The sequence below is a fragment of the Embiotoca jacksoni genome, unplaced genomic scaffold, assembly GCF_022577435.1.
Source record: "Embiotoca jacksoni isolate LCO1_2020_lvr unplaced genomic scaffold, fEmbJac1.0.p SCAF_43, whole genome shotgun sequence".
Classification (NCBI taxonomy): domain Eukaryota; kingdom Metazoa; phylum Chordata; class Actinopteri; family Embiotocidae; genus Embiotoca; species Embiotoca jacksoni.
This window is the reverse complement of record NW_027185396.1, coordinates 1,885,169-1,957,257: the sequence shown is the minus strand read 5'-3', so window position 1 is coordinate 1,957,257 and position 72,089 is coordinate 1,885,169. Positions and strand designations below refer to the sequence as shown.

Sequence of the window (72,089 nt, the reverse complement as noted above, 5' to 3'; positions counted from 1 at the left end):
CCCATATTGAGCCCCTGTTGTTTCTCCATTCATAGGCCCACGCATAGTGTAGCGCCGTCTGACTATTGCTCGCAGCTACAGTTTTAGTTTAGTCTATATTATTATTTAGTCTGTTCATGTTAAAGTTTGCTGAGTCATTCTGAAGTGCAGACTAATCAGCAACCAGTGCGGATGGCTAAGTGCGACGCTGTTTAGGTTGTTCCAACAATGGCACCACAGGTAAAGTTTTGGCTCATAACATACAGTGTATAGTGGGTAATGCTGATTGGTTAAAGGCTGTTCCAATAGTTTCACAATGTCTACACCCAATGTCTTCACGTGTTCATTTTTTTGCCCATAATAAATTGAAGATTGTTAATCTGTGAGTGTCAGTATTATGTTTGTTTTGCTTCAACCTTTAAAATGTATATGAAGATACACTCTCATAGTCTGTATTTTCCATAGTTAATGTATTACAATATATAACAATTCGGCCCTGTTTTTTTTTTTTTTTATATTCCAAAATGTACAGAATTTTCAAATTAACCGAAGGTTTACGCCCATTAAATGTAATGACTAGAAATTGTTCAGATCATGATAGACTGTATATTAAAATGGACGTAGCCCATGAAACCAATGCGGAAGTGTCTTAAAGTGCAAGACCACCGAGGGCCACTAGGTGCTGGCTCCAAAAACCCTCTGGCTTCATAGACTCTCATTAAAATTCTTCAATGAAATACAAAGTCAATAGCCTACTTTTTTATATGAATTTACCAAATAACACCATTATGGTGTCATTTCGTGAATTTGTTCCTTCTGATCAGTTTTCTGGTTGTCCATCTGAAAATAATTCAAATATTGGTTAAATATTAAGCCCCGAAGAGCAGTGAGTGCATGACAAGGATTTCCCTGAACAATTAAAAAAATATGTAAAATGCAAAGGTTAAATCAATACTGAATTAGTCAGAATAAGGCTTAATTGAAATATGAAATTGGACTGCAGCTGGTGTTGCTTCTGCTTTGGAACGGTTAGCTGCTGGCTCTCATCGGTGCTTCATGAACAGTAATGCCACGCTGTTTATATATTTATTGAGGTCATTAATACATTTGAAGATTTTGCAGAATTTTGAGGGCTATCTCAAAGGGATGGATTTTTATTATTATTATTATGTTCTGTACTGTGCAGAATTCTTTTGTTTATTCTATTTTCTTTCTCGATAAGAGGATTATTATGGGGAGTTTTCTGCTTTAGCACTTTTAATCACAGTTTGTGCGGAAGCAGCATTATTGTGAGTATAGAAGCATTTCCATACACTCTCCTTACTTAAAGCAAATAACATCAACATACAGTGCAAATAGTAATATTGGAAATTTATTTTAATATCCTTGAAGTTATTGTATTTGTTCCCTAATTGTACAGTGTTTAAGCAGCAAACAAAAATGGACACAACACCAGAGGAGGTTGTATTGTGATTTTATTTATATAAATGCATCGATACAAAGGGCAGCACAGAGGTGGTTAGCACTGTTTGTGCCTCAAATGTAATTTGGGCCAGAGCTAACCACTGTTTTAGTAAATAAACCAGCAAAGTTTAAAAAACCCATAATGATGTTAAAAATTCTCTATCAATATTCAGAAATTATATTCCTCAATGGCTAAACTTATTTCCCAAGTTGTGAACAGGTTAACGCCTAAAGACCAGTTTTGTGAGATTTCAACATAAAAAAAAAAAAATCACCCAAATTCATGTTGTAACAGCGCCACAACTGCAAGGACATGACAGGATTTTGAATAAGAATGAATCTGCGTGTCCCCAGCGTATCACCAGACCCGAGTGACGTGGTAAAACAAAAATCTGAATTACTGAGTGAATGACAGTCTTTTAATCATGAATTCGTAAAACTTGAGGTTACTGAACCTGTATTAAAAACTCTCAACTGCAACTTCATATCCATTACAGTACCAAGCAGTCTACCTAACATAGTGGGCTCTAGTTTTGTTCACAGTGCAGCACAGATCGAGACGCATCGGTATTTGTTGGTCTGTCACTGTTCAACTTCTACCTGCCTCGGTTTGTCTTTCTTCTCCAGGGTCGGCAAGAGGTGCAGCCTGAAAGTCAGCTACCTTCAATTAAAATGGACAAGAGACTTTTTTTTATGATTAAGGAAGGTTGCATTTGGTTAGTGATTTAGTTTAATTATCTGACAGTCAAATAAAACTATTTTACACATTCTCGAAATTGTAGTTTCTCTGGTCTCTAAAAGGCAACTCAGGTTACTTTCAAATCAATTGTAATTAAATGAATCTCAGAGGGGTAACAATTAAAAAGCATCTAACACATCTACTCATCTGTTTTAGTAGTCTGCAGCTGGGCAAGGCCACAAAGTGTGACAATTCATCAATTACGCATGGAAAACTCAGGGCAATGAACACACGACAGCTTAAGCAATTTAAATGCCTGGAAAGTAAATTATGCACAGTCAAAGCTCCCAATGCAATTTGTGTATTAACACAACATAGGTGGCGTTTGGAGTACATTGCCCTTCATCAGAGTCAAAAATCAATAAAAAAAAAAATAGTACTTTTAAGGTATATCATACACTTCCAAGGCATCACCTGATATGCTGACCTGGACACCACCAAAAGGCTCCCAGATGAGACTGTCGATGCTGTTACATCTTCCGCTGGCGTCAGTGTTTCAGCTGTAGATGTGCCAGTTTTTGTTTGGCGCTTCATCTTACACTGGGCAGCAGTTCTCATAATGCCAGGGGAAGAGGCATTTATAAAATGATCTTCCAGAGCTAAATCAACATCATCAGCCCTTGGAGGATGACTCACAGTACCATAAATTCAGTAACTGAAGTCTAATTCTCTAGAAAAGATTGCCACAGTGGTTTTAAAGGGGACGAGAGGAGCTGATTTTATCGGCTGTGATTGAAATCAGCTGTGACACACCTTCTAATTTTTGATTCTTCCTACTTCACCACTGTGCCGGTGTAACCCAAAAAAATACCAAACACATTTACCACAACTACTTGCACAACTTTAGGGACTGTGTTGTTGGGTGCTAACAATCCTGTTCGGGTCCCCTGAGACAAAATGGTTCAAGGTGAGGGGCCAGACTGAGAGTGATGTGGCTGCAGAGAATGTAGGAGGTACACTGACAAGTCTACCTTCAAAAATTTACTAAGACTACAGCAGAAAAGGAGATTTAATCTCTAGTGAATTACTGGTAATATCATAGACTGCGTGAAGTAAAGTTCTAGAAAAGTGCACCAGATGTAGAACTGCTACAATTGCTTTTTCTGCGACTTCATATCAGAAATTTAATCCAAGAGAAGTACCCAAATCATCTCTACTTGTATTCATTTTTATGCTTTTTATCTGTTTCTTATGCTTTTTATCTGTTTTATCTCATTTCTTTTCTATAGTTTTAAATGTTCCTTTATATCTGTTTTTATGTGAAACACCATGTAATTATCTTCCTGTGAAGCACTTTGAGCTGTATTTCTTGTATGAAAGGTGCTATACAAATAAAGTTTATTTTTTATTATTATTACTAAAGCTGATTGGGGCTCTACTGAGTAAAAGTAAGAATCTGGAGGGAGATTTCTTTTCAGCAGGTTGATGAGAGATACCGAGGAGAAATTTAACAAATCAATACCTAATAAAAACAACACTGGTGTGTTATTGACTTATTGATTTCCACAGAAAGAGGAAGGTAAATATGATTCTCTCTCTTTTGATTTTTTTTACTCACTTCTTTTTCCTTCTGTTATACATTGACTAGAAACACTTGTTCTAACCATCTCATGCTTAGTGAGAAAACACAAGGACAGGCTGTCAGGTGGTGGATGCTGTTATTTGGACTGATATTTAGATTACTGAAACCTGTGGTGACAGCTTTCATTCCAGACATGTAAAGACCAGAAATCACATCCATTGATGTCACGTCTGGCAACATTTGTACTGATGGACTGATTAGATGTGTTGCTAACACCTACCCTAATCATGTTGGAGGATTGGACCTGTCAGGGTAGCATTGATAAAAATGTGGTAACCATAGAGCTGCTCTGTTAATCCTCATTTTCTGTGTTTATTGTTGAACTTAATTACATTAGAGAGTGGATTTCAGACAACGCTGTTTCATGAATGTAGGGAAGTCAACATGTGTTGTTCTGCTGCTACCATATAATGAATTCTTACCAAATGCATAATCATATTTTACAAGCCACATTTCCTCAGTCTCCGTCTCTTTGTCTCTCTCTCTCCAGTAATTGTGGTATTCTTTGGATATGTGTCAACCTCATTATGGTTGCTGAAATAATTTAAAGACTATATAATTGTCCGATTTTCTTTTGCAGCACGCTCTCCTAAAGAAAACGACAGCATCAGTGGTTTTGGTATATGCCAGATAATTACATATGTTTATATCAACTTCACCAGCCTGAATGACCATGTAGGTCTTCAATCCGTGCCTTTTAAATCCATCCCACAAGAGCACCGAATGGCAACAGATCAGAAACATGATAGAGTATAAAAATATAATTTCAGAGAGGCGTAGTCTCTCAGCAGTGGAAATGGGGAGAAGTTCATCACTTAGTGAAAGACTGCATGGGAAAATAGTGTAACAATTTAACAATAATATACCTAAACATAAAATTGCAAAGATTTTGTGGATTTCGTCATCTATGGTTCATTATATAATTAAAAGATTCAGTAAATCCAGAGAAATCTCTGAACACAAGGGACAAATCCGAAATAAGATATGGGTTTATGGGATTTGCAAATCATTGCATTTTGTTTTTATTTACATTTTACACAGCGTCCCAACTTTTTCAGAAATGAGGTTGTAGTTTTTGCCTCCGTTTGATTAGATTTAGGGATAACACAACTTGGCTCGGTTATGGGAAACATCCCAACATAATAGCCCTATAACAATCAGTCAGTGACACTAATTGTATTCGAACCTGTTCAAAAAATTCTCAACTGTAATTCTACCAAATTTGAGGCAACAGAATGAGTGGCATATTCGGTGAATGCCAAGTGTGGCAACCTCCGAGAGATTATTCTGCATGCATTATTATCAGAGATATGATCTGTTACAGGGACAAGGATCTCAGTCATTCCCCATTTAAACCAATAAGTTAATGTTTTAACCTCAACAACAAGGGTAATCCGACCCCAACAAAGTCTCAGGGTGTTTATCTGCTGTTAGTGTCAGAACAAAGAAAACAGGAGTTTTTGTTGTTGTGGATAACAATAGTTCTAATGTAAGAATTGACCAGCATGTAGGCAGTGATTTAGCAAAAAATAACAAAACTTAAATTTTGTTACAACAGCCCAAAAAACTAAAACAGGAAAGTACACAACAGGATGCACTCCTCCACTTTCCCACAGAACCAAAAAAAACAACAAAACCAAGACCTTTTATACACAGTCACTTCCTGTCTGCAGCCAATCAGTTCGGTTCTCTGGAATTAGTGCCACATTGACCCACTTAGATCTGATCCTAACATGAGACCCACCTGGATCTGATCCTAACATGAGACCCACCTGGATCTGATCCTAACATGAGACCCACCTGGATCTGATCCTAGCATGAGACCCACCTGGATCTGATCCTAACATGAGACCCACTTAGATCTGATCCTAACATGAGACCCACCTGAATCTGATCCTAACATGAGACCCACCTGGATCTGATCCTAACATGAGACCCACCTGGATCTGATCCTAACATGAGACCCACCTGGATCTGATCCTAACATGAGACCCACCTGGATCTGATCCTAACATGAGACCCACTTAGATCTGATCCTAACATGAGACCCACCTGGATCTGATCCTAACATGAGACCCACCTGGATCTGATCCTAACATGAGACCCACCTGGATCTGATCCTAACATGAGACCCAGGTGGATCTGATCCTAACATTAAACCCAGGTGGATCTGATCCTAACATTAAACCCAGGTAGAATCCATCTGTCATCATCCAGTGCTGTTTGGTACTTAGCTGCACTTTTACAGAAATATTAGTTTACTTACTCTCTAAAGATGCACAATCAATAAATGTCCCTCAAGTAAACATCCCCCTCTCTGTAAATGAGTAACAACATTACAATATCACTCACAAGGACATTTTAAAGGTGAAAGTACACTCCTCAAAGGGTCAGTAAGGTCAGAGTTATAATCCTCCCATAGAAAACCTATTTGTGCAGAAAGACTGAACACAAGCGAGAAAACATTTCTCAAATATCACAAGTTTTCAGCTCATACAAATATTGATGAAATAAGTGAGAGAAATGTGCAGCTTCCTCTCTGCATACACATCAACACAGAGTCGAGTAAATTACATCCTGAGAATGGAGAAAGTCAACCCTATGACAGCTTCTTATACAAACACAACGTGAAAGTAATCATTTGAAAGGAAACCCTTTAACTCATTGAACTTGCTCTCAGGAACTTTGCTGATTTAAAGTGGTGTAATTCAGAAGTGCAAGGTAAGCACTTTTATTTAACCTTTGCTGTTAGAACAGATGCTAAGAGCTTGAGTCGCGTTTGCTAAATAATGCAATTACCGCCACGACCATGCTTGTTTGACTGTCACAATGACACATAAAAGTGTGTCTCTTTTATCAGTTAGCCTGTGACAGCTGTTTAATGTGTGAATCAGTAAAAGAGATTCAGTAGCAATACCAAGCCATTAAATAATTAGTGTTCACAGATAGGTTTCCTGTAGCTCTTATTGTAACAAAGATTCATTGACTTCCTGAAGCCTCCAGGTGAATCAATTATCAACATGGCATCTTGCTGAGACTTGTTTTCCTGAGTAACATCCATTATCCGCCTCTATAGTGCCCAACAGAGCCACAGGAGAGGAAAGTGTGAGGACATAAGAGAGGACAATCACTTACAGTAACATCATGAGCGGTAGTAGAATTGGTTTTCTGTTGACACTTCTATTATAACCACAACAAATCACGACAGTGAGTGGAATAGAGGAATTGAGTTGCCATGGCTCCAACTAAATGTCATTTCAAGCAGTCATTTCAGAAAGAGATTTGTAACAATAAAACCAAGAAGTGTTTTGCTTACATGACACTGATGTGGTGTTGGTCCTTTCTGTGTCATGCAAACATCTCTGACCCACCACTCAAAGGCTTTGTTCAGACTGCAGGAAAACAAGATTTTTTTTCTCAAATCAATCTGCACAGGTTGCTATGGTAATGATGTACGTGTAGCTATGCTGGTGAAACAACTTTCCAACACGGAAGCTTCTGGCAGGGAAGTGGAAGTCCAATCTCAGCCAGCGCAGCCTCTGGACTGAGACTTTCAAACCTCATCAAAATGTGTTTTGGCTGTTAATTGCAAAAAAACCCAAAACATTTAATGTGTTTTTTTGCTGTTCGGAATTTCAAAAATGAATCTGGATACAATCTGAATATGACAAAAATTGGATTTGGGCTGCCAGTCTGAACACAGCCCAAAAGATTTTCGATAGTCCCCTATGATATGTGGCACCAAGACTTTAGTAGAAGATCCTTCCAACCCCTGGCAACCTGTTTCCGAGTCATGATCACACATTTTTGGTTTGTCCCTCTTTAAACTTGCCTGGTATTGGCAGACTCAAATTCACTGCATAAATACATTGGTTTGACCATATTCCATTGAAGTTAGTTTACAGTTGTTGCATCCTAATACGTGGAGGGCCTCTGGGTAATTTTGAAATGAGTGGTGTGGTAAAACTCTACTACAATGTTGGAACTATTTCAACGCAATCGCACTTCTGGTTGCTGGTTGGTCCGCCCATGAGCAAACCTCAATATGAACAAGGCTTCTAGACAATAGACAATGGGAGCAATATTCAGGCGGAGTCAGGCTATCCTTGGACCGCTGTTGGTAGTCACTCACCATTTATGACCATAAATACCCCCCAAGTCATACCAACCAAACCTTTGTTACTGAATGGTTCAGGACAAACACACCTCTAGCTAAAATATAACGATTATCCCTGCCTAATATTTGTTGGTTCTTTGTGTGGCACAAAAACAGTTTTATGTGCCGAGGCATGGACTCTGCTAGACCTCTGAAGGCCTCCTTTGGTATCAGGCACCAAAGCTTTATCACCAGAACCAGTAGCTTTTGTAAATCCCGAGTTGGAGGCACAGAGGATCAGACTTTTTCCACCTCTAACTCTCTCTCACCAGTTCATGGCTTGTTGCTTCCCTGACCGCTGTCGGTGGTCTTTGTCAAAGACACTCAGGTCTTCACACCTGCCCACTTCTCACACATCCAACACGAGATGACTGTGAATTCTTATTAGTATGAAAAGGGTAGGAGGCCCACTGAATCTGATTATGTGTGTGCCTTTCATTTCTGTAATATGTTACTGACCCTGAACAAATGAATGCATCACCCTTTGGATTGGATGTTTAGAAAAGGCTGAAGTTCTTGTAGGATGTTTCCTGCTGTTCTTCTGCTACCAATACGCAGCTCACTGTGACTCTACCAATAAACACCCTAACCTGCCAACTCCCGCTTTATTAAACCTGCTACATCCACAACCGTTCATGTCTTCAAGAAATGTAGTACTGTACTTGTATTTTTGTGTTTTAGTTTGGTTCGAGCAACCAAAAGTGTTTCATCTTTCAGATGTAATGTTGGTTATTTTCTGGTTTTTCATGTTCATTTGACTTTGGAAGAGTTTTTGTAAGTTTTGGATCGTGCAACATGACAAGAGAACCATTGCTGTTACATTCTGTCTGTAGCAAAGTTAACTGTTCTTGTTAGCAAAGTGTCCACTTACATCAGTTCACACCACATAATCTGGGTTTTTAACAGAATTAACGAAAAAGGTCCAATCCTTTGACGTAAAAAGTTCTGAGTAACAAAAACCTCAAAAGACATAATTGAAGCCACCCTGTGAATTTTTTGGTGACTGCTGAGAAATGGTTAGCGTGTATGAGGATGTGACACATGGTCACGACGATGATTTCACACTATTTGACTCACTGACAGTTTGGGGCAGTAACATGTCAAAAAATGTACAACTGAGCCAGAAAATGCAAGAAAGAAAAGAAACTGAGCTAGCAAACATTGATTTAATCAATATAGGTTTTAAATTCTTCTAAAACTCATTTTTTTCAAACCTTTTAATACACATTTACTTAGCTTCAAGAACAACTGAAGTACAAAACAATGTAATGTATCTTTGTAAAAAAAACGAATCAGCAGAGTATCTTTAGATGTACCCGAGAATATTCGAGTGACCAACCTTTTTCATTGTTGCACTTTCTGAGTTTCTTGCAGGTTGTCAAATAGAAATTGCTGCAGCTATTAACACTGTAATAATATTGTGAGGTATAATGGATATCTTGAAATTGTCATCATTGTCGTCTACCATGGTGCCTGTTTCTGTGCCCTTTTTCATGTATTGCAAAAAAAAAAAAAAAAAAAAAATACAATACATTAAATACTGACTGGTTGAGTATATAAATGTCATCTCGCAGTTATTTTCAATTACATTGCAGCTGCAGGCTGCAGAAGGTGTGCTGTGGCTTGTCAGCTTCTTTGAGGGCTGTTATTGAGCCTGCGAATAACCCCATGATGGAGGGTGACAGATTGAAAATATTACTCAAGCAAGAGATTTTATGGATTGTTATGAATAAAATTGGCTATGTATCAGGTATAAATGAAACTGTCACACAATTGAAATGCATCACTAAAGATCTGAGAAGCAGCATGTGTAAGGGAGTCAATACAATGTCCTGACGCGACCGGCACAAACCTATGTGTGCGTGTATGTGTACGTGTGTGTGCAAAAGGTCACTTGGGAATAAGTTAATTTATTACAGCAAAAACAAAAGACGAGAGACTAAAAATCAAACCCTCAGATGTATCAAAAGTGGGAATGTTACTGGTAACACATGAAGATTTTTCAAACATGAAAGGGTCCGAAGTGCTCAGAAGTTCAAACCCATGTAAAGAAGGTGCTCTTTGGAAGGGAACACCAAAAGCTCAAAAAGTCCAAGGCACTCTTCTGGTAATAAGTAAACCATCTTCATTCAGATGGTTATCTAATACAGAGATTCTAAAAACAAGGTCCTCGTGTAGCAGCACTAACAGCCTTCTTCAGGGTGTAACCCTCAGCACACAAACTGCCCTTTAATAAACTCAGGATGATTGCAGGCACCTGAGAATTTCCAACACCTGAACAAGAGGCTAATCAAGATGGTGACTGATAAACAGTACAGCCACTAGATGTCTCTACACAATGTGTAGAAGGAAAATGAGAACAAAGAAGAGAACATGAATATACAGATACCAAGACAAAAGACAATGTAAATATATACTGACCATAAGCGACTCTTAAATAACTACAAAAATGGACTGAAATCAATTTCTTCATTTAATCCTGGATAGACTGAGGCCTGCATATGGAATATATAAAAAGTTTCTCTGCAATAATAATTTCAGTTCATCACCACCCTGAATGTTCTTTTTAATGTTTTTTTTGGCCGTACATCCTACGGCTGTCTGAATTGCTGTTGTGTAAATTATAGAAGTGCTTAGCCATAGTGGTAATCCAAACTTCCTTCTCTGATTGTATACTTATGCTCAGAGACTCTGTCTTTCAGTGTCCTATTTGTTCTGCCTATATACAAGCAGCCAAAGTAATGTTCATGAATGATTTTTATGTCATACACCTTAAGAAATCACTGAATTGCTTGCATTCCTTTATATTAGCACAATGATTGCAATAATGATATTTACAGTACCCATTAATGGTGTGGGAAGCCAAGAGCTTTTATTTGTATAAGCGGGAAGATGACTTGACACATGAAAGTTTCTCGAACTGGCTGCGTCTCCTTGCCAATAGCTCACCCACACAACCAGTCTGTATGTTGGTGAAAATTAAATCCATGTGTGATCTCAAAATTACTGGAGTCCATTGTTTTCACAAAAGGAAACAAAGCACCAAAATAATTTGTGTAATTATTTTCCTAATTGCGAAAAAAAAGAGGTTAAAAAAACAGGGCTGATGTTGCAACACACAGTTTAACAGGCAGTTTTCTTCAGTAGGCTATTAAAGTAATTTAGTGAAAAGTGTCAATACATCAAATTAAAATAAAGTAAATTAACTGTATATAGTTTAATTAGCATACTCAATTTTCAAAGATGTAAACTGATATAGATTAAAAAACAGATCTCATGCTGTTCACACAAATTATTTCATTGGATATATTTTTATAAATACTTTGTGAGAAAAAACAATGTTGTTCAATACGTACCCTAACCACCTTAATCTCTTTACCTTTCAACTTTAACCTTCTTAATCGCCATTTTTTTCCTCTGCGAACGCTTTTGTACAAAATCCCCTAACACGAAAGTTCAATGAACTTCAATCAAGCGTCTCTCCTCCAACTTCTATATCAAACTATAGCTATAAAACAGAAGAGGTGGCAATACAGATGCTATTTCCCATCCTGTGTAATCTTTAGATTCTGTAGCAGATTATTTTCCCACTTTTTAGTTTTGGCAACACTGTAGGCCAACAAAGTGATGTGAAAGACGGACCGAACGGTGAGGAATGTTACAGTCTTTTGTCCGTGACCCGGCCATTCTATCTGACTGCTCTCCCTCCTCTGTCCGACTGCAGCTAATGAGATCGACGGCTCCCTCATGAAAACCTGTGGGAAAGCCATCTCTAAGCTCCTGTGTTGGCTCTAAAAACAATTTGCTGTGCGAATTCCCAGAGATTGGATTGGGGTACCTCCTGTGTTGGTTTACCTTCCTCCAGTGACTGGGCAGTAACATGCTGTTCATCCGCTTCACCGAGTCTCTCTCCCTCTCTGTCTGCCTGCTTCTCTTCCTCTCAGTTTATCCATCCATCTGCCCTTTTTCACAAACTTTCCCGGTTTCCCTTCATGCTTCTTTTAATTTTCTGTCCTCGCACACTTTTCTGTGTTCACGTGCATTAATTCATCTTTTTGAGGCACTTTTCTGCAAGTCTGAACTCTCCCCGCGGAGGACGAAGACAGGAAGGAGGAGAGTCGCGGCTCATTCGCTCAGCTAGTGAATGTAACGAAAAGGAAATCAGGAAATATACCATATGGCTGGATCTCCTCAACCTAATGGCAATTTGTAGCAAAACACACATCCTTATTTGGACTCAAATCCAAAATGAAGCTGCTTTAAGTATCCTGTGTGACATGATCGTTATTTTCTTTCCTCGAGTGTGATGCAGTCTCAGCATCTTAATCAAAACCAGATGTTTCCATTCTGATCATAGGACCCAACTCAGTGACACACTGGTTATTGAGGATATTGGCTGACGTGGGAGTGGACTTTCACTTGCCTTCCAACCCACTCCCACAGAAACACTCCCGTCCCATCCCAAGTTAAAAAAAACATTCCGGTCTCATCCCAATCATGGAAGACTGACTTCCATCCTGTGCTGTGCTCTTTATGGTGGTGGGGGAGGGGAGAAGGGTGGGGGGGGGGGGGGGGGGTGCAGGATCGTCTATGGGAATTACACTGATTTTGATTTGATGTTCTCGCTGTAGCTTCCTCGAGGTACCACGAGATCATGTTATTTTTCTTTTGACAATACATATTTCTTGCTCTTGTCTTCACAGCTATTAACTATATGGTGCAAGTGTTCACCCAACTGAACATTAAATCAAGTAAATAAATAATTTAAAATGGGATTGTGTTCACTGTCCTTCATATTCCTGTTAATTCCTGAATTTGTATTCAGTATTAACCAAGTCAAATTACAGAATCATGTTTACCGAGCAAAGTATTTTGCATCAAACTAATTTAATGTGAGAAAACTGATGTGAACAACATAAACACATGGTGCATCTCGTTGGCTGTTTGTTACAGAAGGGAGATAATAGTTCTTCATGGTTGTTTCTCTTGAGTGCATCGTATTGCAGCCGTCTTATAACTTGTTGAAGAGAAGTCAGTCTTTTCCTCACCTCAAGAATAGCTTAGGTGATTTGGAAAAACCTGGTGCACGACAACGGTACAACACTTTTCTTTCTATTTTGTGTGTTGCTAATACCAGTCACCTGGAACAATATTTAATATTTGACTATGTTAAACCCTTCCATAAATACAGTAACTATATTATGCCATAACTGCCAACATTGGTATTAAATACATAACACATAATAAATTAGCTGTGGGCGACACTCGATATCCTTCACTACACATCTTAAAAAGCAGCATGTGGATTTTTTTTTTTACCATTTTCTCTCTTAACTCTTAGGAACCTGTTAAAAATGTCAAATGTGTCTGATACACAGGTCGCTGTCCTTTATTTAGCGATGCAACACCGGTCTTGACTAAGAAAGTTCCTCTTTGAAAAAACAACAACAGAACGACTAGCATTATGGTCAAAATAAAGAAAACGTGTTTATTCATATTAAAATGGGATATTTAACTTATCATAAACTGACCTCTTATTATCATGATTCCCGCCGTACCTGACTTTTTTTTTCCAGGTCATGTGACGATTCCTGCAGGAATCCTGCAAAAATGTCACTCTCTAGCCATCAATGTCACACTGACAAGGTGTATGAAAGTGATGTGACAGGATGTGAAATGACAAAACCAGCCTCAGACAGGAGCTAGGACAAAGTGATTATCACATAACAACAGTGCCTGTCAAGGTTTGGACATATTAGCTATATTGAAGGAAGTAGTTGGTTGCAGGAGTTTGGGCCAGATGACATGGTCCGGACATCTTCCAGATGCACAAAGGCTTTGTTATATCCACAAACCTCCACGACTTCACTTGGTGTCTCAGAACATGCTGCTTCAATAGCCTCACACCGCTGCACACATCTCACTGTAACGTGATAACCACGGCAACTGCCGTAAAGCGTCTCAGTGTCGCAACAACTCCAGCCACAACAGTTGCGGCTCATACACAAGAGACCACCAAGGAGTGACAAACCATGAACTGATGAAAGGGTTTAGTGGGATGTCAGTTTAAATGCTATCGTCTCTTACAACTCAAATAGTGCTTTAACTACTTTCATTGCTTTGACATGAACTGATACTTCAGCTGTTTTCAGCTCTTATGACCAGATGATTTCCATTCAGCTACTTTCAGAGCTTCCACACAAACCACTTAACTTCATTCAGGGCTTAAACTGAAATTTCACGTGCTTTCATCCATTATATTACTGGCTTTCTTCTCTACATTTCAACTGACACTTCAGCCCTTTCATTGCCAGTTCCCACGCAATGTTTTATCTGCAGAGAATTATCAATAACCTGTCGGCTTACAACTTCTTTCCTTTCATAAACGTTCTGCTGTAAATGAAGCCTATGTATTTACTCTTGGAATGAATATACGTATTTCAAAAGTGAGAAAACGAACCGAACTCCAGCAGCAATGTATGAAAGAGTGGAAATAAAAGCTGAAATAAAAGCTTCCACTACAGCTGTCCTTTGTTTCATGTGAATTCTCTGTGGTACTTGGATGGATTAGTGTCACAGAGCGACAACACTCTGCTTCGCAGGACGCAGTGCCTCATCATGAGCGACGGCCAGGCCACTAATGGCAGCGCATCACCGCTCGCTGACTGCACGCTGGCTTTCATGACGTTCACACTGTTTATTGTGAGCAGCAGGTCTGACACTGGTTTCCTCTGTACAGCAGATTACCTCTGTGGGAATGTGAAGGTGTTACTCAGAGCTCGGTGAGAGGGACCAGCCATGTGAGTGACACACTAAGAATGGAGGGATTAGGGTTCCTATCTAAAGCAGGTTCTCCTCAAACAAAGCTTTGATCCACTTTTTTGTGGAATTTACTAGTTTTATCAAGTGCTGATGAAAGTCAGATGAAAGAACGTAGCATAAAGAAATTCTAGCTTGTTATTGAACTGAACAAAAAGGGACAGAGGTTAGAGGACAGAGCTGCTATCCTCGTGTCAGATGTGGTATAAGTCCTTTAAATCGAGTTGCTCTTGCACTGTGCTTACATGTTGTAAGGCCTGGAACACACTGCCTGCGTGGCGTGTGTGTTACCTGTTGCTGTGTGGCGTCATTTCATTGTGATGTCCATATTAACAGATCAGAGCAGCCACACTGCTGCTGAGATGCGTCTCACGCCTCGTGTGTGTGTGTGCGTGTGTGTGTGTGTGCGCGCGCGCGCGCGCGCGTGTGTGTGTGTGTGTGTGTGTGTGTGTGTATGCGCGTGTGCGTGTGTGTCTCACTATGAATGAGGGTAAACGAAAAAACGTGCCAGCTTTTTGGTTACCACTCATCACTTGTTGGACTTCAAAAATCCAATACTGCTGGCCGTTATCAAAGAGAAACTCATTGATTCAATGGTTGGACCTGCAGCCGCAGCACCGCAGCAGGTGTGGACACAAACGCAACCGAGCCGCAGTGGAGCAGCGCCTCAGAGCTATCGCAGGTTCCAGGCCTAATACCACCCAATTCACAAGCAAGTTTTTCACTTTTATATATTTTTCTTTTTCTGTTGTCAAACAATAAGACGAATATGAAATAGGTACTAAAACAAGGCCCATTAAGACTCCATGCGCTGTTGGCCACTAAAACTACGACAATAACCCTCCGTCGGCTGAGCTGCACTCAGACCTGGTTTGAGCTGGCGGGTAAGCAAGCCTGATTTCACCTCAAACATTTCACAGAAATTTCACTGCACAGAACATTTTTACAGACACATCCCTTGTTGCGTCTTTCCAGCCATCTCAGCGCAAGCCAGTTTATTTTAGACCAAAAAAATAGAAACTCGACGCAAGAAGGAAAAAGCCTCTTACGCTGTATCAACATGCAAATATTTTTGGATCTGGGCTTTTACCAGTTTTTGCTCATATGAAAAACGGGGCTTTAAATAATAGCCAGCAGTCACTTCCAAGCTGCTACTCTGCACTTCTAAAATTCAGATTTTATAACTGCGTCTGGATAACAAAGCTCTGGCAACTGCCGGCCTACGTGGAGAGCAGCTGCAGACGTGCTGTTTGAATCGGGTTGTGGGTTGTCAGGTTGCAGCGACATTTTGGTTGGAATTCTATGTAGTCTCCTGATTGGGTTTGTATTTTGTGTTTCATAGATGATCTACCAACTTAAGTAATGTCAGACACGCATACAAAACTATGCATCTGTGCCTGAGGATTATCCAAATAAAGTTTGAAGGTCACGCAAGTTATTTGAATTGTGGAAGATCCCAGGAAAAATGTGGTGTTGGCAGGTGTGTTTGTAGTAGTGTGTCTTGTTGTAACTTCTACCGATTTGTGTTCAAGGATGCACCGATTAAAGAAAGTGAAAGACACTTCAACTGCACTCACTTCCAGTATCGTATGTCAACTGACCCTGGAGCTGATTGCTGACAGTGTGACTACTGTTACATTCTGGAGTTCATTCATCAGTTCCTTCAATCATTTACTATTCAAATGAGCTTTATGACACTTCAGCTGCTTTAATCTTTGGCACTTAAAAAAGATATGTATCAAATTAAAATCTGTGAGCCCAGCAGTTGACCAACAGAGAGGAAGAGAGATGGTAAAAAGAAAGATAACGGCAACAACAGTGAGAAGCCAAATGGTTTGACTGGCATACTTTTTTCCTTGGGTGTAATGGAAACCTCTTTCTTCCTGCTTTCTCAGTATGTTGTGTTAACATTGTGTGTGTGGATGTCAGCCCAACTGTGATAAAACATTACAAATGCTGCCACTTGAATTCCCCAGCTGCTCTTTAAAGAAAGCACTTTCCCTCTCAGAAGCGATACCGGCTAGTTGTGTTCCACCGTGTTCCTAAATTTGTCTGAATGGAACAGAGTAGACATTCAGGGACCAGGATGAGAATTTCAAATTCATCGCTGTCCACATCCAGTTCATAGTGGGAAAAGAGATGGAAGAAACCAATCTCCCTATTTATCAAAATCGTTGGAGAAGGTTTTTGCAAGGAGGGCGAATGAAATACAGAAGTGAGACCCTGCAAACTGTATCCAACAGTGTGAAATGTGTTATTTCCAAGCTGATCCCTGAATGAAGAAAAGCTCCAGCACCAGTCTTAAACCGGTTTAAATCACACTCATGGTGTATTCAGACTTGGTCCGATTAAAACAAACTCTGGTGGGATTGCTCTGTTTGTGTGGTTCATTTCACCAAGTGTGAATGGTAACGTCTGAACCTTTGTTCACCGCTGCGTCAGCAAATACAGGTTAAAACTCTACAATGCAAAGAAGATACCAAAGATAAACATGATCCAGAAATGTTTCTTTTAAGGAAATCATGGACACGGCATCGTTCAGTCTAACGAGGAGATGGACCATCCAGCTTGTTATCAGCACACAGTTCTAAAGCCAGCATCTGTGATGGTACAGGATGCATTAGTGCACATGGCATGGGTAGCTTGAACATCTGGAAGGAAGCATTAATGCTGAATGATATATTCAGGTTTTGGAGCAACATATGCTGCCATCCAGACAACGTCTCTTTCAGGGAAGGTCTTGTTTATTTCAGCAGAACAACGTCCAACCACATTCTGCACGTATTCCAACAGCATGGCTCCGTAGTGGAAGAGTCCGCTGATAAACTGGCCTCAGTCCAGACCTGTCAATCATTGAAAACATCTGGAGCATCAGGACATGAACAATACAATGAAGGAGACAGCAAACTGTTGAGCAGCTGAAATCCTTTAACAGGCAAGAATGGGACAACATTTCACGTTTTAAACTCCAGCAGCTGGTCTTCTCAGTTCCCAAATGTTTACAGTGTTGTAAAAAGAAATGGTGATGCAGCACAGTGGTGAACATGCCCCTGTCCCAACTTTTTTGAGGCCTTTTGATGGCATCAATTGGCTTCAAATAATATAAAATATCTCCGTTTCATCATTTGATATGTTGTCTTTGGTCTATTTTCAATTGAATATGGATTTACATGATTTGAAAACCATTGCATTCGGTTTTTATTTACATTTTACACAGCATCTGAACGTTTTTGGAAACAGGGTTGTATTTGGTTTCAAGGCCTGCTGCTCTTGATTCCTGAATACTGCAGAAGCTGTCCAGAGAAATTGTCTTATATTTCTTACCCTCTCTATAAACTGAAATGAACAAGAGGCACAGATTGTAGGCTTTGTTGTGGGGTTTGACTACCTGGTGCACAGAGGAGCCTATTCTTATGTCCAATGGGATTCATCAGCTGACAGCTTGGTGAGACACAGGGCTTGCATGTGCTTTGTGAGGGACATTTCTTTTTTTTTTTTAAGCCGACAGCGGTTAAGTATCAGGAGTGTACTTTAGAAAAGGTCAAACGCTGTTCTGCTAAATGGCATTAAGTGGGCAATTCTCTCGGTTTGTATATCCTTGCATAACTGCCAGAGACACTGTGTGGCCAGAGATAGAGACAGAGACAGAGACAGACACAGAGAGACATACTGTAAAGAGCAAAGTCTGGACATCACTGTATTATATGGATATATCTTCATTCTTTATTAATTCTTTTTTTCTTTGTGATGAAATGAAATAACATTCTGTTAGAGAAATGTAATACAGCAGCAAATCTGAATCACCAAGTAAAATAACCAAAATATTCCTTTGATTTAAATACTGTGAAGGACACATTCGAGTTAGAAAACATCCAAGTACAGTTAAAAGTCGAGAAAACTGCATGAGCAGTTTGAGTTGTTTGCTCATATAAAGGTACAGTATTTTTTCATTCAGTGCGGCTGTCTGGTGAACCCGTCGGTTCGGGAATCTGATGTTTGGCTTGGTGAAGTTCTCATTGAGCACATATAATAAAGCAATATACAGTATAAACACAGATACTGCACAGGAACACAGAGCCAGATCAACCAATACAAAGTACAGCAAGTAACTGTCACCGTTGATAACGAAGTACATTATATTAAAACAGGTAGTTATGGTGTAATGAAAACTAATACACTGAGGCTGAACTTTTTTTTTTTTTTTTTGGGCAGCGGTATGCATTGTGAGAGTGGGAGCAGTGTCAAATACTTATTACAATGCAACAGTAGTGCTGGGGCACGTTGTAGATTTAGTGGCTAAAGGTAGGTGTAACATGTGTTAGAGTAGCTACACATAAGCTGCTAATCTTTTTCCACATTTTAAAATGTTTAATTTTAGCCATGCTAGCAAGGACGCTCCATGGCTGTCAATCTGAGGTGGTCCACCATTTTGGTCCAAACAACAATTGGATGGATTCCCATAAAATTTGATACACACATTCATGGCGCCCAGCAGGTGAATCCCATATCTAATCTAGACGATCATATGGATTTCCTCAACATTTGGCACATGGTCCCCAGATGATGAATATTACCGACTTTGGTGATCCCCTAACTTTTCTTTGTGTCATTTTGAGGTTCACATTTCTTTCTCTTTCTCATTTCTTTTGTGAAATATCACGAACACATATAGCATTTGTTACGTGGTCCCCAGAGGATGAATTCTGCTGAATTTGGTGACGCTCTGACTTACACTCAAAGTTATCACTCAAGCTGTGAAATATCAGGTCATTTATTTGATAGGCTGGCAGTCACTCTGGTGATGCCTTAAAGTTTCATATGGCTCCATCATAGAGTCTAGATTTCAATTTGTCCTGTTCAAGCTCTTGCATATCTAAAAACTTTCTCATCAACCCTTGAGTTTAGTGCTTTTTAGCCGATGTAAGCTATTGAAACCTTTGGTGTCACTTGGTAAACATGAAAACAGGCTCCAAGATAAGACTTCAAAACTAGTACTTTGAAAGAATAAGTAGTGCAAAAGTTATGATTCAACTGTCATGACTCCGACACTGTGTCATTACAATAGCCTCTGTAGTATAATGAAATCCATCGATTTCCACTGGTAGCAGATTGAAATCAGTCACAAAGGCCTCGTGTCTAAAAGTTTTTCACAGCACCTGAAAATAACGTGTTGTGAACAAAATGGTTCAGTGCTGATGATTCATTGATTGAATAAGTTAAAGCAAAGAAACAGAATCGGAAACTGGTAAGTGCACACATGGGGAAGTATTTCCCTCACACTCTACAAAATGTGCACAACTGACTCAGAGTACTGACATCACATGGAACAAGCCATTCATATTCAGGGAAAAGCTAACTAAACCATCTAACGAAATAATGTGCTATTATGACATTGCAGTACTAAGTAGAGAAATTTACTATAAAAGCACATGGTTGTTAAACCAAACCTATCTCCAGTTGATGTCGATATCGGACGTTTCTGCAACACCAGTGATTAAATTAAAGTTTTTTTCAGGTTCTATTACTTATGATGACAGAATCTTGTCATGAATGGCTGTTATGAATGCTGAAATGTTTTACAAGAAATAGGCGTCCTCTCTGCACTAGTTACAAAATCCTGTGGAAATCAGGGTCCCTGCAGCGTCACAAGGACGTTCCAGAATCAGCCTCTGTTCTACAAAAGTTTTTGCCAAAAAGAGATTCTTCCTGTACAGCTGCCAATCTACCATGTGTTGAAGAGAAATACCTACTTTTTGCCCAGTTTTTTTCTAACATTGAAGACAGATTTAGCCACGGATGCTCACCCAAAATGTCACAAAGGATAGTTAAATCATGCCGCAGTAAAAGCATTGCCAGAGGCCATTTTTTCAGGAAAAATAACTTTTCTTAGTTTTACAACCCCGCTTCCAAAAAAGTTAGGAAGCTGTGAAAATGTAAATAAAAACAGAATGCAATGATTTACAAATCCTGCAAATCCATATTTAATTTAAAATAGACCAAAGACAACATCAAATGTTGAAACAGAGAAATTGTATTGTTTTATGAAAAATATGTGCTTTTTTTCAATTTGATGGCAGCAACACGTCTCAAAAAAGTGTTCGTGAGTCCATGCAGTGATTTCCACTACAGAATTGTCTCTCTTTTTAAACCAGTGCTGCCTGAGGGTCCGATGATCATGGCCATCCAATAAGGGTTTTCAGCCTTTTCCTTGTGTACTGAGATTTCTGAATCTTTTATTGATATTTTGAACCATTTATGATGAAATCCACAAATTCTTTAAAATTTTACGTTGAGGAGCATTATTCTTAGATTGTTGCACTATTTTCCAACACAGTCTTTTACAGAGTGGTGAACCTCTCCCCATCTTCACTGCTGAGAGACTCTGACTCACTGAAATCATCTTTTTACAAGCAATCATGTTACGGATCTGTTGCCAAGGTAACCGAATTAGTTGATGTTTAATCAGGTGTTTTTTAAAGGCGTTTCTTTTGTGTCCCCTGTCCCAACTTTTTTGAGACGTGCTGCTGCCAACAAATTCAAAATAAGCTGATATTTTTCATCAAACAATACGATTTATCAATTTCAACATTTTATGTGTTGTGCTTGGTCTATTTTCAATTAAATATGGGTTTATGTGATTTGCAAATCATTGCATTCTGTTTTTATTTACATTTTACACAGTATCCCAACTTTCTTAGAAACGGGGTTGTATAAGTTGATGCTTAACAACACTAAAACAGTAGAGCCATTTACACTGTATAGCACCGAGCGAGTGTGAATAATTGGTCCAATAGAAACATGTACATAGAAACACATTATATAAAATATTTACATTAGTATCCCTATGTTTTACAGATTTATTGCATTTATGTCCATCTTTTTTCATTCTATTTTCTTTTTGCTGGATCTTTGCTGATCTTTACACAACACACAATAACACAAGAAAATGTGCATCTGAAATTAAATCACTGGTCTTTCAGTGGATCACATGAAAATGACGGTCATCGCCATACTGGAGCAGTGTCCAACCCAACGGCAGAATTTCCATGATAAGGTTGGACCAGTGACCACAAAGCGGCGGCAGATGGGTTTACAGTGAAAGAAAGTGTCCTCCGTTGCAGCCCAATCAGTATGCCGTCTCTTTGATGATGTTGGTGGAGAGGGTGTGGTTGCTGGAGATGCTGATGGAGTGGCGGGTCAAGGGGTGCGGTTGCCTCCTGGGTTTGTGGCGGCAGGGAACGCAGAAGTAGCGCAGTGTGGAGAAGAAGATCTGGCGGTAGGTAGCCGACACCAGGTTGTAGAGGATTGGATTGATGGCCGAGCTGACGTAGAAGAGGACGTTGGTCAGCATGTAGAAATAGTGGTAGAAGTCGTACAAGTCACTGCGAGAAAAACAGAAGAGAGGGGAGATATAGTTATGTGTAGTACAACATACAGCTTAAGTATAAATAAGTAACTGTATAGTATAAATGATGGTGGGTTGCAAGCAAATTAATGCTAATGTTATAGCTGGACAATTAAGAGCACAACCAAAATGAAGTTCAATAGCAACATGTTCACCTCAAGCGGCAACCATAGTGACATCAAGCATTGGTTTGTAAATTGTAAATTGAAACCTGAACTTTGGCATTTCGGCCAACACCGTCTTATTTTTTGGAGCCAGAAGTGACCATATTTGGACGAGCTGGGGAGGAGCGAGCGGTGGATCTGAATCAATCTGAATCTCAATTTTTTCACGATTAAATTTTTTTTTATTCTCAGTCCATATATTTTTACTTACAAACTTGATTTTTGATTGCAGTGAGACGTTTATTCTTAAAACTGTTTTTTATGCATATAAAAGAGAATGTCGGAACCCTGAAGCCTACGGCTAGTCCTGTCCTGTCCTTAAAGAATGTTAATGAAAGTTTAAATCATATCTGTCTTTATTTCACTGGACAGATACTTAAAGAATATCTGTTTCGAGAATTAACAGACTAATGCGATTTTTTTTTCATACAGACAGACTTATGCTTAGTGCCTACTAAAGGATGTTGAACACATATGTCACTAACCCAATAATGCTCATTTTAGGCCTTGCTGTTCCACTACCCTAACCCTATCGAGGGAGTGTCTTCAAGTTTGTACTGGAGACTTTAGGTCAGTTTTTGGCTTTAATGCTGTTAAAGCCTCAGCAACAGGAAAGAAAAAAAGATTTTTCCAATGCTGGAATTACACAGACACATCTTGAAGATTGGCTTTTGAAGTCCATGTACCATAAGGAGTTGAAATATCATACTATATAAATATTATTGTATGCTCTGCAATACACAGGTGTTGTATGTTTGTAACTGACTGATGTGATTCTGTCTCCGATTGCATTTGGGAAGTCGGAGGAAGTGGGAGATTAAGCTGCACAGCAGGAAAGGAGAGGGACTTTAAGGATATAAAGATTACATAAAATGGAACGGGAGTGGTACAGAGACACTAAAGAAGGAAAGAAGCGGAGTAGGATAGTGTTGGAGATTGGAAGAACAGTATGCAACATAAGTAAGATACAAGAAACTAAACAACTGTAATTGCAATCCTCAAGTGTGAAAACACACTTTAAAGGATGATTCGGGTTTATTTTAACCTGGGTATATTTCTCAATGATGTGTTGACTGTGGCTCTATGGGTCATGCTAAGTTGGCATTCTCCACCTCCGATGAGGGGTTTGGGGAAACATTGAGTTATACAAAACTGGGTTTATCAGGGCAAGAAGTATAAGCTCCCTGCAGCTTCCCAAAAAAATGTATTTTACAAAAATCATACAAAATGTTTGTTTTCAAGTCTGAGCAAACGCTAATGCAGAAATAAGCCACCTGTGATAGTCATTCGGCAATCTACATTGAGGATCTCCATCCTGGACAATTTGCCAGCTGACCTAAAACATTGGTAGAACCGACTGGGTGGCTAAAGGTGGCCGAGGGCCCAGGATCTTATGACCACCCATTTTTTTGTGGTTGTGGTGAATCTTATGACAATCTGCGCTAAGAAGAAGCCATTATATCAGCGCTCTGTTTTTATTGGGTGAAATAGGTATCGCATAACAAAAGTTAGCAAGACGAGGGGCCTCCTAATTGAAAGATACCTTGAACTAAATATATTTAGACAATTTTGTAATGCAGGAAAAGAGAACAAAGGCATGATTTTAGGAAGTCTTGTGACGCTGAGTTAAGGCGAAGGGAAAATTGTGTTTTCCTTGATGAACCAACAATGAACACACCAGGCAATGACAGCATGTTAGTGACGTAATTGTCAAAAAGTTAAAACTCCAATGTCTGTTTTTTTTTTTAAAGATTTTTGAGAGAGGGTATATAGTGTTAGTGATATTACATCCACATATAATATCTATGTCAAGATTACTCGGAAATAGCCAAGTGTTTGAAACATTATTTTGTGACTTTACTACGCAACTGCAAAATATGTATTGTTATTTCTTAGGGTCATACCGTAGACATTTAGGGAAAGAGCAACAATAGGATGAATGAAAAGGTCTCAAAGTATTGAGACTTTTTTCCTTGTGAAGAAAACCCCCCACTAAAGAAGCAGGAATCAGTGAAGCAGAAAAGCATGTCAAGGATGGGAAGGATGAGCAGCAGTCATCACTGTCCACCGAGCTATGTGTATCAGTGCATGCACAGACCAGAGGGAGGTTGAAACTGAGAACATTTACTGAGATGAAAGTTTTTCCTCGAACGCTGTTGGGTGACAGGAAGGCCTTTAACAAGACAAAGATGGTAATGGCTGGCGTCGACACTTTTCCCTGCCTCAGGCTAAAACTTCACGTAGGCTTGACAGCAATTTAAACACAACACTTTTGTTTTTGCTACCACTTTTAATAACTTGAGGTAAAACATATTTATGTCCACAAAATGTTTATTTCTCTTAACCTTTTGCTCACTTCTGGTATTTATGACATAGGAAGTTGACATTTTCAGGAAGCCCAGAGTTGTGACATGTTTGATGACATTTACAGAAATGGCGAAAGCTATAGAAGATACATTTTTGTTCGATGTTAAGCTAATATATTGTAATCTTAGTCATGTATAGTTTTTCATCATATCTTAAACAATTTGTCTGAGGAAGATGATGAGGTTCCAACAGCTTGTCATTATGTCTTTGCATTTCCTGTTTTACGTTACATGCCTGCCAGCTTACTAAAATTGTTAGGCCTGTGGCTTTTAGACGCCGTCCATGTTGCCGTTTCTTAGCAACGGTCTTCTCATAACTTCACCACTTGAACGACAAGTATACTGTGAGCACAACTTTCCATATTGTAACCACAAGCTCACGAATTCCATTTGAATGCAGCAGCGTATAGCCGGTTGTTATTACCTGTCCAGCGCACCCCTGATATATAATCATGCTGTTTAATCAGCATCTTGATGGATTATTTTGGAAAAGGTGATTCGCAGATTTTAATAAAAAATGGGAGCAAAAACAAAAAGTATTGCGTTTATATATTTTAGTTTAGAGTACATAGATGGGGGGGTGTAAGTGTCATGAAAAATCTGAAGGTCATGTCAATTCCATGAAAATTCTGGCAAATATGTCTGTTGTAGATGCTTTGGAAAAAGCACACAAAAACCCACCAACATTAGAGATGACACCTTGAGAGAGATGCATCACAAAACAAAGGGAACTTCTTGGTAATAATGGGGTTGATTTCAAAACACAATCCTTTGATCGCAAAAAATGTATGACAGGAAATGCAAAACATACCGGTAAGACCATTCAGAATGAAATTTTGGAATGCCTGGCAGATATGATTCGGGAAGACATTATGGAAGTAAAGGGAAGCGAGTTTTTCTTTGTCACCGCAGATTAAACAAAAGATGAAAAAAAGAGCAACCGTCGATGGTCAGGTACTATTACAGTGCTTTTTTGATTTCTAGACAGCCAGTTAATCAGATGCAGCCAGACTCACCCAGAAAATGGTAAAGTCTGGCCTTGAATATAAATCTAATCTTACCGGTCCAAGTTAAGATCGCGATTGATAAGTGAAGTGGATTTACAGCCAGAATGACAGCAAAGCCTGAACGTATGTGCACTGCAGTGCACATGGTCTCAACCGTTTTACTGTTGATGCAGTGAAAGAAGTCCATAAAGCTGATTGCTTTTTTGAAATTCCTTCTGAAAATGTATGTGTTCATGTCAGACTCTTACGTTCACCAGAGATTGATGTCAGTTCAAGAAGACATGAATCAAACATGGGATACCAGGTGGGCAAACTGTGTTTGTACACAAACAGACCTCACATGAATGGAAATTCTAGCAGTATTTATGAAGATTCTTGATGGTACCCATTGACTGTGAATAAAAGTGTTTGAAGCTTTCTGCTCTGAAAAATGGTTCCGACACAGAAGTGTCTTTAGCTGCAATACCACCGAGTGCCACTAGAGGTCAGCTCCAAAAAGCCTCTGGCTCCATAGACTCCCATTCAACTTCTCTCATCAAATCCAAAGTGAATAAAATATGTCCATCAGTTATCTCGGTGTTGTTAGCTAAAGTCACTCCTTCTTATTAGTTTTCTGGAGGTCCATCTGAAAATAATCCCTCATTCATTAGAAAAGAAGATTCAAGAAGACCTGTTTTTGGGGGCGTGTCTGTTTGATTGACAGGCCTGCGGTGCAGTCAGGTTACAGCTATCAGTGGGCGGGACGTAGTATCGTCAAGTTTCCAATCAGATCAGTCAGATCCACCGCTGGCTCCTCTCCCAGCTTATCCAAATATGGTCACTTCCTTTCATTAGAAGGTTACAAAGAGGGAGCTTCAAAAGTACTTAGTGGATATGTTGTAAAGTTCAATGTAGGAAAGGGACAAGGAACTAGAAACACATCATCCTGACAGAGATCTTCTTTGTCAGCCTGCTTGTGGTTTCCAGAGTTTCAAAAAGTAGATTGGGAGGCGGCGCTTCAGTTTTCAGGCTCCTCTCTTGTGGAACCAGCTCCCAGTTTGTGTTCGAGGGGCAGAAACCCTCTATAGCTTTAAGATTAGACTCAAAACTTTTATTTTTGATAAAGCATAATCTTTATCAAAAAGTTAGAGCTGCTCAGGTGGCCCTGAACCTACCCTTAGTGATGCTGTGATATGCCCAGGCTGCTGGGGGACCTCGTTATGCACTGAGCTTCTTTCCTCTCACTCATTAACTCTCTATAACTCATATATCACCATCACATCTCATTAACGTCATGCTTTTTCTCTCCCATAATTTCTGCTTATTATTTGTTACCTCTCCATTCAGTTCCCTCACTCACCTAGTTTCTGTTCTTTCTTTTGCAGATATTGTCATCTCCACCAACAGTTCGTCTTGTATCTCTATGCTGTCCTTTTCTCTCTCTGCTCTCCCCTCACCCCAACCAGTCGAGGCAGATGCTGCACCCACCTCTGAGTCTTGTTCTGTCGGAGATTTCTTCCTGTTAAAAGAGGAATTTGTTTCCTCCTAGCTTATGTGGGAATTGTTGGGTTTTTCTATAATGTACGTTACTGTGTTAAGTGCCATGAAATGACATGTTGTGAGTTGGTGCTACATAAATAAAATTGACTTGTCTTGACTAGAGATGAAGATGTTTCAGTGAAACAAACTTTGATATTATGGGGGGTATACAAACACTGAACTCCCAAGAGAAACTGTCTCGGCCAGTCTGTATGAATGTGATCTTGAAGAGCTCAAACGTAAGCTCTCAGCTGTCAAGCAAGAAAGGTTGTTCAGAGGAAAAGCAGTGTGGAAATGTCCTGTCCAGTATCCCCAGTTTACCATTTTCATTGAGGATTCAAAGGCAAAGAAGTGTCTCATCACTTTTTCTGCTCGTGTTGTATATTTATAGCGTTTCCCCTCAGCAGTGCTAGTTATGCTTCACTTTTCAGACCCAGAGGCTGCACCTGGATGTCCAGAGGGGTCTGTGTGCATAATTGTAACCTGGTTGTAGTGGCCGTCCAGAGAGGATGTTATAAGAGAGACTCTGTCCTGCTGCCAGTTTGTCACAGTGACAACTTGTGGTATTGCAACAAAACATTATTTTCCCATTCACCACCATTATGAAGGAGAAGTCTGTAAAACTGTTGAACGGACACCGCTGCAAACAAAGCCAGTCATTACTTTAAAAAGGTTTTACTTTCCCACATTCTGGAAGAGGTTTTAGACATGAATGAATGAACTGATGTGACAGCAACTGCAATCCTTTATTTTGTGATGAAGAACATTGTGTTCCTCAGATACGATCATGTCGGGTTTCTTGTTTCTACGGTATCCTCTGCTCCTCTCCATCACCACTCGAGGGCGAAGTCTAAACATATTTTTTTATCTCGCTGACACTAAAGCTTCACATTCAAGTTTTTTATGTACAGCACAGTCTGTGGTTTACACTCATTTTGTCAGCACAAACAAACGTGAATTAGTTTTACTTTAAGGGTTGCATCATCGGAGCAGTGAAGAACCTTCTCGGGAACATAGTTCTTTCGTGTATTTCTTTCTATGAACAGGCAAAGCCGGGATGAACAGACACTAAAGAGGAAACTCTGTAACATTCAAACAAGAGAATACGTAAAGACATTGTGGTGATGGGGCGTGGTTTGGCTTAGCTGCAGGAGGCACTGATTGGGGGAGTGGTTCAGGGAACGGTGCCTGGAAGGGGCTTAATTGGCCCCAGCTGAATCACATCCCTGATTGTCCCTCCCTAACCCACATAAAAACCCAAGCAGGTCACCAGACGGACTCACTATGGAGGACATGGAGCAGCAGGGTGGCTGCTGGACAGATGCGCACACAGAAATTCTGTATGTATTTATTGTATGTTTGTGGTCAGTGGAATTAAAACACCTTGTAAACCATACTTCAGAGAACTGTTGTCATTCATGCTGAAAGAACCCGCGGTGATGGCAAGGTGCCTGTCACACTGGCGCCCATTGTGGGGCTCAGCAGAGAGATGGACAGACAGCAGATGGGCAAGCCGGCGCAGCCGGTCCTCGCCCTAGGACAGATGATGGGGGAGATTGTGGCCATGCAGCGGGACCTTGCTGAGACCAACAGGCAGTTCCTGGGGGTGCTGCTGGCCCAGGTGGAGAGACAGGCTCAGGTACTTGAGGGGCTCGCAGCACAGTTGGCTGCAGCTCCGCCGCCGCCGGCCTCTTCTATGGTGGCGGGGATGGCCCTATATAAAATGACTGCAGCTGATGACGCTCAGTCATTCCTGGACATTTTCGAGGCAGTGGCGGAGGCCGACGGTTGGCCCACGGCAGAGTGATCAGTCCGGCTCTTGCCTCTCCTGACGGGGGAGGCACAAACGGTGGCCCTGGGGCTTCCACCAGCTGCCAGGAACATCTTTGCTGACGTAAGGAAAGCCATCCTGGACCAGCTAGGCCTTTCACCGGAGGAGCATGGACCGGCCCTTCGCGCATGCCCAGCGGCTGAGGGATGCCGCAGCCAGGTGGTTGCGACCGGGGAGCTCGGTGGGGGAGAAGGTGGTTGTCGAACAGTTCCTGGAGGGTCTGCCAGCCAAAACGGCGGCGTGGGTCCGCTGCCACCGTCCCGCATCGCTCAATATGGCCATAATTTTGGCAGAGGACCACCTTGCTGTCCACCCCAGTGGTCCGGAAGATGGCGGGCGGCCACTGGCTCCAGCTCAGCCGACTCCTGCCCCTCGGAGGAGGGTCCAGCCACCGCTCTTGGCTTGGCCACTACCACCTCCGCCGTCTCACCCTCTCCCTCCTATCTTGTCTCCACAGGTCCCAGCAGCTACGGGTACCCTTCCCAACCTACAGGGGGCCCCTCAGACGTCGGGGCATCGGTGGAGGCATCGTCAGTGGAAATTAGATACTTTGGGAAAAAGCGCACCCCCTACTCTTGGGAACAGATTGGCCCGGGTTTCATAAATTAATGGGGCAGTGTGCGGGGGTGCGTTCACGGCAGACGGAGTCATGTGATATGTGTGCTGTGTGCTGTGCTCAGCCGTGATGCGAGGTTGTCCGACACTGCAGACGGGGAGACGGAACCAGCGGAGCCCCCCGTGGAGACTCCACCAGTTCCCGAATTACACTCCATGGAGGATTTTCCGCTTGAGCAGTCTCGTGATAATACTCTACACTTTGCCTTTGACCAAGTGATAAGAATTGATGATAAGTTGTTGCGCCCTGACGCAGCACAGTCATACCCGCACTTTTCATTGATTAGGGACAGGCTGTATAGAGTGAGTCGTGACACTCAGACAGGACAGGAAAACACCCAGTTGTTGGTGCCGAAAAGCCACCGGGAAATTATTTTTCATGCGGCTCATTATAACCCGATGGCTGGCCACATGGGATATGAAAAAAACACTGCACCGGATAATGACCGGATTTTATTGGCCAGGGATCTGGGGGGATGTGTGCCGTTGGTGTGCATCCTGCCTGGAGTGTCAATTGGTAAACCAGCCGGCCATTCCAAGAGCGCCTTTGTGTCCTCTACCATTAATGGAGGTCCCATTTGAAAGAATTGGCATGGATCTCATCGGGCCATTTCACCGGAGTGCACAGGGATATCGCTTTGTGTTAGCTCTGGTGGATTACGCAACACGGTATCCCGAGACAGTGCCGTTGCGCAGCATTTCTGTAAAGAGTGTTGCCTGGTTCTGTTTCAGGTTATCTCCCGAGTCAGAATCCCAAAAGAGATTCTGACTGACCAGGGCACCTCGTTCATGTCACTAACACTGAGAAAACTTTACGGATTACTGGGCATTAAGTCTATTTGGACCAGTGTTTATCACCCACGGTCTTGTGGAGCATCTGAATAACACTTTAAAGTCCATGATCTGTAAATTTATCCACAAGGATGAACGCAATTGGGATAAATGGCTTGATCCTCTGTTGTTTGCAGTGCGGGATGTCCCCCAGGCCTCTACAGGATTTTCTCCCTTTGAGCTGCTGTTTGGCAAGAAACCATGGGGGGTGCTCAACCTGCTTAAAGAAAACTGGGAGGAAGGTCCGAGCTCTGGGAAAAATGAAATTCAATACGTCCTGGACCTGCGAGCAAAACTCCACACACTGGGTCAGATGTCACGGGAGAATTTGCTCCAGGCCCAGGAACATCAACAACGGCTGTACAACAGAGGGGCCAAGCTGAGGCAATTCACACCGGGAGAAAAGGTACTTGTATTACTTCCTTCTTTCAGCTCAAAACTCCTCGCCAAGTGGGAAGGGCCCTTTGTGGTCACACGGCGAGCAGGGGACATCGACTACGAGGTGGTGCGATCTGACAGGGGCGGAGCTACACAGATCTACCACCTCAACCTCTTAAAAGCATGGAGAGAGGCGGAGTCTGTTTCTCAGAGAGAGAGGAGCTGGGGCCAGAGGTTCCAAAATCTACCAATCCTGCCTCACTCCCTTGTGACGCCCATCTCTCCGGGACTCAGAGAACAGACGTTGCCCAGTTGCAGAAGCAGTTTGCTGATGTGTTCTCCATCCTGCCAGGAGGCACGAACCTCACAGTACATCATATTGAGACATCTCCGGGCGTGACGGTGCGGTCGCGACCCTACAGGTTACCTGAACACAAGAGGAAAGTGGTTCAGAGGGAATTGGCTGCTATGCTGGAGATGGGAGTAATAGAAGAGTCCAACAGTGCCTGGTGTAGCCCCATCGTTCTTGTTATCAAGAAGGATGGCTCTATACGGTTCTGTGTGGACTATCGCAGGGTGAATGATGTGTCACGATTTGATGCGTACCCAATGCCCAGGGTCGACGCACTCCTGGACCGACTGGGCATGGCACGTTTCTTTATGACCCTGGATTTAACCAAAGGCTACTGACAGATTCCTCTTTCGCCAGAGTCCAAGGAAAAAACGGCCTTCTCCACTCCGTTTGGGTTATACCAATTCACCACGCTTCCCTTTGGGTTGTTCGGTGCCCCGGCCACTTTCCAACGCCTCTTGGACCGGGTGCTGCCGCCTACCTGGATGATGTCATCATCCATAGCACCACCTGGGCGGAGCATGTGCAGCGGGTGGGCGTGGTGCTGGAGTCCCTGAGGCAGGCTGGGCTCACCGCCAACCCAGGGAACAGGGAAATGTGCAGTTGGACGGAGGGAGGTACGATATCTGGGGTACCACCGGGGCGGTGGGCAGGTGCGCCCTCAGGTGGACAAAATGGCTGCTATCGCAGCCTGCCCGCGCCCTAAGACTAAAAAAGAGGTGAGGCAGTTTTTGGGGCTGGCCGGTTATTACAGGCGGTTCATCCCGGGCTTTGTGGAGCTGACCAGCCCCTTGACCGACCGGACCCGGAAAGGTGCCTCAGATCCGGTCCAGTGGACGGAGCAGTGCCAGTAGGCGGTTGAGAGGGTGAAACAGGCTCTCTGTGGGGAACCACTCCTCCACATACCTAACTTCTCTCTTCCCTTTACCCTGCAGACCAGGGGTGTCAAACACATGGCCTGCGGGCCGGATCCGGCCCGCCAGGGGGTCCAGCTCGGCCCGCCGGATGACTTTGCTAAGTGTGAAAATTACAGAAAGACATAAATTGCATTTCTATGAGAATATGGAGGTTTATGAGTACAAATGTTTTGTTATTTTTTTTTTTTAATCGATCCAGTAATTGCTTCAAAAACAGCGTAAATGCGACGTCTGCTCCGGAGGAAGAAGCGCTTGGTGCCACAGGCAGCCGCGCTCGCTGCTCGCTTTGTGACACGTTTGACGTGAAACGCGTCACAAAGCGAGGGAATCTGCAGAGGAGAGCCGGGGCAGATAAACAGTGGGCTGATGTCTGAGTTTTTGGTCTTTATGTTTCTAGTTTATTGTAGAAAGATCTTAAAATAGGGTTTATCATCCAAAAACCTTCACCAATGATTTAAACAAAGAGAAATATTGTTGTTATGTATCCATTATTATGCTATGATTTTACTGGTCTGGCCCACTTGAGATCAAAGTGGGCAGTATGTGGCCCCTTAACTAAAATGAGTTTGACACCCCTGCTGCAGACTGATGCAGCGAACAGAGGGCTGGGGGCCTGTCACAGACATCTTCACACACACAAATGAGAATTAAGGGAAAAAGAAAAGGTTAGCAGCCCTAACATATGAATGTGTCCCGAACAGATAGCTACTCCAGAGCGTCATCTCAGTTACCAGAATCTTGTGTATCGATCTGCTCTGCTCCTGCAATGGATGAGGGTCAGTGAAGCGTGCAGCAGGTCAACGGCGTATTTGTCTGTCTGCACACAGGGACCCCATTAAAGATGAATGAAAGGCAGTGTATTGAACACGACCTTTTCATTATATATACTCAGGTAATTCTGCGGCCGCTGTTTATACAAGTCTTGGTGAGTCTTTGCTCTGCCAGCATTTTGACTTTGATAGAAAACCCTCCTCAAGCTGCAGACATATTTCACTGTAATGACACATGATGAAAGGCACAGGTGCGTTTTCCAATGTCACAATGCTTCCTGTACCTCAATCTGTTTAATGATACCTTAACCCAAAGACAGCCACAGATACTTATCTTTGCACTTCCTGTAAAGTAAGACAGCAGTTATGTTACCATCTTTCATGTAAGCTGTGATGTTCGCTCGGTAGAGACGTGTTTCCTGACTATTGTCTTGAAGGCAGTGCTTTCTCCGAGAAAAAAAAAGGATTGTGTTTGATTCAACTCAGAGGTTTGAAATTTCAGACCTCCAGGACCAGTCAGAAGTTCGGACTCATTAAAAGGGATCTCTATATTTTGTTGCTCTTGAAGACATCAAAACTATGACATACTGATGTCCACATGAATAACCTGCAGTGACATCATGTATTGAAGTAATGGCTGACTGAAGTTTCTCTTGTTGACCAAGGAAAACATGGAGGAAAAGACACAGACAATCTGCTTGAAATTCTTTTCATGGTTTTGAGATCTATTTATTAATTTTTATAAAATATATATTTTAATAATATTTTATAAAAATACGACTAAACAATGAGAACAGACTGAAATGGGCAGGACAATACTAATAAGGCAAAACGAAACAATGGGGATGAACGTGTTCCATTTTTTTCAATCTAATGTTGGCTAATGTTTTACCGGTAAAGAATTACCGTACTTATATCGCTGTAGTTCCTTATGGGCTGGGAGAGTACCAACCCTGAAGAAGGAGCTTAAAAAAAGTCCCATAAAAAAAGGGCATACTTCCTCCAACAGTTCTTAAAACTTCACAAAAATCCTGAAAGTTCGTATTCACTCCTGAAATGTTTAAGGCTTTAATCCAGTGTGATGTCAATGACCAGAATCCCCGTGGATGTCATCAAACTTTCTGCTGTTACTTGTTTAGTTTCCTGCTGTGACCAGTTAAAATGGTCAAATGTTCATCAGCAGTCAGCTGAGGGAAGGTGGACCTTCAGAGACACACCGGGTCAGATCACATCGATCTCAGAGTCCCTCAGGAATCACATCCTGAGATTTGCATGGTTCTCTTTCTCGTGTCAGACTGTCAGACTCAACTCTGGTATGGTGTCGGTTACCATGGTAACTTTAGGGACATTTTAGCACTGATTATACAGCAGATGGATGACCAAAGCCAGTAAGACTTACATGGGATTAATACATTTTATGTTCACGTTATGTCCTGGAAGTTGTGCACCATTATCTAATATTTTGAAACTTTCTGGCCATTAAAAGATGAGCAACAAAAGGTTGATTGAAGCATAAAAAAATTCAACGAAATGCCTTATTTCGTTATCATAATCTAAATTCTGTTTAGCTACGACTTATTGCTCAAATACATAATTCACATATGTACATATAAACTTGATAAACCGTGATTATAATACAAATAATAATACACTTTATTTATATGGCACCAAATAAAATGCACAAGAACAGATAAAATGTGAATATGAGCCACACCAGTAGTTTAGAAAGGCTTGGCGCTTTATCATGTTCCTAAAATAAATTAAGGAAATTGCTTGAGAAGATGCATCCTAGTGTTCAGATTAGAGGCTCTCTTGGAGGTAGAGGCCGACAGGAAGTCACACTCGGCCCCCTCCACTCCTTCACTCTCTCTGCCTCCATATGTGTCTAACAAGATTGATAGCTGAGGAAATCTCAACAGGTGAGAAAGAGAGATAAAAGAAACGTTTTTTGTAATATCCTTTCCAACTGCGATAAAGTAACTTTATTCAACTGCTGCTTTTTGTCCTGCAGAAGAGACGTATTTACAAAACCCTTTTACATCTGAAATTGAAGACGGCTGTCCTTCAATGCTGCAGACAGAGTGAGAGCTGACTCGCGCTATTTCCAGGAAAGTCATGCTGATGTTCTACCTGCAGTTTCTGGGGCGCTTGTGGCCCAAAAAATATAAAAAAAAAATACTACCAAGAGAATAATAAGAGCTTGCCTCTCAATAATAACTCCACTGCAGGCACAGTACAGAGGACACCAACCCATACAGTGGTAACACAATCCACTTATTTTAAAGAAAATGTTTTTACAACCAGGGTAGGATGTGATGTGAAATAATAACCACATCAGTAAATAAATCATCTGAGTAATATTATAAGCTCCTCTCTTGCATGTATAAGACATTAGATGTTTAGCTTTCCGTAGATAAATAGAAGAGCATATAGACTACAGAAGCGTTAATCTCATGTCAGAGAGATAAGAAATGTTTCAAGTTTAGTCTTCGTCCTCGGGCAGTGATGGAGAGGAGCAGAGGAAAGCCGAGAGGCAAGGAACCCGACATGATCGTGTCTGAGGAACACTCGATTCTTCATCACAAAATAAAGGATTACAGTTGCTGTCACATCAGTTCACTCATTCATGTCTAAAACCTTTTCCAGAATGTGGGAAAGTGAAATATTTGTCTAGTAATGACTGACTTTATTTGCAGTGGTGTCCTTTCAACAATTTTATAGACGTCTCTGAGTGGTTGATGGGGAAATTATTTTTTGTTGCAATACCAGGAGTGGACACTGACGAACTGGCAGCAGGGCTCTTATAACATCTACTCTCTAGGGCCACAACAACCAGAGCTATGTTCCAGATGTTGTACTTTGCATTGCAGATGTTGTACTTGTGTTCCAGACGTTCTACTTGGTGTTCCAGATGTTCTACTTGTGTACTAACTCTCTACTCTGAGTACATCAGTGTGTTCTCTCTGTCAGTACAGAAACATCAGAACACTACAAGTTCCAGGATGAATCACTCAGAACACTCCAAAAAAGAAGAAGTGTGAAACTCTGGACACTTTCCACCCTAAACGGTCGCCATCTTGGCTCCATAGAGGAAGGGGCGGGGCCACCGAAGTAAAGGATTTTCAAATTAAAAGTGTCTGAGAAAGCTGCAGCTGTTCCTGAACACAAAGTGTTTCTTTTCCACTGCTGCTGCTGGACAGAAGAATCAATGTGTTTATTGAGTGTTAAACAGAGGACACAAAAACACACTGAATTCTGGGTAAAATAATTAAAGCTGCAGATATTTTTGAGGCTGATGTGTTCACATGATGAGGTCATTTCCTGTCAGTGCAAAACAACAGTGTGATTTGAAACATCACTTCTCTGTTAAAGTTCCTGCACTACACAGTAAGAGTCCTGACATGGAAGAGCACTATTAGTTCGTGTACTGAGGGAAGTATGTTGTTTGGAAGACAGCACTGGTCACGTGCAGTCCATAAGCCTGCATATAAAAATGGATGTAGTCGCTGGGTCTGAAGTGAAGCCAATGCAGAAGTGAACTGAGGACCACTAGGGCCGGGCTGCAAAAAAACCTCCGACTTCAAAAGACTCCCTTTCAAAAAGTGTTTAACTTTTCTCATAAAATACAGTAAAGTCAATAAATGTTTTCATTATAGTTTCATTAGCGGAATTCTCTTCTTCTAAACATTGTTATGGTGGTCCTTCTGTGGGAGGGGTGTTTGGGGACGCACATAACAACGGGTGACTTGCCACCAAGTGCAGTCGAAAAGTTGAGACTATGTGGAACGTCTGCATGGCGAGCATGTCGACTGCACTTGTGCTAAAAAGGTAACCTTGCTTTGTGCACCGTACCCATTTTATATTGCTCGTACTCTATTTTGTACCTGTAGCTCAGCCATTTATCATCATCCCTGGTAGTTTTGTCTTAAAACGTTTTTTGAAGAGATCCCTAATTGCAGTTTACAACTTTTTTTTTTTTTTTTTTTTTTTTTTAAGAGATATGTACCAAGTATCAGGGCCACTTCCAGGAATAACAAAAATAAGAGAATGTTATTTAACTTTGCCCACAAGAAAAAAAAGTTAAAATGTCAAGAAAAAACAATCCAAAATGTCAACAATAAAGCTGAAATTATGTTTCCAGTGTAAAATTACATTCCAAGATTTAAGTTGAACTTTTGAGAGTAAATCAAACTACTTCCTTATCACGTGTGATTCTACAAGATGAGTCGATGAAATCCTACTTCAGATTCAGTTTATCCTCAAAATTTCCACTTTATTTTTGAAATACAATTTAAAACTTTACTCAACTGTTAAGGAGTTTGGACCTGAACGCAAGAAGAGGGATGGAAACCAAAATCCCACAGAGGGAAACAGGCAGGAAGCTGCAGCAGTGGATGAGGGAACACGAGGAAAACACACGGCACACAAACTAACAACAAACTGACAAGAAGGGAATGAAAACCGGGAGAATATATACTGACGGAGGTGATTGGAAAGTGAGAGCAGCTGGAGCTGATTAGGAAACAGAGAGCAGGTGAGGTTGGTGAGGCAGGCAGGTAACACAGCAGGGGGAGACACACAGAGGACCAGAGATGAAAAGCTTTCCACAAAATGAAACATAAAAAAAATAAAATCATCCTCCCAAATTCTTCGTCATATAGAAAGTTGTAATGTTGTATATGTTGGTGAGAGATTAGATAACCGAAAGTCTGATTTAATTTATAATCAACTTTTACAAATCATTGTTTGTCATTGTTTGCTACAGTTAGTGCTTTAATTTTTTTAAAGCTTCTTCATTTTTAACCTTGTAAACAACATAAAAACTGTAGTCATGGTTGCATGTTGGTTCATCTGGAGTCTCCCCTAAGATGTCCGAGCAGCTGTCTCTATAATACTTGCTTTCATGTCTCGTGGAGCTCCACTGACTGCAGCACATTTTATTTTACATCCAAAGAACGCTAATCCCAGACACTTTTCCACCCGTTACACAGGCCCAGATATCCGTGATTACGTTCCTGGAAAGATTTAAGATCTCTGCAAACTGTCTTCAACATTTGGAGGGTACCATCATGCTGTTAAGTTCATATTTATTCAGAAAGCCTTGAAACCATTTGGTTTGTGTGTTTGATTTAATGGACAGTGAGGATGCATTATTTTCTGCTGCCACATTTAAAGACAGTTTGTCCATCATGTATATAAAACCAGAGGACAGCATTTTTTTGAGCACCAAATTCCATTTACTGGAATGGTGTCTGTTTGATTTGATTAGGAAAACAATATATAATTTGGAAAGGCTAATCATTAGAGGAGAGCTAGAGGAAAAAAAGAGAGGGACAGAGTGAATGAGAGAGGATGAGAATTTTAAATGAAGGCAATCTAATCAGGAAGATGAATCTGACCTGCTCTTTTCTGTCAGACACCACTAACTGATGACCCTCTAAATGACGGCTGTAGCCAATAATAGTGTGTGTGTGTTCGTACGAGGGTTCAAGCGTATGTGCGTGAAACTGTGTAGATGATGTGTATATTTGAAGGTGCATATGTGCGTGTGTGGACAGTAAATGCAGCATCGGTGTGTTTCTGTATGGATCAAGTGAGCAAACAAGCTGCTGGAGGTTCACTGAGAAGAACTGTTACTCACTCGGACCAGTCAGAGACGTAGCAAAACATGAGGCGGCGAGCGTGATAGGGGAGCCAGCAGACCACGAAGGCGATGACCACGGCTCCTGAACACCAGGGAAGGAGAGAGAGAGCATTAGAAGCCGGGATCAATCAAATGTTCAGTCAGAGTTGTACAAATACAATAACATAACAACTGAGAGAATAACGACCCTGAAAAGTGTTTGATTGAAAAGACAGAGTACCAAATTTACGTCCCACCATCCCACAAATCATGCTGAACAACTCAGTCACAACAACAACAGGGAAATGATGTGAATTGTATTTTACTGTGTAAAATCAAAAATCACGCATGTTGTTTTATGAAAAACACGTGATTATTTTGAATTTGATGGCAGCAACACGTTTAAAACAAGTTAGGACAGGTATAACAAATGGCTGGAAAAGTTGGGTAAAGCTAAAAAAAAAAACAGCTGATGGAACATCTCAATTAATTAGGTTAATTAGCAACATTAACTCAGTAACATGATTGAGAATCCCTGCAGTCCAGACCTGTCTCCCATTTATAAAGTTTGGTGCATCCTGAGATGAAAAATATGACATAAGGGACGCCAAACTGTTTAGCAGCTAAAATCCTATACGAGAATGAATTCATGAAGTGACACATTCCCCTGCAGCAAAGTGTTTTTATTGATATTTCACTGAGGCATATTAGTACCTGTCAGTCACAGTCCGTGATGGTAATGGTAAGCTGCTAGCTTCGTGGCACTTAAAAGAAGCCTGCTGTGACCGAGGCAACAAACTCCATCCAAAGAAACCTCTCTGGGCCCTCTTTACGTTTTACCTCTCCATCCAGTAAAACTATTAATAGGGCACTAATCACTGCGGGATCGGCCAGCCACACTATTTGATTGACAACTTGCCTGTCAGGAGAGACTACAGCAGGCTCTCCTCAGCTTGTTTCTCTACCGGTGGTGAAGTACATCTCAGGTATTCTACAGGCGATTCTTCAGGTCTAGTGAAGAAACACGCAGCCCATAATGTCGCCAACACTTAACAATGATTGTTTTTCCATTCTCTGCTGGATGTACTAATGTACACTGTTTGAAATAGCGACGATGTCTGTCCTTTCACGACACAAGACCCTGCTCTCATTAGTACGACCTAAATAATTAACCATGGAGTGACTTATTTTTGCGCTGACTATAAATCTTTCTTTCCCCACAAACGTTTCCATGTCGAATGACATCAGACCGACTTTTCGCAGCGGAAAAGGGAAAGGAAATGTATTCTTTCAATGAAAATTCCGATGGGAAAAGTGAAACCAGTTTGTGTGTTTCTGTGTGTAGTCCATCTAGTCAGTGGCAGAGCTCATTTGTCTGGAGTCTGTTGCAGAACAGAGGCTCAGCACTCAGCTCTCGGCACATCGCTATTCGTCACTGTCACCTGGTCCCAACTGGTCAGTCGGTCATCACAACCAGGAGCAGTAATTATGGAACCACGGCAACCCACCCTGCACTGTCTCAGCTCTTTGCACATACGGCTTCAGGCCTTTTAACCATGAACCTCTGGTGATAACTGTGACAGAATATTTTCATCAACCCCTCCTAATATGTTGTTGGTGCATTAAAAAGATATTAAAGCTATCCCAACCAACCAAACTTCCTTCAAGAAAAGTGAATGCACTGTGATTACTTCAAAGCTTGACTCAAGTTCTTCCCAAAATAAGAATGTGGCAATGTGTAAAGAAGCAAATTAATGCATCACCAAAGAATAAAAAGAAGACCCCCAGCTAACAAACATAGATGGCATTGATGGATAATACAGCCCTCCAATAATTTAATTGGGAAGGAAATGCCTTCAGTATTTATCAGATCATAGTATAAACAAAGTGTTTTGGTGAACTGGATGAAAATAGAAAATTAACACAACTGGAAATCAATCTTTAAGAAGCAGTGTGTAGGATTGAACTCCCCTCGCCTCACCCTCCCCTTCCAAGCATGTAAGAGAATCTACAGGAGCTGTGAAACTCACCAAAAAATATTTTTAGCCAGTGTTTGGTTTGTCCCTTCTGGGACACAGTAGAGCATGGCAAGATGGCGGCTCAATGGAAGAGGACCAACACAATATGTAGATATGATGGACTCATTAGGGTAATGACAACAGAATGATTGTTAGTGTCAGGCAGGAAATGTGGGGAAAGAGAGCAGGGAATCAAACCAGACTCTGGTGGAGCATATACCTCCATATGTGCTGTGAGCACTCTGCTTCTGCTTGGAGATTGTTTGTGTAACATAATGAGGACACAATATTGGCAATCAAAGGGAAAAGGGACACCTGCCATTCAAAATCTGTCACAGGTGATCTAATCTGAAGTGGCCAGCTTTAAGTAGGTGAGAGCACACCTGGCCTTATCATGCATCTCCACATGCGTCTCAAGGGACCATTTATAATCAGATCCCACATCCCCGCTCAATATGCAAATGATCCCATTCATCTTGTAAATAAAAAAGGAAACAAGCACATGCACTGGTGCAGAAATGGGAGGAGCCATGTTAACAGAATAAGGCATCACTGCAGGCACAATCTAATGTGCCATCTATTAGGAATTGATGAAGGATTTCACATTTGTAAATGTCCGAAAACACTTCAATGAGATTGTAATTCACAACCTGAACCATCAAGACACAATCGGGTTAGATTATCTAATTAATCCCTATGGTTTGGCTCTGCAGTGGATAAATGAACTGAGCGAGCAGTCCGATGTGTGTCAGAAATTAGACGAGATAAACTTAATGAACAGAAGTTAAACCCAGAGGAGGCTCAGACGTTTCTTCCTGTTAAAAGTTAGTTTTTCTAACCAGATGTCATTCCTGTAGTAACTTTTGTAATTTTGGTTTCCTCTCTATAATGTTGTCATGTTTTGTTGGAAGGACCTCACTGTATTTCGTGAAGTTTGGTGAAATATATCTTCGCATGTTCTCCAAATTCCATGTTACTACATGTGTTGTTCCTTTGTTTGGTTTCACACTCTACAACACCGTCGTTGTAGTCAAAAAATCTGGTGTAAATTCCACGAATACCCTGATATTTATGACATACCTGCACCCCTGATTGACTTGTAGGACTGGTATGAGTTGCATTGAATCTCTGCGTCTGTCCGATTTGTATGACAGTCAGTCAGACTACAGCACACAAGTGGTGTTGGACTAAATGCAAAGATCACTGTGAGTTGGCCCATTTCCTGAAGTCTGTGGCTATTTCTAGAAACCACAACTCACCGTGAACAGTTTTAATTATTGTTGACAAGATCTGTGTGGGTTCGCAGTGTAGAAAATGAGAAATACAAGCTTGTATTGAATTGCCAAATGATGAAACAGCTGGACAAAGAGAGGCTAATTTTAAAAAACTGGGCTTCGAATTGCAATTATGACAGGCACGAATGTAAAGAGCGCGTCTAATGAAGTTATGGATGGACATGGAGGGGGGGGTCGATAGGGGAAAAGGGGAGATTAATCAGTGCCCTATTCTAGTCGGAGTCTCACTCCTCTTTCATAATTGATGAGCGCAGAACGATCCTTCTTCTGTGTCCAAATCACTTGACATTATCAAACCAATTGGATTGTCTAAAGAGCAACACTACTGATTGCGCATCAGAACAGAATTCAGCAACTACTGCTTTAATTGGGAATATTAGAAACACTGGACCCTTCTGGTTGGCGACGATATTCCCCTTGATCCAATTAAGCTTCAAATTCAATCTGTGATATGGCAACACAGATCAGAACAATGGAAATGGAGTTATTACAAAAATAAATTATACATTCTATTATCAATTTCTGATTAAATGCCACAGACATCAAACTGAGATCTGAAGAGTGTGCGTTGATTAAAAAGAGATCAGAGCAAAGATTGCAGATAAATATTGATTGGCAGTGACTCTTCGATACATGGAACCATGCATATTCGATCATCTTCTTGTAGTGTCTTACTGTACGTTTTATTTCTATGCTTAACAGGAAGTGATACAGTCCATGCGACAGATTTTTTTTTTTAACTGTTTCATCACCACTCCCAATTTATTATTTTTTACAGAATTTAATTTAGCGTGCAAACTTTTTGTTATGGCTCCATCGTGGCTTCTGAAAGCATTCAGACCCTCCCAGCTTGTGCACACTTAATTGCAAAAGAAAACAAACTTTAAATGACTAAACTAACTAAGTTTAAAATGAGTTTTTTCTGAAAATAAATCAGTCTATTCCATCGTTGGTTGTTTGTGCAGGCGATGATTATCAGCTGCAGCTCCTGGATTTACCTCGACATCGCTGACAAGATAACAATGAGGAATTCGGTGGCTTTGGATCATTTATCCAGCAGGAGTAAATGAAGTGCAGATCACTGACAGTTTGATGGAGCAGCAGGTTCATGTAGAAAGGTGTGGGTATTCTAAAATGCGTATGTGTATAATAAAAACTGACTGAGTGTGTTGTCTGCTTGTCCTACTGGGCGATGGCGTGAACTCAAACACAAAAGGTTGAGAACTGCTTAAAAGGGCTCTTTACTGGCAGATCTTCAAGACTCAGCCTTCAATCTGTTTTCATTGGATCACTGGTTGGTTCACTGGATCTCTGATTGGTTCATTGGATCTCTGATTGGTTCATTGGATCTCTGATTGGTTCGTTGGATCACTGATTGGTTCGTTGGATCACTGATTGGTTCGTTGGATCTCTGATTAGTTCATTGGATCTCTGATTGGTTCATTGGATCTCTGATTGGTTCATTGGATCACTGATTGGTTCATTGGATCGCTGATTGGTTCATTGGATCACTGATTGGCTCGTTCATAAGAAATGTGCACAAATTTCTGCATTATTTTACATTTGAGAACTTTGACATTCCAATTTCTACCGTGGATGAATAATAAACCACCTCATCAGTGCTGATCTTTGGATGGAGGAAAAGCTGTCTCATCACATTTTGAAATTCAATGTCAATGTCAAAGCACAATTTTAATGAACGCCCCCTCAAAAGCTGAAAGCTCTGAACCCATATTGTCCAAAAAAAAAAAAAAAAAAAAAAAAAAAAAATCCTTTTTATGTGCAACAGTATTTTCTGTTTGTCAATTTTGGCTTCAAAGTAACATGAGCAATAGACAGAAAATTAATCAGCTGGATGTTTCATTTTCAGAGAGAGTCAATTGGTTATCCTCGGTATCCCTGTTGTCTAAAAACGGGTCATTTAAACCTTCATCTCTATAATCTGCTCTATTTCTGTGCGTGTCTTTTTTTGGGGGGATTCACTTACGGAGAACCAGAACTCCGTGCCGAAGCGACTGAGCCCGGTTGGACTCCACAGTAACATTCAGCACGGTGGGGTTTCCTCCAATGATGCAGACGCGGTTGTCCTGCTCGGCCTCGCGGAACATCCGCAGCAGCTGATTGGCTATGACCCCGTTCAGCACAGATATGGCCACCATGGGTACCACGAAGGACAGGAAGGCATTCACCTGTTCAAAGAGGAATACAAATTAGCCACAAACACTCAGGTTAAATATACAGCCTCTAAAGATGGCTTTTTTTCAGATTGATGGTTGACTCCTCCTCCTTTGTCACCACCACCACCAATGGCTCACAAGATAACTTGAGGCATTACAGGATGATTATCAGGATAAAATCTTTTTAAATAAAATGACTGCAGTAAGAGGAGGGCCCAACGATATATGAATACAAGCTGGTTGGCACTCAACTAATGAAAAATCGTGTGGAAAACATGATAGAATATGGCATTACTTTTTGCTTCATATAATAAAAAAAAAAAGCATTAAAAGGATCACATGACAAAACATGAGCTTGACTCACAGGCTCGCAGTGGGACTGAGATCTGAACCTTTTGATGCTTTGGGAAACAGGGACCTGAAGTTTTTTCCTGCTGCCATTTTTCATCTCATATTGGAGAGGAGGATTTAAAGACATTTAAGTCAAATGTTTTCAGAGTACTTTGTTTTACCAATTGTTCTTGTGTTTCCTCTGCAATGTAACAAACTTATTTTCTGGATTAATTCTTACATTTTTCAACTGTCTGACAGCCTATGGTGTCATCGCCAGGTTGCTTGTTTTCTCCAAACAATAATTCATAACCCAATATTTTATGTGAGCTCATAGTTCAAAGGAAGGGTGGCTGGAGGGTTGCCATCAACCCGGCAACATAGCTCCACAGTATCCCCCTAATACTGCAATGCAGTAGTTGAATAGGGATATCTGCTGTATACAAACACAATCCAGGCACAACACAACTGGATTTTTGTTGAAGGCAAAGAGTGAGGACAACGACCTCAAGAAGCTGCTTCACATATTTCGCACTGTGCAAAGTTGTCATTACGGCAAACAGCGACTACATAAAGGAATCTAAAAGGTAAAACTTTTTTTTTTAAATTTAACATTTAACATTACATTATTCCATAAGTGCTCTTGTTTTACTGTTTTCAGTTTCTTTCTCTACTTTAGAAAAATACAGACAAACACTTGTACAAGTAAGTGTGTTGAAACCAAAATGTATGCTTTTGAAAATCTTTTTGCAACCGATGGTGAGCAGTCCTCCTTTCATTAATTACATTTCACAGACATATGAAACAGTAGTGTTTAGGTCTATAGGTCTGTTTAGGTCTTCTTTTCCCAGTCAAAGGAATAATTAAAACATATTGACTTCCCTGTGTTTCTTTCCTCAAAGCAATACAAAAGTTCCATTGACAAACACTCGACGAGATTACATTTCATGTGCCAACTTTGATCAAATCCAGAATGGAGAGTTTTAAAGAAAATTATTTTCTTCCCACTGCTGATGGGAAATAAAAAAGGGAGAAGAAAGTGAGCTGAGAAAATTAATGAGACAAGAATGGAAAGAAAAAAATGAAAGGATGTGCTGCTAAACTAAAGTTATGATAACTGACTGCAGCGACTGTAAAACTGCCTTGACGGTGAAAACGTGCACATATGTTTAACAATTCTTCCAGGATTTCTGAGTTCTTTTGTGATTGTTGAAATCAAAAATGTTTGATTTTGCAGCGGATTTTCAAAAGAATTGCGGTGTAAAATTGCAGTAATTAGAATGAATTGCAAGTTGAGATTTTTTTTTAGACACTACCTCATAAAGGAATAAATATCACTTTCTTTGGTAATAATCACGCTGCACATCACATCAATATTTTAGTTCTAATCTTTTTTTATTTATGTATTGAACTCCTAAAAGCTGCGTATGTTTCCAGAACAGACGGTCTGTGACTGGAATATAGAAACAAGGACGACATCAGCTGTCAAAATAAGAGCTTTAGATGCTGTTTAATTCATGTTCATTCAACACATAGACCTGCTGGATGAAACCAACAAAGAGACGTCTCTGACAACTGGACGTGTGGAGAAAACTCATTTAACATCCAGTAATATGGAATCACTTCCTTTGATCACAAACATTTAATCATCATTTTAATGTGAAGAACACATTTCCCACAAACCCCGTCACTTCCTGTTTCCTCTAGTGCAGTTTTATTTGGTGATGAAAACAGTAGCACAGCTTTTCTGATTGCAAATGAGGAGTTATTTTTGTTAATAAAGAGTGTTGTTTGAAAAGATTAACTTTATACTGTTAATACTTTCAGCACAGCTTCTGCTGACGATATTTTTTGCGGAAAAATGGCCGCAATTAAAAAAATTGCAAGCTCCTGCAAATATTATGAAGTTTGCTCGAATTTGTGTTAATTATTGCGATCCCAATTTCCTGGAGGGACTGATATGAAGTGCTCGTTTGTGTCCATATTTTCGTTGTACCTGTAACAGCTTTTGCAACAGTTTTTCCTTTTTTCCACCAATTCAACTCTCAGGTATAAACACTCAGTGACGGAGTGCTGCTGTTTTTCTAAGTGATAATCATGGATGAAAAATGTTAATGGATTTAATGAACAGGCTGGATGACTTCTGAGGTGCCCCTGCCTACCAGACACTGAAGACTGATTCAAGTTGAAAAGGAGAGCAGGAAAAAAAGCAGCTCGGTGAACTCGGGTATCAGCGTGAGGCCAGACTCCAGCTGAAGTGGGAAATAAATTATGAAAAGCTGCCAAAACACTGGAAGAGCTAATGTGAATAATTAGGAGCGAAGTGCATGGAGATATCAGGCATAAAGTGATTTGAGGGGATAAGAATGACACAGAAAATAACAATGCAAATGATAACTGGTTGAACCTGAAGTGTCTTACTTTGACATTTTGATACATACAGTGGTGTGGAAAAAGTGTTTGCTCCCTTCCTGATTTCTTATTTTTTTTGCATGTTTGTCACTTAAATGTTTCAGATCATCAAACAAATTTAAATACTGTATTAGTCAAAGATAACACAAGTAAACACAAAATGCAGTTTTTAAATGAAGGTTTTTATTATTAAAGGAGAAAAACAATCCAAACCCACATGGCCCTGTGTGAAAAAGTGTTTCCCCCTAAACCTAATAACTGGTTGGGCCACCCTCAGCAGCAACAACTGCAATCAAGTGTTTGCGATAACTTGCAATGAGTCTTTTCCAGCTGTGGAGGAATGTTGGCCGACTCATCTTTACAGAGTTGTTGTAATTCAGACACATTGGAGGGTTTTCCAGCACCAACCTCCTTTTTAAGGTCATGCCACAGCATCTCAATAGGATTCAGGTCAGGACTTTGACGAGGCCACTCCAAAGTCTTCATTTTGTTTTTCTTCATCCATTCAGAGGTGGACTTGCTGGTGTGTTTTGGATCATTGTCCTGCTGCAGAACCCAAGTTGGCTTCAGCTTGAGGTCACGAACAGATGGCCGGACGTTCTCCTTCAGGATGTTTTGGTCGACAGTAGAATTCATGGTTCCATTTATCACAGCAAGTCTTCCAGGTCCTGAAGCAGCAAAACAGCCCCAGACCATCACACTACCACCACCATATTTTACTGTTGGTATGATGTTCTTGTTCTGAAATGCGGTGTTACTTTTACGCCAGATGTAACGGGACACACACCTTCCAAAAAGTTCAACTTTTGTCTCGTCAGTCCACAGAGTATTTTCTGATGGTGGAGTCATGAACACTGACCTGAACTGAAGCAAGTGAGGCCTGCAGTTCTTTGGATGTTGTCGTGGGGTCTTTTGTGACCTCTCGGATGAGTCGTCGCTGCTCTCTCGGGGTAATTTTGGTCGGCCGGACACTCCTGGGAAGGTTCACCACTGTTCCATGTTTTCTCCATTTGTGGATAATGGTTCTCACTGTGGTTCTCTGGAGTCCCAAAGCTTTAGAAATGGCTTTAGAACCTTTTCCAGACTGATAGATCTCAATTACTTTCTTTCTCATTTGTTCCTGAATGTCTTTGGATCTCGGCATGATGTCTATCTTTTGAGGATCTTTTGGTCTACTTCACTTTGTCAGGCAGGTCCTATTGAAGTGATTTCTTGATTGAGAACAGGTGTGTCAGTAATCAGGCCTGGGTGTGGCTCGAGAAATTGAACTCAGGTGTGATAAACCACAGTTAAGTTATGTTTTAACAGGAGGGGCAAACACTTTTTCACACCACTGTACATAAGAGGAATATAAGTATAAGGTTTAAAAAAAATCTTAAAATAAATATCTTCTAGGCCTAAAAAACTACAAGACTGCTGCCTGCCTCAGTTGTGTGCAATGTAGAACTCTTATCCGGTGTTGGGAAGCCATTTTTCTAACTTATCTCGTTGTCACTGGAGATTTACGACAACCTGTTTGGAGTCCTTCTTTCTGTGGGATGTGACTGAAAGTGGATGGTGAATATTTTCTCTTGAGGCTTTCCACCTTGATAAGAGCACCAATATATTTGGACTTGGAGGAAATATTGTTTTTTCAAATGCAGTTGAATTTAAAATTTTGAAATGAACCCGTACGCTGTGTTTATGTCTTCTTTGCCAGCATACCAGCACTCGTTGGGAACATTGAGTGAACATGCTGAGATTTGCTAAAGATTTGTGCAGTGAAGTGTGCGTGCTTGGGGTGCACAAAAGTTTATGTTTATTTCTTTCATGGGCCCGATTTTTATTTAATTTTCCTGCTTGAAAACAGTTAAACACAACATGAAAGCAGAATGCACTACAAAAAGCAGTCTTACATCTTTACAATAAATTTATGAACTTTTTACACAAATAAATGAACTGTTATTTTCTGACATGCTTGTCTGGAAGATTGTTCAGGCAAAGACTTGGTGGTAAAAACAACAACGATCTGACAAAGAAGGTAGGGAGCAAAAAAGATAGTCTGCATAACTAAACAAGAACAGACTAAAATGGAGAGGAAGAAACTGATACGACAAAAAGACAGAACTAACAAACGATGAACTGTGACACCGCTGCCCAGCGGAGGACGAGGTTCATGATATCTGTCTTATACACAGCAAACACTGACATGACAAAGAGTGAGCAGAAGTAAATTATGCTCCCAATGCAATTCATTTATTAATAACTGAATTGATGAAGAGCAATGTGCTCTTTACTCAGTCATGTTGTGGTGTTAATAAATAAACTGCATGAAAGCTTTGAGTGTGCCCAATTTATTTTGCAATCATTTATTAAATGACCAAAGCCAACCTGTGTAAATTGTCATTTCTGCTGAAAGGGTTCAGGACAGTGTCACTCAGGCCTTGAACAGCTGGTTTGATGACCAAACCACGTGAGTAGATGAGGAGGCTTTTGAATCCTTTCATGTATAATTCATTGCAATTATTTGCTGCTGCAACAAAACACGCACTAACTGCCTGATTCACATCCAATTCAATAGATGGCAGTCAGCTTAACTTTTAATATGATTCAACTGAATCAGAAGGTTGCAATCAAACAAAATTGTATTTTAATTATTGAAGTGTGATTTAATGTGAAGGACATTGACAAAACTGTCTGTGGGAGTTTGGATACGTCTGTGAGGCCACAAAAAAGCTCTCAGGTGAAAGTTCACCGTAATATTGACACCAAAATTACACAACACCAGTGCATCTTTATTGAAAGACCACCTGTTGCACCGTTGCGCTCTTCTTGGTGCAGTCGGGTTCATCTTGGTCTACGAAAATCGCAAATGGATGCAAACGCGGGAAAAAAGACCCCTGCAAAAATAACCCTAAGGGTTAGATTCCTAAAAGGTCCAGAAATGTTACAATACTTTATTGCCTTTAATCTAAGTTTTCTCATCTTTGTGATTTGGTCACTGGAGTCATTCTTCACTGAATGAGCAGACTCAGCGTCTACGGGAACCTTCACGAGAAGGAACACCAGAGTTTTGTGTAATAGGGTTAGGGTTGAATAACAACACGATTCCAAAAATACAGCAGGTGGAAGATTTTACAGAAAGAAAAGGAGCAAAGAAGCTAATTGGATCTGTGTGACTCTGAGACATTGGGGAGCTTCGTGGTGGCTGCTGTTGGACTGCTCAGCAGCTGTCCTGATGGTCTTTTCTACAATCATCTGCATGACTGAAGTATTTTGTATTTAGCTGACACTGTGGTCGCTGTATGCCTGCGGAAATAAACATTTCCTTTTGAGATTTGTGCTTCGTTTCCTGATGTTCCCTGCATTTCCTTCTCTACAAGATACAGACCTCGTCCTGCTACTGTGTTGAATCTGATTTGCAGATAAAGGAATATCGACTTCTCTCTCTTTTTATTTTTTAATACATTATTCAGTGACATGTTGTGTTTCTGTATTTTCATCATCTCCTGGACTGTCGAGGCAGTAACTCGTGCACCTTACAGCTGTAGGTTACTTTCTGTATCTCATACTGTTTGTCATCATGAACCTGTAACTGCTTTGAGTTTTCTGTGGTATGTTGATAAGGTCATTTACATTGTTTACTGAAGCTATTTAAAAAAAAAAAGAAAAATTTCACAGGGGCCTTAAATAACGATGGTTTTAACAGTTTATCTGATATTTGTTTTAATTTTAAATGATTTCCACAATATGTTTAAAGCCGCTTTACTGAGCGTTTCCTTTAATTACTTCAGTCATCTCATGTTAACCGATATAATAATACATGGAATTAACTAATCACTCCCTTTTATTATTATATATTCAAGACAGCAAAACACAACATAAAATATTAAAACAGCTTGGGTCTGTAAATGATACAAATAAAACATAGCAGGTCCGCATCCAACTTTAAGGTGACAACTGAAATAGCACCCAGACAAATTTCAGCAGGCCTGATTGAATCATCATAAAACAGATCTTTATTTTCATCCGCCTCGGCGCGGTAAATGGAACCGCCTGGATTTTGCCATTTCCACTTACTTTGCTTCATTACTTTTGAATCGTAGCTCCAACAAACACTTCGGTTTGTCGATTTTCAAAATCAATTTCACGTCTTTTTGGCTTCGCGAGAGACATTTTGAAGCTTGTTGTTAGTTTAGTTAACGTAAGTCTCTCTGCAGCAGGTGCAGCTCAGATAATCCCATCAGTTGTACCGTAACACACGCACAGACACACACACACACACACACAGACACACACACACACACAGACACACACACACACACAGACACACACACACACACACGCACAGACACACACAGACACACACTCACAGACACACACACACACGCACAGACACACACAGACACACACACACACACGCACAGACATGCACAGACACACACAGACACACACACACACACACACGCACAGACACACACAGACACACACACACACACAGACACACAGGGTCTCCTCTCCTGGTAGCAAGGTCCTCACAAACAAAGATCGAAGATTCCTTTGTCCATGGTTGAAATGTCTTAAAGTAGCTGAGACTTTTACCTTACTTGTATTTATCAAATTATTGCATGCTAAGCATTTTTCTTTAGGGCCATTGAAAACATTTAAACTGGATGTATCAGACTTTCCAGTAACTTGCCCAACAGAGAGCCAAAGTCTCGGCCAACCTCAGCTCCACCAGTTTCAGTAGCTCGATCCCATCTTATGCTTTGTATCAGTAATCACTGCCCATCACCTGAGTGGTCATAGAAAATAAAACCACGGTGATTTGAACAGTTAAATGACGATTACTTTGTGGGCACAGAAACGGATACAGCTTTCAAAAAGAAAATTAGCAGTCCAAACACTCACGTGTTCACTCACCAGATATTGTAAAAGTTAGAAATGCCTATTTCTGATTTGCTTAAATAAACTTCCCAACAAACTTCACCTCTTCCTTTGATGGTTTGCATTTCTAAAACAGTTTTTTTGGTCAGTTAATAGTTCAGCAATTCTGCCTTGATTTGAATCCTCCTACTTGCAATCAGTTGTTTGTTGGTTTGCCATCTTAATCAGCAACAATCTCCAACAGTTGGTTAATCAACTCTTTTCATCTCTTCCATCTTGTAATGGTGCAGATTTTGGTGGCATTTTAGTTTTCAGTCCAAAGTGTGAGCGTTCACAAAGTTTAACTTAATCTAAAACAGTTTTACTGTTAATTTCATCTCTGTGAACAAAGAGATTCCAGTTAAGAAGAACTGATTTGGACCGTTTTTGAATGCTGATGTGACTGTTGATACCAACCCGGGTTTTGTGCCCAGAGCAGCAGATAAACGGTGGTGCGCTCGGCTCCGATTTAAATGTGTGGGTGTAAATCCACAGTGTCTGCAGCTGGAAACGTGATCGGACTGCTGAAGGAGCTCACAACAAAAGGGACAACTAATGCTTTCCTAATTCACATGTTCAGCAGTCAACATCGTCTGCCTCCGAGCAAGAATGGTCACCTACTATATCCCACTTGAAGTAGGTAATTGGAAAAACAGAACTTACCTTCCACTTGATCACCCATAACAACAAATGAAAACAAAGGCAGCAACAAAATGACCCTCATGTCCTGTTTTGTTTCCATACAGTCAGTGCATAAAGAACGTATATGGCTCTGAATTCAACACCAGCCTGCACGTAAACAGATCAACACTGCTGGCAGCTGCTGCATTGCTATAAAGTTCAGGGAATGAGCGGTTTGAATAATAAATGCTGCATTGGTGAGGAAAGTGCACAGGTCAGCAACACTGTTTTGATGAGATGTCAGCTGATGAAGTTGCACCAGACTGAATATATGTGTATATATATATATATATATATATATATATATATATATATTAACAATCTGTCTGTAGCAGTTTAAAGCAGACAGCACAAGTATGAAGATATTCTGGGGTCTTTTTTATACAAGCAAAATAAAAGTTTTGAGAGCAAATTTCTCTGCATTCAAAAAAATCAAGTTTGTAAGTCAAAATATTAACTGAGAATGAAATTATTTGGATTGCAAACAAATTTGCTCTTATTGTTTTAGTGACATATTTCAGAATTTTGCTTCTTAAACTAAACAGTTTTTGCATTATAAAAAGTTTTGATTGCAAATCCAGCCTTTTTGGTTGCAAGTCAAAAACATTTGTTTGCGAATCCAAAGTTTTGTTTGTTGTGTTACAAGAGAAGGGTGGACCCAAATACAAGGCCATTTTACATAAAAGATCAGATTTATTTAATCAACAAAAGAACGGGGCAAAGGTTCAACAAAAGTAACACAGAAAACCAAACCAACAGATTCAAATGAACTCAGAAACAAACTAAAATCCACAGAGGGAAACGGAGGAATGTGGAGCAGGTGAACGGGGAGCAGGAGGGAAACACGGAGCTCAGGGAAGACGGACTGAACACAACGGACTGACAAAGACTGAAAGAAAACCAGACGAATGAATACTGACAGGTGATTGGAAAGTGAGAGCAGCTGGTGCTGATTAGGGAACTGAGAGCAGGTGAGGTGGGCGTGGCCGGCAGGTAACAGCAGGGAGAGAGACAAGCCCTGCGTTCCAGTATCCAGACTACCAGACTATTCAGTACGCCAGAAAAAGATTTAGTACGTCCCAATACATAGTATGTTAGATGTAGGATGCCAGAAGTACCAGGATGTTCTACTGCATCCGGTCGTATTCTACAGTCTGCAGATTGGCGTGCTGCTCTGGCTGTTCTGACCCACAATCCTTTGCAGCGTAAGACACATCACATGGACTGAGCTGCACAGACAGTTGGTGGCGCTGATGCTCCGCCCACAAAAGGAAGGAGAAGAAGAAGAAGAGGCAATAAAGGAAGCATACTCGTTCCAAATTGCATTCTTTTTCTTTTTCTTTGCGATGAATATGACCAGAGGGTCAAAGGTCAAAGTGCATTTTTATGATGAAGTAGTATGTCAAATTCTTTACCTACTACAAGCAACAGTACATACTTTTTAAGGGGAGCTCCAGGACATACTGAGAATAAAAAGAAAAAGTGTGAGTGTTGAGCTACATGGAGGTCAGTTGACATCACGTTGCGCTTTCCTATTAAAATTATTTTATATGTAGAAGCACGACTTTCTTTTTGGGGATATTTTACGTTGTGAGTGCCGTCAGCATGTCGATCCCTTCATCAGCAGATATACCTTCGTCTGCTGCTCGTATATCTACCGGCAGATACCGTTTCCTGTTCCGCTGGACAAAGAGCAGCCTGTGAGCAGCAGTGGTTGGCATGGTGACGGCATCGACAAAACTGAGAGAATTTGTTTGCCATCCAAATAATTGTATTCTCAGTTCATATATATTTACTTACAAACTAGATCAGTGTACTTAATCAGTGTACTTAACACCTTCTTTAGATGTTGCCTCCACACAGCTCGGCTCTCAGCTCGGATCAGCTTGACAACGCTCTCGGGAGGCAGCGGGTGCACAGTTGGTGGGAACACAATTGCTTTCAGGTCTGTGATCCGCCCGCACAGATAAAACAATGTTCATATAACTGTCAGCTGGAGTTTGTCTTGAACTCTCCGTGAATACCTGCTGAGGTTTTTCCTGCAGAACACTTTCTCCGGCACAAGTGTGGAAGTTTCTGATCTTATATACCAAATTATGAACTACTATTTGCTCTGTGGTCATCAAAATATGGGAATCCTAGTGTGAAAAACAGTTGCATTCATAACCAGCCTGTGCGATGAAGTGCAAATAAAGAAAAGTCCACAAACATTTATGTCTTATCAAAATAATTAGAACGTTTTTGGCCATGTCAGTGTTTTGGTGAATACGTACGAAAAAACTGCAAAAAAAGGCCAAACATGACTGAAAAATGTAAAAATAATGTTCTAAAGTTTGGGGATGATTCACGATTTTAATGAATGCTTTTATTTTACACAAAGCAGAATACTAAAAGTGTGATTGCAGCACAATTATGTAATTCTAATTGAGTCTCCAAGATGAATGGATTTATCAGCGAGAGGAAGTTCCAACTGAAGAATGGTACAGAGGCGTATTGTAACCACAAAAGTAGAAACACATTTTTTTTTATCATAACTATAATAATCTTATAATTAAAAGAAACAACCTCATAATGGAAATGATCTCAGACTGACTGATTTGAGTTTTTCTGAAACGTCTGATCTCAGTCTTACTCGGTGTGGTGCTAAAAGCAAAAAACCTCCAGTGAACACTTCTTTATGTCCGAGGTCGGAGGAAAGCAGCCAGACTGGTTGGAGCCGAGCAAAAAAAAAAACAACGGTAACTCAGATAACTCTTTAAAACTGTTTCAGAAACTTCAGAATGAAAGACACGTCCGGCTTTGAGGTGGACAGGTTACAGCAGCAGAGCGACGCATCAGGTTAGAAACCTCAGGCTGCAATGAGCTCAGGCTCAGAAAAACTGGAAATGTGTGGGCTGGCTGGACGAATCTGGATTTCTGCTGAAACTGCAGAATTAGATGTCAATGGCATGAATCCGTGAACCCAACCAGCTCTCTGTCCAAAGTACAAGCTGCTGCTGCTGGTGGAGGAATAGTGTGAGGAATGTTTCCTTTGACACTTTGTGGCATTCAAACCATGACTGGTTAGTTTTAAAGGGAAGAAGACAGTTTATTATTTTCTACTGGCTGCTTCCTGCAGGATAATGCACCATGTCACAAAGCAAAACTCGTCTCAAACTGGTTTCCTGAACAGTGAGTTCAGAGTCGTCCCCCGTCAGCAGATCTGAATCCAGTCGGACACCTTTGCGATGTATTAGAAGAGGAGAGCAGCAGCCTGAATGTGCAGCTGACAAAACTGCAGAAAGGATTCAAGTCAATATTGTGCAGGATCGTGAAGGAATGTTGAACATGTGATGGAATCCATGACACCAAGGTAAGCGGTCGGCACTCGTACAGCAACGGAAGGGGTTTTACAATTTCTGCCTTATTCACTCTTTCACACAGCAGTTGTAACCGCCTTGTAACTGCCATGCGAGGAGCTTTAACACGTGGACTGAAGGATTGAACCACTAACTCTGCGTTTAGTGGACAACCTGCTCCCCCATCTGAGCCACAACCAACAGCTGAAGTTAATGAGAACTGAAGGAGGTCCTACCCATCAGTACGGTGTTCCTAATAAATTGCTCGCTAAATGCATTTCAGCCATGTTAAAGCTCAAAAATGTTACTTATAGCGAATAAAACATTTAAAAAGTTTTAAAAAGCCAGTTATTATTGCCAAACTGTTCTGAGATGCTGTTTGAGAAAACAGCATTTTCAAATCTAATAGCAGTACTGATGGTGCATCTGAGGAATGTGCCACCTTTTCCAACTCTATTTAGGAAGTAAATTCCTCATTGTCTTTCTTACGCATGAAGGCACAAAGGACAACAGTGATTTGGCAACAGAGGTAAAGTAGACGCACCCTGCGTTCCAGTATCCAGACTACCACAATAGTCAGTACGCCAGAAAAAGATTTAGTATGCTAAATGTAGGAAGCCAAAAGTACCAGGATGTTCTACTGCATCCGGTTGTATTTTGCAGTCTGCAGGCTGGCGTGATACTCTGCTGTTCTGACCCACAATCCTTTGCACTGCGGAAGATACATCACCACCTGAGCCGCCGAGACAGTTGGTAGCGTAAATGCTCCGCCCCCAAGAAGAAGAAGAAGAAGAAGAGGAAGAAGAAGAAGAAGAAGAAGAAGAAGAAGAAGAAGAAGAAGAAGAAGAAAAGGAAGAAGAAGAGGAAGAAGAGGAGGAAGAAGAAGAGTCATTAAAAGGAAGTGTGCTCGTTCCAAATCGCATCCTTTATCTTTTTACTACAAACGTCACGCTATGGATTGCGACTGATACGACCAAGAGGGTCAAAGTTCAAGATGCATTTTTATGTTGAAGTCGTACGTCCCAATTGTACACGTACTACATGTAACAGTAGATACTATTTAAGGGTAGCTGCAGTACAGACTAAAAGTAAAAATAAACTTTATAGACTTTATAGACACACGAGGGCGCGGAGATGATTGAACACAGGTGGAGACGATCAGGACGACAAGGAAGGGATGAGACCTGAAACCAGAGACAAGGCGACTTCCACAATAACACAGGAAATAGACATGTCTGAGACTAACGACGAGGCGTAGCACACAGTGCCTTTCACCTTCATCTGCACACCTGAGACCAGTTACCAACATCCAGTAGTTCAACACACACACACACACACACACACACACACATACACACACACACACACACACACACACACACACACACACACACACACACACACTCCGCCTGCCTTGGTAAAGTCATTTCTTACTTTGTTGCAGGAAATTCAGTTTTTATGGCTCTTTAGTCATATTCAAGTGAAGCCTGCTTCATATGATGGATGTTGTTTACAAGTGTGTAACGAAACACTTCTTCGTTCAGGACGCATTTCACAGCAGTTTAATTTGAGAGATTTAGAGTTATTTAGATGGCGTGCATTCCCTGGAAATCTTTTATATCTTCGCTTACGAAATACCACTTGAACATTTTTATATAAAATCTCCAAGGTTATATAAAATATTTGTTTTGCCTTTGGTTTTGTTCCGTCTTTCTTTTACACGTTGAGTTAGAACGGCCGTGATGAAGTACTGAAACAGCTCTTCACTTTTCTACTGAGCAGGAACAGAAGCAGAGACGTCGGAGACAGTTTGATCAGCCAATGAACAACATTCAAACCGAGGTGTTTATTCAGATCCTCTCTCTCACTCGGCTTTTGTTGTTTTCTCGGGAGACAAAATGTCATCGCTCGTACTTTACTGGATCTTTACAGAGAATGAATCCTGCTCACTTTCTCACCCTCGGCTTATTAACTACAGTTTAAATTCTTTACTATGAAGCCCTAAAATTGATCTGGACGGAGGACATCGGCCAAAAATAAATGTTTGTTTTATGAAATTACATTTTTACAAAAAATGAACATTCTAAAACTAAACTAAAATTTCAGAGTATTTAAAATACTGGTAATGTAATGTCTCTTCTCAGCTGTTCCTGCATCTCTCCCTTGTTTCTCTGTGTGTGTGTGTGTGGGGGGGGGGGGGGAACTGATTGAGATAAACCTGACTGGACATTTTGACGTGTCAATCACAGGTGCATTAATGAACGTTTATGATGGCTAATTTCCATCTTGGTGTCAGTTCTTGGTCTCTTATTAACCGGGCGTGAGAAAGGTCAGCTGGACGTATCACATTTGTTTGGCAATACTTTTATGTTTCTTCTTTTTTATCCTTAAATCGAAAATGTGCATGAAAACAGGTGGCTGGAAATGCAGTTACAAATTTAAAATCTATCAAAGAAAGCCTGCAGGTGAGGAGTTTATAATCTGTGGGCTTCGATCAAGCATGAAGAATGAAATACATTATCTGGTTGCATAAAGGGAAGGATCCTGATTTGTTCTGAACTCATACTGGGGAATAAAGTCCTAATCTTTAGCCGCAGGTGCTTCAGGTTTGACCGCTTCTTTAAAATCAATTTTTCTCCGTTTGTTATGGAAGTACACATTTCAAGAAATAACAGTGAAATGCTGAATAATTCAAAAAGCACGTCTCCTTTCATAAAACTGGTTTTGCTTTGATAACCTGCTCCCCAGATATTTTCCCTGCATCTCTCTGACATCCAAAGCTGAGCATCTGATGATGTCGAGAATGAGAAATGATAAAAGAAAATGCAAATTACAGCTAACAAGAAAACACCAGGCATAGAGCTGAAGTTTATGTTCCCACGTTTTCCTCCGAATCACCATCCCAGTTTCTGATGATGACCGTAGAGCTGGATCAGCTGTCACTCAGCTTTGACAGTTATCTGGTGCCTTTTGATTGCAGTCACTTAAAAAATTATTCAGACTGCTTGACATTTTACACATAAAGCTGTAGGTTTAATTTTAAATGGATAACATGATATTTTTCTCATTAATCTTCAGTCAATGATATAATGACAATTCTTTTTTTTTTCTTGTTGCAAATTTTGTAAAAATGTAAATGTCTCATTTATTGTAAAAACAAGTATTCAAACTCAGCGCAGTATGGAAGTTGCTACAAGCTTTGCACACAAGGATTTAGGCAGTTTTTCACCCACCAATTGCTCACAGCTTTGCCTTCAGTGTGATTTTAGTCTGGGAACCCTGTTTGAATTAAGGTGTCAGTGACCAGTGGGGGTGTCTAGCAGTGATGGTAGTTTCTGCACACAACATACAGCATATGGTGGTTAATGCCGATTGGTTAAAGGCTGCTACTGCTGTAACTCACTCACATTGAAAAACCTTCATTGACTTTCTGTTTATGATACAATGGCATACTGTCATTTACAAAGCTATTCTTTGGTTACTTCCCTCATGATGTGCCAGAATATACTTTAAAAAGCTCCTAGTATCTTTGTTTCTCAGTCTTCGGATTACTTTTATTACGTTTTCCAAAGGTCACAACTGAACGGGCAGAGAGCAACAACGGAAATGACTGGAGTCTGTTTTTAGATTTAAAGCTTCACAATAGCTCAATGAATCCACCAATGCCCTCTGATGCTGCTGCTATGATCTCACTTTACTTGTATGGTCAAACCTGTCAGGATTTTATATGCGGATATTTAAATTTACATGCATTTTCATGCAAAAGTTAAGAGAATATGTTACTTCACATTCTGTCTTTTTCCTCTGAGTGAATATGTGTCTCCTGCTGCTCTATTTTCATCATTTAGCTTTCTCAATGGCTGGAGACAGATTCTGTTTTTCCCCAGCCTTCATCTGGGATGTCGCTCGATGAAGCTGCTTCTCAATAAAAAATCCAAACACGGAAGGTTTATTACTCACATGTCATAAATTCAATAAATATTGTCGCTCACTTTCTATTTTCGTCTCCTTATTTAAGTGCCATTTAGTGAACGTTTGCGTGGTGTTTATAACCAGCAGAGTCCATTTATCTTTTCCTCTGCTCCCACAATTGCCGCTTCCTCACATATAAATAAATCTATCTCACTTTCTGCAGCACGTATTCCAAATATTTTACATCGTGCTGACCCTGTTTAAACAAAAGGTCTCTGCACGCGTGTCTCGCCATCTGTGACGTAAACTAATCTGGCTATCGTCTGGTGTCATGTCGAACATCCTAAAAGCAGAGCTCAGAGAATGAATGTGCTTTCACAATATCCAGCAGTGAGCAGGTATTTCATCGTCAAGCTGTTCGCTCCTTTTTGTTTTGTTTTTTTAGGGTGCTGCGGCTGCAGGTCCGACCACTGAATACGTGAGTTTCTCTTTGATAAAGGCCATCAAGATTGTAGTTTTAAGGTCTGACAAGTGATGAGTTGTAACCAAAAAGCAATCACGTGGTTTTTGTTCACCCTTGTTCATAACGACACTCACACCGAGACAGAGGAGAGATGGAGAGGGAGCAGTGAATACCCCCCCTCCCCGCTTTACCTGGTGAAGCGTCGTCTTGATATAATTACAGTGTTGATCATACAGTACAAATGTGATCACAGATTGTTTCCCTGTATATTTTAGACGTCAGTTCTATTTTATAAATGAAGCACTGAACACTCGAGGTGTGAGGTGCAGGTGAGATGCACGTCTGAGCAGCAGTGCAGCTGCTCTGATCTGTTGATATGGACGTCGGGTTGAAACGACGCCACGCAGCAGCGTGTTCCAGGCTCAACTATCTAAATGTGTGTTGTAGCAGCGCTGTAGCTTAATATTTTTAAGGTGGTGTATCCGAACAATGACGCCTAATATTGTTATCATCATGTAGATATTAATTAAACATGCAACTAATCTGTTTAAAACTGCAGTATAATTTAGGATAATTAACTTGTTCCATAATAATATCGCTGAAAAAATAGACTGTGATTCACAGTGAAACTGACCAAGCACCATGACCACTAACAACCAGCTGATCACAGCGCTGTGAAGGAGAACTGATCTAATTTGCAGCTGATGTTTGTCAGATTGGTGGAGAAGAAAGTCTCTCATTTTTTTTTTTTTCAGCTCTGCCAGTCTTTCAGCCCTCGCTTGGTGTTAATCAAATTCACTGCGGGAGAGTTTGAGTCCGGCGGCGCTCCTGAGGGAATCGTTTCCAGTTGTTGCATCTTACTGGGCGAAGACCTCAAGTTAACTTGAAAACTATTGGAGCAGCCTTTAACCAATCAGCATTGACCACCACATGTGGTGAAACTTTCCCTGCATTCCAGTATTCATACTACCAGACTATTTCGTGTGCCTGAAAAATATTTACTGTGTCCCACTACATAGTATGTTCAATGCAGTATGCCTAAAGTACCAGGACGTCCTAATACAGCCGGTCGTATTTTGCAGGTCTGAGAGAGGCTACGCAAACGTTAATGCAAACAGAGTTTCCAGACTACAATCACAGCGAAGAAAAGGAAGAGGATATTTACTACGATGCAGGAGATGTCAAACCACACAATGTGACACAACTCGACAAATGACGTAGTCCAAATACTTTCTTCTGTGTAAATACATTTATTGGCTGTTGCAGAACTAATGACAGCTGTAAATAGTATTAAAAGCAGGATTTGAAGGATAATTTTTTGAATCACAAACAGGCAGAAGTACTACAATACTGAGAAGAAAAGACGTCTGTCTGCGCCTAAAACTGCTGTTAGCATTTTCCATTGCAAATAAACAGCCCTGGAAAACCTAGAAATATAACAAGCCTGTTAACATGCATAAGAAATGCAGATTCATAGATGTTGTTTTTAACATTCGTCAAAAAGTGCCCTCATTGTGTAACTACAAATCGAATATCTAATAATGAAAGGGCTTCAAAGCAACACATTACTTGAGTGAATGAGAGGCCAAAGCTTCAATCGTCACTTGGATTTCTGCTACTGCTGCAGTGCGGATGTAAACATTTGGAAGCTCTGAGATTCAACAGGGTCCTGAACGCTTCCTTTGAAGAGGAAGACCGAACAGAAGGCAGGCGGATAAACTGTAGCCAGAGCAGATGTTTAAAAGAAAACTTCTGACAGTCGCTTCATAGACTCACAACATTTAAGATTTAGCAGATGCTCTGAGTTGTTGTTGGAAGTTTATTTGGCCTGAGGGGATGAAGCTTTTTAAACACCTGTTATCTTCACATTCACTCCTCTATTGTTCATCACAAAACAGGTGCAACGTTACACCTTAAAATCAATCACCAGCATCTGCCATCATCTGAAACACATACTGTAGGTGTTCAATCCCTGCCAGCAGCATCTGCTGTGTTTTCTAGACTTCAGTCTGCAGCAGGTGGGATTTTATGGAAATAAGACTCGTGTTAACAAAAAGCATTGGTTTTGGTACGAATCAGAAAGAATGGGAAACTCTTCCTCTTCAATTTCTGGCAACAACAGCAGCAGTAACAGCATGTTCTCTGTTTCACCAGAAACTGCTCCACATCTAACCTCACTGTAACTCCACTTCATGTCTCCGACCACTTCTTTATCTCTGACTCTCTCAAACCGACAACCTGACCACATCAACAGACTCTGGACCTGTCCGTCACAACATTCGCTCCCTCTCTCCCTCTCTCCCTCTCTTCCTCCTCTCTCCACCCTCCCCCTCTTCTCTCCCTCCTCTCTCTCTCCTCCTCTCCCTCCTCTCTCCACCCTCCCCTCTTCTCTCCCTCCTCTTTCTCTCCTCCTCTCCTTCCTCTCTCCACCCTCCCCCTCTTCTCTCCCTCCTCTTTCTCTCCTCCTCTCCCTCCTCTCTCTCTCCTCCTCTCCCTCCTCTCTCTCTCCTCCTCTCCCTCCTCTCCCCCTCCTCTTTCCCTCCTCTCTGGTCTCCTCTGTTTTATCTGCCCTCCCTTCAACTGACTCTTTCTCCCTCATGCATCCTAACTCAGCCACAGACACTCTCCGTTCTACTCTGTCTTCCTCTCTTGATTGTCTCTGTCCTCCTCCATGTCCTCCAGTCCTCCCCAGCTCCGTGGTTGTCTGACTCGGTGCTCCCAGAGAGCCACTATTAGAGCGGCAGAAAGGAAATGGAGAAAATCTAACCACCCTGATGACCTGCTCACTTATCAATCTCTCCTCTCCTCTTTCTCTGCTTCTATCTCTGCAGCCAAAAGCTCTTTCTACCTAACCAGAATTCAATCCTCATTTTCCAATCCCAAAAAGCTCTTCTCCATCTTCTCCAACCTCCTTGACCCCCCCCCTTCCACCCTTCTACCAAGCCACTTTGTCAACTATTTTACTAAAAAGATAGATGACATACGCTCCTCTTTTTCAAACCCAGCTTCTATAACTACATGTCCAACATCTTCATCTTCATCCCCTTCGCTTTCCTCTTTCACCCCGTCTCCCAATCAAGTTGTTACCTTGGTAACCTCCACCCCCCCAACCACCTGCCCCCTTGACCCCATCCCATCTCACATTCTCCAGTCTATTGCTCCTGACCTTCTTCCTTTTCTCTCCCATCTCACCAACACTTCTCTGTCAACGGTCTGTTTCCTGAACTCTCTGAAGGAGAGAGTGAACCCTCTCCTGAAGAAACCCCCCCCTCAACCTGTCTGAAGTAAACAACTACAGACTCGTCTCTCTTCTTCCCTTTCTTTCCAAAACTCTGGAGCGAGCTATCTTTGACCAACTCTCCTCCTATCTCCACCATAACAACCTTCTTGACCACCAGTCTGGTTTCAACAGAGACGGTCCTCCTTCCGTCTCTGAGCAGCTTCACACTGCTAGAGCAGCCTCTCTGTCCTCTGTCCTGATCCTTCTAGACCTTCTGCTGCATTTGACACAGTGAACCACCAGATCCTTCTTTCCTCCTTCAGGACCTCGGTGTCTCAGGCTCTGCTCTCCCCCTGTTCTCATCCTACCTCAACGACCTCACCTACCGGGTAACTTGGAGAGGATCTGTGTCTGAACCTTGTCCTCTCACTACTGGTGTCCCTCAAGGCTCCGTCCCGGGTCCCCTCCTCTTCTCTCTACACCGACTCTCTCGGCTCTGTCCTTCACTCGCATGTCTTTTCCTACCACAGCTATGCTGATGACACCCAACTAATCCTCTCTTTTCCCCGATCTGAAACACAGGTAGCAGCATGAATCTCTGCCTGTCTGACTGACATCTCTCAGTGGATGTCCTCACACTACCTGGAAATCAACCTCCACAAGACCGAACTGCTCTTCCTTCCAGGGAAAGACTCCCCCACCCTCGACCTGACTACTACCTTGGACAACTCTGTTATCCCGACCCTGACTGATAAGAACCTCGGAGACACTCCACAGTCAACTCTCTCTTACTGCCAACATCACTGCAACAACACGTTCCTGTAGATACATGCTGCACAACATCAGGAGAATACGTCCTCTTCTCACTCAGAAGGAGGTGCAGGTTCTGGTCCAGGTTCTGGTCCAGGCTCTGGTCATCTCACGTCTGGACTACTGCAACTCCCTCCTGGCAGGTCTACCTGTTAGCGCCATCCGACCTCTGCAGCTCATCCAGAATGCCGCAGCTCGACTGGTCTTTAACCTCCTAAATTCACTCCCACTACTCCTCTCCTCCTCCGCTCCCTTCACTGGTTACCAGTAGCCGCCCACATCCGTTTCCAAACATTGGTACTTGCGTACCGTGCTGTGAACAGATCGGGTCCAGTCTACATCCAGGACATGGTCCAACCTTACATCCCAGCCCCTCCCTCCACTCTGCTTCTACCAATCAGCTTGTTGCTCCTCACTGAGCTAAACACTCTACAAAATCACGACTGTTTGCTGTCCTGGCTCCTAAATGGTAGAATGAGCTCCCCAACGACATCAGGACAGCAGAAACTCTGAACATCTTCCACCACAAACTAAAAACACACCTCTTCAGACTTTACCTTGAACAGTAGAACTTTAGTAGCTTAAAATGACACTTACTGATAGAACTTTGTAGTTTGGCTATCTTGAAGAAATTGTATTTTCTTGATTCCTGTTGTTCTGGTTTTGTACCCTCATGGTTGAAATGCACTTATTGTAAGTCGCTTTGGATAAAAGCGTCAGCTAAATGAAATGTAATGTAATGTCATGTAATGTTAACATCCACCTCAATTCATTTAAAAAATCGTGTTTTAATTATTTGTGCAAGCGGAAGGACATGCGTAGAGCATCCACCAAACCTGTCTGTGGGATTCTGGATACGTTAGTTGAACTACACTCTGCAAAATAATCACGTCGAGACAGGCCGAACGTGGCTATTTCACATTTTGCTGGGCAGGACTGGCGTGTCACCAAAATTGCACTGCACAAGCTTTTCTTTACCGACACACCCCGCTGCACTGTTCCAACCATCTCAACGCAGCCGGGTGCATGTTGAGCCATGAAAACAGCAGCTCGGCACCAGAGTGGAAAAAAAGCCCCGTGCGCTGTACCAAAATGCAAACGCTCCCGGATCTGTGCTCAGACCAGCTTCGGGCCTGTATGAGAATCAGGTACATTTCTAACAATAGTAGCGGGTGACTTTAACATTCATGTTGATGTCATTCGATGTCACTTGATGAGACTCAAGTGGCTTTTGTCAAAATGTTAAACTCATTAACTGATTTAATCACTTCCTCATTACTGCTCTGACATATGGCATAGGCTTCCTCTAAATCCTCATTTGTTATACCATTTGAATTTAAAATAATGACAACACGGCATTTAAGGGGAAAGAAATCTGGTCTATGTGTACCTTGTAATACTGTCACGCATTTCATATTATTCCTTCGACTACTGATGCCAACAGGAAAGAAAACACACGATGAAAGCAACATTTTGACTGAGCAGAAAAGTAATGATGTAAAAGTCCTTCCCCTCTGGATGAATGGGTCAATTTGCAGTTCAAACTCATCCTGCTGCACAAACAACACATCACTGTGCAACCCAGTCCTGCACAGCATGACGCCACTCAGTGCAACAGCAGCCAACACACTCGCAGGTACGCAGGCCGAGGTAAGTGCACACAGCGGCACCGGACCAAGCGCACAGCGTGTCACATAGAAATGTACAGAAAACATGGGAACTGCTTCCCGACCGCAGCGAGTCACCTTCACTTTCAACTTCCTCACTTCCTACAACCTGAAAGAAATTTAAAAACAAATAGTTTTTCTTGCTCATCAAGTCCTTCACCCTCCCCATCATTCACACTCACTCCTCCTCCCTCACACACTCCATATTCTACACAAATTCCGGCATTTCAGTTTGGATTTTACTGTTGCTTTATGAACAAACAAAAAAAATCAATCCAATGTATAGAATTAGCAACAACAGGAAAGTCTGTTTCAAAGGAAGTTGTAGGGTTGGGTTTGTATCTGCTTCCTGGTGCAACATAAAATCAAGAAAATCCAGCCTTACATCTTACCTTATATCTATATATTTTTTGTTAGCTAGGGCAAATGTTGAAAGCCTGGGATTGCTGCAGGTCATGATTGCAGCATTTACCACTGACGGAAAGCAGTCTCGGCAGGGAGCGTTTATCCTGCGAGTCAGGACATCCATTAATTGGATAAGATGGTAAAAGTTTGTATATTCCAGCTGTTGATTCACTCAATAATCAACATTTCTGCAGCTCAGCTCATTTTCAGGTTGGAACCACAGGTGGTTGAAATGATTAGGTTAGCTTGGTTAAAGTTAACATTGATTCATTTAGTAGCCAACATGAGAAACTGCTGGAGTGTTTCTGGGTTCTCGTCCAACAACACTTAAACAAACCTTTACAAACTTAGGATTCAATTGGGATGCAAAAAGATTCAATAATGGATTTGATATTTCTAACCCATCTTCACAGGTATTAATTAGTTGGTGATTTCAGCCTCACTGGTTACTATTCACACTCCTGCAGTTGTAAGCTTTGTTAAAAGTTACTGCTAATGCCGACCCGACAGCATTTCAACTCCACTAAGACCTCACTGGAATAGAAACACTGTTTTTTTTTTTAAAGAAATATTGTGACATGGAGTCATTTTTCTACAGATGTGCAGTGAATTAATGATAGAAAAGTTTCCAATGACCTTGTCTTGTCTCTGTCAGAAAGTTATCTCACAATTTTCCTCAAAAACAAAAGAACTTCAGGAAGAACAGTGAAGACCGAGATCCACGACACGTCGATGAGGACCTCTGCTTCCTGGTTCCTGAATTACACTGCAAAAATACCACAGCAGACGCTCAGCTTCCTGAGGATGCCCGGGAAAACCCACCCGCAGGAGAAGCTGCCGGCGTCCTCCGACAGGTCCTCGATTATGTGAGAGTGATCATGTACTGTATCACTGCACGGACAGTCGCTCAGCAGAAGAAAGAGCTCTTCAGAGGGTCATAAATACGGCTTCTCTTTATTTATTCAGCTCAGTAGAGCAACCGACGTACTGCCGGACCCGTCTCACCCGGGACACCATCTGTTGGACGTGCTGCCCTTTGGAAGGTGCTTGAAGTCCATCAAATCACAGACAAACAAAAACAAAAATAAAAAACTCAAAAACTTCGACTCTTGACGAGAACTGAACGCTGTCAAACATTAACGCTGACTAACTGGGGCATGAGTCTATTAGCACGATACCTGACTGTTATAAAACACTTTACAAAAGATGTCAACCTTACTATGGCACCTTACTTATATGATGTTTACATGTTCACCCTCCAACTGCACCTGATATCTATATACATGTATTCATGTGCTTATTTAGAACCACATCACTTGTAGATAGATTGTATTCAGACCCACAGAATGACACCAAATCAGCAATAAATATGTATTTTCTTTTCTAGTTTTCTCTGTTTGCACCAAGCAGCAACCAGCAGGGAGTCACCCGTTGGTTTGTTAACGGCCATTATGAATCCTCCAGTTCAGCTTCTGTCCGTCACCATCTTTGCCAGTTCGGAGCGGTTTGGAGCAGGAAGTGACCATATTTGGACGAGCTGGGGGAGGAGCCAGCGGTGGATCTGACTGATCTGATTGGAAACCTGACGATACTACGTCCCGCCCACCGATAAATGTAACCTGATGCACCACAGGCCTGTCAATCAAACAGACACGCCCCCAAAAACAGGTCTTCTTGAATCTTCTTTTCTAATGAATGAGGGATTATTTTCAGATGGACCTCCAGAAAACTAATAAGAAGGAGTGACTTTAGCTAACAACACCGAGATAACTGATGGACACATTTTATTCACTTTGGATTTGATGAGAGAAGTTGAATGGGAGTCTATGGAGCCGGAGGCTTTTTGGAGACGACCTCTAGTGGCACTCGCTGGTATTGCAGCTGAAGACACTTCTGCATCGGAACCATTTTTTAAGACACAGAAGCTTCGTCCACTTTTATAAACAGTCTATGGTTTGCAGCAATTGGATCGCAATCCCTGAAATATTAAATTGTAGTTGTTGTTACCAGCAGTGGGGGGCACTAAATCCCGCAGGACTGAAATCTCAAACAAACTCAGGAAAACTTCAAACGGTAACATTTCTGCTCCCCGGGAGAGTTTGCCTTTAAGAATTAATAGAAGGTTTAGTCATCTTGCATTATTTAGTTTTACCATTTAGAGCAAAGTTTAAGTCGCTACAGTTGAATTTAAGAGGATTGAACTCCTGACCCAGGCAGTGTTGCTCCTATTTATCTATACAAGAGCGACCTCCCCCCTCCACCTCCTCACTATCCTCACGCCTCATTTTTCTCTTTCACTTCATTTTTCAAACAGGCCGACTGTGTGGGAACCCTCCACTGCAGCAGGGCACCTTTTAAAACCAGCTGAATCTTTCATATACACGTAAACCGTGAAAACATATTCACAAACACGCAAACACTTCTAAAATATTATGGCAGCCATTTGATTTTGTTACGGGATTGATTTCATCCGTTATATACTGTCCCCAGACTCCATTCCACCAACTTGTGTGATTTCTACAGTCTCCTCTGTGAGAAAATGTTTGCTTCATGAAACAGTCGGTTTGCTGGAGTCTTGCTGAATGAAAGCATCGGCAGATAAGAAATGTTAGCCTTGGCACTGCTTCAATTTGTAATTGTCATGCTGGGATGATAAATAGCAAGGCAGAAAACAGAAAGAAGAGAAGAGACATTGGAGGATATCAAAACACAAGACAGATGGGAAAAATCCTTCATTGCGATGCAGAGAAGGAAACAATGATCGTGATGGTTGTAATGCTGACGCAAAAGCTGAAATTACATTCCGTTGCTGCTTTTATCTGAACATCCGTAGAACACTTCACCTAGTCGTCACGTTTCTTCTCTTCACAACAACAACAACAACTCGGTGCGGCTTCTCGGTCAAGGCCACGCCATGCAATGTAAACAGAGGCGAGGAAGATCGGCCCGATCATTTACACGACCTCCGACCTGCAGCAGGTCACCATTTATCTTGGGTAGAGCTGGGGACAGCCTGGAGAAATAGCCTATCTTTCTTTAATGGGGCTGCTGTGCTTTGAGTATGGAAAACGTGTGTGTGTGTGTGTGTGTGTGTGTGTGTGTGTGTGTGTGTGTGTGTGTGTGTGTGTCTTTGGTTCTCGCTCAGTCACCCACGCATTCGCTGATGAATGTTCTTTACATTACTCCATTTATATAGCTGTAACTGAATGATTAATGTGATTCCTGATTGTTTATTTGAGTCATTCCGTCATTGTTGCGTCTGCCATGTCAGAAATTTTATTAAAAAAAAAGTCCAGTACAAGTAGGCCCACTGTGACATCACAGAATGGACCATGAACAATCTGCCATTTTGCCCGTCGCCAGAAGTGACCACATTTGGCCGAGCTGGGGAAGAGCGACAGGGGAACTATGGACACTGTGATCGCCCACCTATAATTGTAACATGGTTGCACCCCAGGCATGTCAGTCAAAACAGACACTCTCTTAATTATGTGATTATTTTCAGAGCGAAATGACGCCAAAATGATTTGTGAATTGACTTTTTATTCATTAGAGAAGTTGATGGAGCTCGAGGTTTTTTGGAGTTAGAGCCCCTAGTGGCTCTCAGGGGTTATTTCACTTTAAGGAACTTCCACATTGGCTTCATTTTTCAGATGTGGAGATTACGTCCATCCATGATTCTAATATATTTTTCATCCACAAAACATTCAGTCTACTGCGGCACTAGACAAATCTAAAGGTGTGAAGGTTTGTTTTACAAACCTGCCAGCCAGAAATGACATGTCCTTCCTTATTTTGTAATAGTTATATTGTTACAAAGGACATGAGAGACAGGCATAACATTATCTAGTACATAGTGAAGACTAGAGATAAAATAATATAATATTGTATTACTAATTAAAGCCAAATTGATGATTGCATTTCTCATTTTTTTGGTCCATATTGTATAACTTAAGCAGGGGGTATATCATTCTCCAGCTATCTTTGAAGGAAACAGAGTTTAAAAGACCCAAAGTTCGGGTGGAATCCACTGTAATGGGAATCAAATGGTCTCATTAACAGTCCACAACCAACAAATAATCCCTTCACCTCCATGTGAAAGGAGAAAAAGCTATAAATCCTCACATTTGAGAAGCTGGGATGGTGAAATCTTTGGAATTTTTGTTTGAAAAATGTCTGTAATGATCCAATTGTGATTAAATAAAAGAAACAGTTGCAGATTAATTTTCTGTAAATCAACATTCCAACTCTACATACACAAACATAAAAACGCACAGGGGACCTCACACCATGCAGCCTGCATGCTGCTGTGTCTCTTCACTTATTTTTTTGTAGCTGTTAATGACCTTTTTCCTCTTTATATTTCACTGATAGTTTTACTTAATAAATCTTAATTGTATAAAAATGACAATGTCAACATTTCCAGTTAATTAGTTTGTTTAATTTAGCACAAACAAGCCTCATGTTGTTGATGTTGGTGACTGTCTGCGGTTCATTTCCTGGAGAAGGAGAGGAAATTACTACAAGAACCCTATGGCAAGATTCATCTTGACATATTGATTTAAAGCCTAAATAGATTAATAAAACAAACATATTTTTTTCTTGCTTACAATCCAAATTTTTGGGTCGATGCGCACAAACAGGAATATTGGAGACAAAGACGCGTATGAAGCCTTTTGCCAAGTGCTATGTCACAGATATGTGATGTAAAACCCTCATTAAATATTATGTATTACATGTTGCTGAGGACTAAGAGTCCTTTTCATATTTCCCCCTTTTAATTTCTCGGTGCGTAAAGAGTAACCGCGGAGACGTGCACGTCAAGTCTCCACACCAGTGATCAGACACTTTTCTGGCACCCACCTGCAGCACAGTCTTCATGGTGACAGGAAGCACGATGGCAGTGCATATCTTCTCGCCTCTACGCGTCACCTGGCCCATGATGAAGAGCATCGGCGTCGCGAGCGCAAACGATGCGATCCACATGGCGCTGATGAGTTTCTTGGTGCGGCTGCGGGACATGATGCTCTTGGCTTTGAAAGGGTGACAGATGGCCATGTAGCGCTCCACGCTCAGGCTCGCGATGTTGAGCGCGGTGGCATAAGAGCAGCTATCCCGGAGGAAGTAGTAACTCCGGCACACCACGTCCCCGAAGACCCACGGGTGGTGGACCCAGATGAAGTTGTAGAGCTCTATGGGCATGGAGAGGACGAGGATGAGCAGATCGGACACCGCGAGGCTGGCCAGATGGTAGTGCACGGTGCTCTGGAGGTTCTGCAGGGTCTTTTTGGTCAGCAGGGTGTAGAGGGTGATGGAGTTCCCCAGAAAGCCCACAGCGAACAGAGTCACGTAGAGAACAGTGACTATCACTTTGGAGTAAATGTCCGTGTTGACTTCCAGGTCTTCCTCCTCAATCTGAGAAGAGGTGTTGTTATCAAACGGAAACAGTGAGTTATTCCCAAAGAGTCTCTGCGCCAGCGCGCCTAAGCCGACCAAGTCGCACCCGGAGAGAGTAAAGTTTAAATCCATTGTGCTTCTATGGGTGACAACATGAAGCTTGACTGATCAAATTAAGTGCACGTGTGTTGATTTACACCTGGAGTAAAACAGGATCGGTCTGTGGAAGCGGAGGAGAGCCGCTTTTATATTTGGCACGGCGGGAGGCGTGCTTACTATTGGCGCTGCTGCGATGACGCACAACCATTCACTGAGTGGAGCCCGTTTTCCGTTTATGATTCACCTTATAAACAAACAGCACAACGGGTCAACACATCCAGAAGCACAGACAGTTCACTTCAAGTACACTTTCCAAGAGACTTTTCTTTTGGTTTTGAAGGCAGAATTCTCTCTGCACGGAGATTCTTCTGTCAGTCAGACACAGACGCGCAAAGAAATAACGACACGTGACAGCTGGAGACGCCACGATATCAGTATCAGATC

At 41.3% G+C, this 72,089-nt stretch overlaps 1 protein-coding gene across 1 annotated transcript; it reads right to left on the bottom strand.

The window, feature by feature from the left end:
* Positions 1-18,439: 18,439 nt before the first annotated feature.
* Positions 18,440-71,732, bottom strand: ntsr1 (neurotensin receptor 1 (high affinity)). The gene is made up of 4 exons (XM_069169219.1): positions 71,013-71,732; positions 43,817-44,018; positions 38,535-38,619; positions 18,440-22,121 (listed from the first exon to the last, which is right to left on the bottom strand). Exons 1-4 carry the CDS (start codon positions 71,676-71,678, stop codon positions 21,866-21,868), a joined length of 1,209 nt encoding a protein of 402 aa, XP_069025320.1. The 5' UTR covers positions 71,679-71,732; the 3' UTR covers positions 18,440-21,865.
* Between the last annotated feature and the right edge of the window lie 357 nt (positions 71,733-72,089).

What these genes read in the sequence shown, in the direction of transcription:
- ntsr1 (XM_069169219.1), bottom strand. Translation starts at nt 71,678, where the DNA reads ATGGATTTAAACTTTACTCTCTCCGGGTGCGACTTGGTCGGCTTAGGC. An exon ending in GCACGGAGTTCTGGTTCTCC is followed by an intron (nt 38,620 to 43,816) that starts GTAAGTGAATCC and finishes CCTGGTGTTCAG; the next exon opens with GAGCCGTGGTCATCGCCTTC. An exon ending in TACGTCTCTGACTGGTCCGA is followed by an intron (nt 22,122 to 38,534) that starts GTGAGTAACAGT and finishes TTTTTCTCGCAG; the next exon opens with TGACTTGTACGACTTCTACC.